Raw genomic sequence first — 72,089 nt, 5'->3', positions numbered from 1 at the left:
CCAAAAATCGCTGAAGGAAGATCCAGACTCAGATAGTATACAAACACAAAGAGAGTTTGTTCTGCAGAAACAACCAGCATGTGGAGGTCAACCATTCTTTGAAAAGGTGGTCCTAGACAAAGGCGCACAGACTTTCTTATAGGGAGCTGGGATGGGTGGAACTCTCCAGAAGGATTAGATAATCTAAAATTCTATTGGTGAGTGTTGGGGGGGGGGGGGTTGTAGGCAGTCAGTGGTCTGCATTCCTAAGTCATGAATATTCAACCATACAATGAGACAGGGTTGCCCAGCACAGATGGCCCATCCTGAGGTAAGATATTTCCCCATTTTTCTGATTATCCCCAGGCTGTTCTTTGGGAGAGGGGTATAATCTTGTTCTGGATTTTATGGTCTGTTCCTGGAGCTGGTGTCTTATGGCTTTCTTTTCAGAATCGGGCCTGGTCCTTGTGTGGAAACGATTGAGGTTTATGTTGTTCTTTTATCTTGGTAATCCTGATCTAACAATATGGAATGGAAATGTAAGCAACCTGGGAAATAATTCAGTTCCCAAACTTCTCTTATCACTCATTTCCTGTAGAATATTCTGAGTGAAGGTCACTGAGATGGCTTAGTGGGCAAGAGTGCGTTCCACGAAAACCTGAATTTAACCATCAGGACCCAGGTAGTGGAAAGAGAGAACCAACTTCTAAAAGTTCTCCTCTGGCCCCCATGCACAGACCTGGCATGCATACCTGGATTCATACACACACACACACACACACACACACACACACTGATAGTAATAGTAGTAGTAGTAAAACATTTAAAACTTCTGAATAAACTAAGTAGAAACCAGTAAGCCCAGTGTCAGCAGTGTGATGTTAGCAAAGCACAATCCCCTAACTTGTCATTTAACTATTGTTTTTGAGATTTGTTGGTGTTATAGCTGAAAATCGAGGTGTGTAGCTTTTGCTACCCCACCAGGAATGGGCCACACTACCAGGCTCCACCCAGAGAATATAGGATCTGTGGATAAAAAACACAGACTCACACAGTCACTCAATTTCAACTTGCCTTATTGGCTCCACCGCTGGGCACCTCCAGTCCACCTCAGCCCTTTGTTCAGTAGTGTCCTTCCCAGAACTCCCAGCCCAGCTTGCTAAATCTGCACTCACCCTCAGTTGCTTGGCCACCTTCCATCCCAGCTCAACATCCCCAATCTCCTGCCTGTAGAAGCAGCCTGTGGCTACTCTGCCTGAGATTTCACATGACTGGTTGGCCTTTTTTCCTCCCAAGCATGATGAACTCTCTCTCTCCTAGCATCTGCTAGCTTGCCTATGGGTACCTGCCACCTGCCTATTCCTGTTGCCCAGCAATTAGCCCATGGCAACTTTACTGATCAAGAACCAATCAGAGAACAGGACCTTAGTAGCATCAGAACCACCCCTATGGAAAACTTACTTTACTCTTGTATAATTATAAGCATAAACTATATGTTTACACTTAGTATAAAAAAAGAGAAGGATCTGCTATTTGTTTTTATTTATTTTATATTTTATTTTATTTTATTTACTTGTTTTTATTATATCTAGACCTGAGAAAATTTCCTTCTTGTATGGAAAGGTTCAGATTTGGATACTGTAAGCATGAGCACAGTCACCCAACTGGACCACTCTGTGGGTAGAAAGAAAGTTTTATTAGGGATCAAATTGCCAGGGTTAGTGTCTTAGTTTGGGTTTTACTGCTGTGAGCAGACACCATGACCAAGGCAACTCTTATAAGGACAACATTTAATTGGCTGACTTACAGGTTCAGAATTTCAGCCTATTATCATCAAAGTGGGAGCACAGCAGCTTCTAGGCCGGCGTGGTGCAGGAGGAGCTGTGGGTTCTATGTCTTTATTTGAAGGCTACTAGCAGAATACTGACTTCTAGGAAGCTATGGTGAGGGTCGTAAAGCACACACCCACAATGGCACACCTACTCCAACAAGGCCACACCTCCAAATAGTGCCACTCCCTAGGCCGAGCATATTCAGACCTTGACAGCTGGGAACAGCAACTTGGTGGGAAAGCAAGAAACTTTGACATGATAGTCAGAAGGGTAGGAGTCTTTAAGCTAATATAAGCTGCTCAGATGAACTAGATGCCCATGTCCTGCATAGTTAACTATTGGGGTAGATAAAGAATGTAGTGGGTTTCTTGGTATACAGAAAACCACTTTACAAGATACCTAAGGAATGCTGAGTTTTGGGGAAATGGAAACGCTTCCAGTTACTTCATAGCAATCCTGTTTGCCCACTCAAGATTCCTTTTGTTTAGGATGTTGTCACCAGCACTGCCATGGGACTCACTGTGAATCTAACAGCAACAGAAATGAGGAATGACAAAGCCAGGCCTTGACCCAGACACCTTTTAATTGCTCCCACCCCAGAGAGACTGGTTACTGCAGGGAAGAAAGTCCAGGGAGGGTGTTGTTTGGATATTGCTCAAGGAGTGATGACAGATGGGGCCATATGCACAGGACTCTGAGCTGCTGGGGCAAGTGTCTCAGATTAGACTAACTCAGTCCAAAGGGTCACCCTAGTTCTGGAAGAGCCAAAGTTTTGCTGGAATCTCCAAGATGTCTTTGGGACCTGCCTCAGGGTTTTATTGCTGTGACGAGATAACATAACCAAGACAACTCTTATCAAAGCAAACATTTAATTAGGTCTGGCTTACAAGTTCAAAGGTTTAGTCCACTATCATCATGGCAGAAAGCATGGTAGTGTGCAGTCAGAGTACTGAAGGAGCCTAAAGTTCAACATCTTGCTTCAAAGGCAGCCAGGAGGAGACTGGATTCGGAAAGGTCAAAGCCTACTCCGTCTTGGGACAGGCCTCCATCTTAAAGAAGAAAAAAAGCCTGAGAACTTGACCTGCAGGAGAACCTAAGCTGCACCCATGGACCAGGAAAGACCCCACGGCTTGTCCTTGGCCAGTTACTCCCTAGCAACAGGTAATCAAAGATCGGTCTGATTGTTTCAGACGTGCTTTCAACCCATTTGTGACTGTGTATGGTCTTGCTTCAGAGCACCCAGCTGTCCCATTATAGTCATCCTATTAGATGCTTTCCAGAGTGGACCCCACCCCTCCCTCACCTCCTCCCTTGCTCCTATTTTCCTATAAAAACTTGTCCTGCTGAGGGCTTGGGGCTGCTCTGTCCTGCTGAGGGTTCGGGGCTGCTCTGCCTTCCGTCCTGTCCTGCTGGGTCAGGGTCCCAGTTGGAGGAGGGCCCAAGCCTGAGCTTGTAATAAAGAGACACTCATGCTATTACATCGAAGATGGCTCCTTGGTGGTCTTTGGGGTTCACAAATGCTTCCTGGAACAGCAGATTCCATCTGCCTTCGTAGTGACAGCACCTCCTCCAACAAGGTCACACCTCCTCATAGAGCCACTTCCTATGGCTAAACATTCAAACCCATGCATATGTTGGGGCCATACCTATTCTAACCACCACAGGGCCCCTCCTCTTGTACTTTGCATTTTAGCTTCATTTGGCCACCTGCAGAAATGAGTTCCCAGTCAGGTAGTGGGGCTAAGCCCCAGTAGAGCACACTTTCAGCATGGAAACCTCAACAGGAGAATATTTATTTCTAATGTAGTATATGTATCAGGCCCAAGGACTGTAGACCAGCCAGTGTTCAAGCAAGGTCTAGGGCCCACGTCTGTAACAGCCCACAGTTACATCGAACGGGTTACCTGGAAGGGAAGCTGGGGACGTATGGGAAGGCAGCAAAAAGAGATGGAGACCAAGACAACATTGCTGTTCAAGGTCTCAAAGTTTAATGAAGAACTCCAAATATATAGGTAGGGGAAACCCTTCCCCAAAGGCTGGAAGCTTCTCAGCAGAACCAGTTCAGTTGCTCTACAGGTAGCTAATGCGTCTCAGAAAACTGCAGGTCCTTGAAGAAGAATGGGCTTCACCTTGGTCTGAGCACTCCACCCTAGGTGGAGGAGATTATGGCTAACACAGGCGTTCCCACTCAAAGTCTGGGAGAGGAACTTCACATTGGTTGATGTCCGTTATCATCATGGCATAAAGCATGATAGTGGGCAGTCAGAGTACTGAAGGAGCCTAGAGTTCCTGCCAGGTGGCATGGCACCTCAATAAGGCTCTCTACACACATCCCATGCCCACGTTACAGAAAGCAAGAACAGGCTGCCACTACAAAAGAAAACTGTGGCTCTTAGGGACTGCCCACATTTCAAAGCCAGGTTCCTTCTGCCTTCAATGACTCGGGGCCAATGCTACTGCATCACTGAAGTCCGATGAGACACATATCCTGTCATCATGATGTGTGTGCTCCATACCCCTCCCAAAAAGCCAGTGCCAGTTCTATCACTCTCTCTCTCTCACACTCCTCTCTCTCACTCCTCACTCACTTTCTCTCTCTCTCTCTCTCTCTCTCTCTCTCTCTCTCTCTCTCTCTCTCTCTCTCTCTCACACACACACACACACACACACACACACACTCTCTCTCTCTCTCTCATCCCCATTCAGAAGCAGCCTCTAGCCTCCAATAAATCTTCTTGTGTAAAGTTGGTCGTGTGGTGTAATCTTTGCAGCATTCCTTGGCCCTCTGATCGCCAGAAACCCCATACATTGGTGCAGAGACTTGAACAGGACATCCTGGAGCCTGTGGTCCCCTTTGGGTGTCTGAGCTTCACTGGGGCCCTATCGCCTACCTCCAGTCTGCCCACAACAGACCCACCTTCCAACCCTCTTATCATCTGGCCCTCCGTGCATCACCTACAATTGATGATTGATCTTTCTATGCTGGTGTAAATGCTTCCCCGAGCCTCAGGTACTCCCGGAGACAGAGGTACCCGTCTTGCTTTGGCCCTTTCCCCTTGATTTAGGCTTCATGTTTGAGCTCAGTTTTCATCTTTGGGCTTCTCTTATAAGACTTGGTAAAAGGTGACCAATCTCCTCCGGCTGTTTGTCCTGACCCCTGTTGTGTGTAGTGATGACCTTACTGAACAGCTTGTCTTCCTCATTCAGTTCCCCCTGAGTCCTTGGGGATGCCTTAGATTTTAGGCTTAGGACTTTCCTTTCTTCCTCACCCACGGAAGCAGTATTGTCCATATTGTTTGGCTTCCCCAAACCAATTAGAAAACCTCTAGCTGCCAGGCGGTGGTGGTGCAAGCTGGTAATCCCAGCACTCTGGGAGGAAGAGGCAGGCAGATTTCTGAGTTCAAGGACAGCCTGGTCTACAGGGTGAGTTCCAGGACAGCCAGGGCTATACAGAGAAACCTTGTCTTGAAAAAAATCAAATCCAAAAAAAAAAAAAAAAAAAAAAAAAAACAAACAAAACAAAAACAAAAACAAAAAAAACCCCTCCAGCCTCTCCACCTGGCACCTGACCTGAAGAGCCCTGAATTTTTTCATGTTTTCAGTAAACTCTGACATCAATATCCCTTTGATAATAAATTAAAATGTGGCCTACTAGATCCCAATATTGTAGGGCCTTTGCCAATACTGCAAATGATCAAGGGGCATGGAAAGGTACCCCGTGTCCTAGTTCTCTTTTCTCTGCTCCAAGCCCAGATTTTCTTTTGGTCTGGGCTCCCAACCCACACGCTGGGTTAATGTCCTCTTTAAGTTAAGGTTAATGGATCTGTAAGATTGCTGCAAAACAGAAGCCGGAGCCAGGCCTTGCGGAGGGGAGAAAGCAGATGCAGGCCAACCTCAATGTGCCCACACCATGCTCACCCCTCACTGCCTGGTGCACCTCTCTGCTTCCCCCTGCACCATCCTTTCCTAAGGTACGCAAGGATCATTTCTTTCTGTTGGTTTTCTGCCACTCACAAAGTTTGATTCCAGATTCTAGAGTCTGATTATTCCGCTGCTGCTTCCCTCGGCCTGCTTTTGAACCATTTGTCTCTCGTCTCTTTTGCTCCAACCTGCTGTGCCCTCCACGTGGCATCTCCATGACCCTCTGCCCTCTGTATGCCTCTTGCCTGCTGCATCCATGTGTACATCTCCTTTCTCCCTGCTACCTGCTCTATTTCTCTTTGTTGCTCCTTCCTGTATGCTGTAACCTTCCTTTCTTGTCCCGCGGAGCTACCTGCTAAGTCCTGCAGCTCCTTTTAAGTCCTTTTGGCCTCTGCAATGTTGCCTCCTTCCTGTCAGCTCCCTCCTGGAAGAGCTGCAGCTGCTGCTTTTCTGTGCTGTTGTTGGCTTCTACGATATTGGAACCGCTCTTGGGTGGAGTTCCTGATTGTTTTCTAAGTTCAGCCTAAAGCAAATAACTAGAAACAAACGAAGTTTGATTGATTGATTGATTGATTGATTGATTGATAAATGATTAATAGATAATGGTCTCCAAAACTTTTCAGAGATCGGTTGAGTGTTTGGTGGAAGGGCAGATCAGGAAAAGAAAGGTGCCGACAACACCACTAAGCTCTCCAAAGAAAATGGGGGGACACAAAAGAGTTCCACCTGAAGCTTGCTTTAGCTGTGGCAAATCTGGCCATTGGATGAAAAACTCCCCTTCTCCTTGCACACTGCCAGACAGGACCTTGCATAGACATGACACTGGGTAGTTGATTGCCCCACTTTGCCTAGATGAGACAGGCAAGTCCCCTAAGCTCTTCCTCCACAGGAAAGTTCTTTGGATCTTCTGGACCTAGTGGCAGAAGACTGACACTCCCCAGGGCTGCCATGGAGGGACCTAGGGTGGCTGTCCAGGTGCCCTGTAAGCCTCTGTTATTCTTAGAAGATTCAGGAGCTACTTGGTCTGTACTTCCTGCTTACTCTGGTCAGATTATCCTTCTCGGATCTCTGTGGCATTGAAGACTGGCCTGGTGATAGGCTTGTTACTTTAAGAGCAGCAGCCAAGGCTTCAGCTGTCTTCTCAGTTCTCTTCCTGTGTAACAATCAGACCTCAGGCCTCACTTTCCCACAGCTACTACTAGGTGTAGACATAGTTTACCTTGCTACCAGATACAAAAAAAAAAAGACATAAACTCACAAAACAGGTTTCAATGTAATTCTTTAGTTTTCCTTTATTTAAAGGAACTTGATTACAATGATGGCTCTCAGTAATCAGCCACCTGTGTGTTATGGTAAATTATTGGGTAGGAAAAAAAGTATAGTTTATGTAAGGTTTGAAAGCTTACATAAGTTGTAAAGGTCTAAAAAAAGTGTTTTAAGATATGTAGATGCACATTATAAAACTTTAAGAACTTGTTTTAAAGTGTATAGATGCAATTTGTAAAAGTGTGAGAACGTGGTTTAAGGTATATGGGAAAACAAAAAGTATTTCTGACTTTTTTCCCTCTGTATGCTATTGTTATAGTAAGACTTCGAAGTTCAAAGTTTTCACATTAACCAATGAAGTTTTGATGAACTATTAATCTAGCTCTGGTAAGCACCAACTGTTTGTTACTATAGTCACAAGCTCAAGATTTTAAATGTCTTTTGGTTGTTTTCTAAGTATAGAGTTAAAGTGTGTGTGAGTGTGTGTGTGTGTGTGTGTGTGTGTGCTAAAAACATCTCTGCATGATCCAGCCCTATGGAAGGAGTATTCATGAATTTAACCCAGAATCATTTTTGGGTCCCTAAAGCTTCTATGACTCAAAGGTGTAAAACTATGGTTCTTTCTACAATGTGTTTTCTGTACAGATTACAAACAGTGGTAATGTTAATGAGGGACCCTAGGAGGGTTTCCAGTCCCACACCCTCCTTACAGCTCCCCCTTCCACCTGGGGTCAAGGCTAGGCCAAGTTCCGTTCTCCACCCAAAGGAACAGTTTTGAATAAAAAATTCTCAGAATGTACTGACTGATAGTTATCTGACCCTCTGGAAAGTCCCAGCTAGAGTTCAAATATGTGTCATGCTTGCTAGCCAATAGATTTAAAGATCAATATGCTTAGCCAATAAGTTTGAACTGTAACCTTGCTGATGTAATCTGTGTACCTAAAAAGTATAAAAACTGCTTGTAATAGCCATTTGAGGTTGCCTTCTAGTAACTCGCCTAGAGGGACTGATTGACAATTGAGCCTGTCATGTAGGAAAATAAACCTCTTGCTTTTGCATCAATCTGCATCTCTGTGTCTTACTTGGGGGCATCTCAAAGTTAAGTATTACTGACCAAGTCTTACACTAACATATCTGAAACTTATCTCTTTTTGTAAACTTGAAAAAAAAAACCTTGTAAGCTTCAGGGAATCGACTTGAATCTGCTCCTTGCAGGTCCAATGGACTCCAGATGAGTCCAGTCAGCCAACAGCTCATTTCTCCACCTGCCTATTCTTTCTACTCCTGAGGGCAGAATCACCCCCATTTCTTGTGGTCTTGGGACTGACTTCTCTCCTCTAATTACCAGAAGCACAGGCCTCAAAGTTTCAAATGTATATGTCAGAAAAAAATTTCCCCTAAATTCCTTAACATTTCCTTCCATCCCTAATATGTATTTGTTTCAGCAGATTTCCAATCAATTAAACACTACAAATCAAAACAGCATGGCTACACTTGTAGCCCCAGATGAACCCCAGCCTTGGCCAGCATTCCAGCTTTCTTGCATCTCCAGATAAGTCAGTGCCCCATAGTGCAGGAAGCAGTCTTAAGAGCGTGGTGATATCCCTCCTGTCTCTCCAGTCACAGCTTCCTATTGGCTTGCCCTTTATAATAAACAAGAGAGAACTATGTTAAGAACTGCATCACTCCAGAATCAGTATCTTCCCGCCTTCAATGACTCAGTTCCAATGCCATGTGATCACGTGACATGTCATCACATGTCATGCCAATGTGGTGTGTCATCACTAAGGGCCAATGTGACATCCTTACTTTGTCATAATATGAGCATGCTCCATTCCCCTCCCCTATAAAGCCTGTGCCATTGAAAGGGTTCACTCAGAAACTTTGAAAAGGTCATAGAACACTGGCCCCTCCCAGAAGGGCAAGAGTTCCCCCTCCCTGAAGGAAGAGGCTAAATTACATTCCTCAGACCAAAGGGTGGTCCCTGCGGCTAGGAAAGGCCCAGAGTCCATTGGCCATCCTCTATCAACCAATTAGCTTAAAGGTAACACTGTTCTGCCAATCACATTATGCCTAATGGTGGCTGCCAGAGAACTGTATAAAAGGCCTGCGTAGCCAGAGTGTGCATCATTCTGTCTCCATGTGCAGGGCAGCCCCAGCATGCTGGATAATAAATAAAAATCCTCTTGCTTTTTGCATCAATTCCCATCTCCATGTGGTCCACTCAGGGGGTCTCTCCAGTAAGTTAAGACTCCCTCCAGTCTTATACCATCACAGTCTCTCTCTCTCTCTCTCTCTCTCTCTCTCTCCCCCCCCCCCAACCCTGCTCAGAGGTGGCCATCCATGAATTCCTTGGATTACTGTAAAACTCTTACAGTGGTGGCCAAGGTAGAAAGTGGCTCCGTTAACCTCAAACCTTTTCCCTGCTGATCCTCATGTAAGTGCAGTTTTCAAGCAGGTCCTGGTGGGACACAGTGATGCCTTGTGTACGTGTTAAAAAAAACAATCCTTGCTCTTATTAAGATTGTGTTAGTATTCTGTCTAAGCTCCACCCCACACTTATCTGGCAACAGCGAGGTATGCCCCGCCCCATAGACCTGGCCCACTATAAAAGGGGATACTTGCCCCTCCTCTCTCTCTCTCTCACCTCTCTGCTCCTCTTGGGCTCTCCTCCCCTCCCCCCTCACTCCACGTGGTCATGGACAGCCTCCACTTCTCTACTTTCTACTCTCTCTCTCTCTCCTCTCTCTCTCTCTCTCTCTCTCTCTCTCTCTCTCTCTCTCTAACTCCCACCCTCTGCCCTGATGCTCTGAATAAACTCTATTCTATACCACATCTGTGTGCGTGTGGTCCCTCAGGGGGAAGAGGTGCATAGGCATGGACCCACCTAGGCACCCCCTTCACCCACACCACCATGCCACACTCCCTAAACCCCTGTCTCTTTTTATGCCTCCTTCATTGGTGCCAAAACTCAGAAACAAACCCATCATATGGTGCTGAGACTCGGACCAAGAAACACTGCGGGTTTGCCAACTTTGCCATTTAAGCCATAACCTCGCTCACTAGCTCTGGACTTGTAAGCTAGCCACCCCCCACTGGTCAGAACGACAGTTTACATAGTTCTAGGGTAATTTGGAGCTACTGCTCCATTGTCCTGAGGACACTGTGGGGCCCACTGTACCCCAGCCGCCAAGGCCCTGCTGCGGTTCTAGCCATGGTAGACTGCGGCTGGCGGCTGTGCCCTGCACTGTGCTAGAATACAAAACAAGCTACTTGGGTGCTTTCTTTTCCTGCCCACCAGGCGCTGCTAGCTCATTCACCTCTGCACCTTTGCTAGGATGCAAAACAAGCTACTTTGGTACTTCCTTTTCCCGTCCAGCACGGTCTACTTCCGCCAGTAGCAGGAGGTCTCGTCCTGTGCCTGTGCAGACATAAAAATCTTTCCCCTGCTACAACTTTCCCTGCTGACAAACCATTCCGCCCTATAGCCACTACTGCCACAAATCCCTGCGGCAGCTGCCACAGGGCAGTGGATCTCAAAGCTGCGTGGTCCAGCTCAGCGGGACGTAGCACAGCGGCTCTCAGAACTGCGCAGCCTGAAGGGCCTCGGGGAGGTGGCAGCAGCAGCAGCAGCAGCAGCTGGTCCAGAGGAAGGGCCATCACCAGTGGAACCAAGGTGACAGGGTCCAGGCAGGCCTTGTGCCCACTACCACTGACCTTTGCTGGCCAGCTGGGCTGCAAGCAGTGGCAGATTTATAGCGCCTTTCACCCCACAGAAGCTACATCAGAACTCTGCCTCCCACCAGTCAGTTACAAGAGTCTCTCCGCCATCTTGGACCTCTGGCGCCAGAGAAATCAGACAGACTGAGGTATGCAAATATAACCTGAGACCAACATCGCAGGGGTCTAAGCCTGATGGGCGTTGGCCTGCACCCAGGCCCTGGGCTGTTGTTGGGGGTGCATCGGTGTGCCAATCTGGCAAGGAGGTTGTTTGCCTGGCCCAGCGCACATGCTGCCATTTTGACTACAGGAAGCCAGAGAGTTTTAGCAGGCAAAATCAGCTAAAAGCCATAGCCTGAGGCTAACATGGGGGCGGGGGCGTCCTAAGACAGACAGGCCTTGGACTGACCCCAGGCCCTGGGCTGCTTGGTGGGCCATCTGTATGCCAACCCAGCCAGGAGGTTGTTAGCCTAGCAAACTCTCCCGCCACTTTCAGGGAGCGTGCGCATGCCGCCATCCTGGCCACCTGACAGAACCAATTAACAGTCATAGCCCGAGGGGAACTTTGCTCAGGCCTTAGCCTGCCAGGCTTTTGCCTAGACTCAGGGCCTCAGCAGCTAGGCTAGCCTTGTGTGCACCAACCCTGTTGGGAGATCGGCTGCCCAGCAGAGTGACCAGCACTCGGAAAAGGTCCCGCAGCATAGACCATCAGCACTCACTGAAGGAGCAAACTGGCACCGCCTGGTTCACACAGACAACCTGGGGCAAGGCCCACTACGGCTCCAAGAGCACCCAAGAGGAGGACAGCACATCAGCAATCTGTAACAGGGGAAACCCAGCCATCCAGTGTTGCAGAAATAGCCCTACAGCCTCACAGGAGGCACAAACACCAGCTAGAGACAAGACCAACTAATGCCAGAGAACAAGATGGCAAAGGGCAAATGCAGGAACGCTACTAACAGAAATCTAGGCAATATGGCAGTGTCTGAACCAAACTCTCCAACATCAGCAAGTCCTGGTTACACAAACATACCAGAAAAACAAGATTTGGATTTAAAAATCACTGTTCATGATGCTCTTAGAAGAGCACAAAAAGGACATAAATGAATCTCTTAAAGAAATACAGGGCAACATGAATAAGCTAGAAACCCGTATAATGGAAACACAAAAATCACTTAAGGAAATTCAGGAGAATAAGGCTCAAGAGATAGAAGCCAATAAAGAAGAAACACACACAAACACACACAAAAAAAAAACTTAAAGAAATACAGGAGAAAGTGAGTCAAACACCAGAAGTCCTGAAAGAGGAAACACAAAAATCTCTTAAAGAATTACAGGAAAACACAAACAAGCAAGTGAAGGAGCTAAGCAAAACCATCCAGGATCTAAAATCAGAAGTAGAAACAACTAAGAAATCACAAAGGGAGACAACTTTGGAGATAGAAAACCTTGAGAAGAAATCAGGGGCCATAGATGCAAATATCAACAACAGAATACAAGAGATGGAAGAAAGAATCTCAGATGCCAAAGATACCATAGAAACCATTGACTCAACAGTCAAAGAAAATGCAAAATGCAAAAAGGTTGTATCCCAGAACATCCAGGAAATCCAGGATACAATGAGAAGACCAAACCTAAGGATTATAGGTATAGATGAGAGTGAAGATTTACAACTGAAAGGGCCAGCAAATATCTTCAACAAAATTATGGAAGAAAACTTTCCCAAATTAAAGAGAGAGATGCCCGTGAATATACAAGAAGCCTACAGAACTTCAAACAGACTGGACCTGAGCAGAAATACCTCTCGTCACATAATAATCAAAACCCCAAAGGTACTAAACAAAGAAAGAATATTAAAGACTGAAGGATGATGAAGGATTCATGAAGGATGATGATGAAGTAGGGGGATATAGGGGTTAGGTGAGAATATAGGTGAGTTAGGTGAGTGTGGCTAGGCGGCGTGGGGGAAGGTGTCCAGGCGGGCTCTTGCCTGGGCACCTCTGCCCCTAAGGGACCACACACACACAGACATGGTATAGAATAGTTTATTCAGAATAGGGGATGGGAGTTAGAGAGAGAGAGAGAGAGAGAGAGAGAGAGAGAGAGAGAGAGAGAGAGAGTGGAGGCCGGCCATGACCACGTGGAGGGGGGGAAGAGCCCCAGGGGCAGAGAGGTGAGAGTATGTGGGAGAGCGGTGAGCAAAGAGGGAGAGGAGGAGCAAGTAGCCCCTCTTATAGTGGGCCAGATCTCTGGGGCGGGGCATGCCTGGCTATTGCCAGGTAGGTGTGGGGTGGAGCTTACACAAAACCCCAACAAAGATAGCAAGAGAAAAAGGCCAAGTAACATATAAAGGAAGACCTATCAGAATCACACCAGACTTCTCACCAGAGACCATGAAAGCTAGAAGATCCTGGGCAGATCTCATGCAGACTCTAAAAGAACACAAATGCCAGCCAAGACTACTACACCCAGCAAAACTATCAATCACCATAGATGGAGAAACCAATATATTCCATGACAAAACCAAATTTACACAATATCTTTTTACAAACCCAGCTCTACAAAAAATAATAGGAGGAAAACTCCAATACAAGGAGGGAAATGACACCCTGGAAAAAGCAAGATAGTTACCTTCTTTCATCAAACCCAAGAGGTTATATTTGATAACCTCTCAAATATAAAAATAACATAAAAAATGACAGGAAGTTATAATTACTATTCCTTAATATCTCTTAACGTCAATGGACTCAACTCCCCAATAAAAAGACATAGACTAACAGACTGTATAAGGAAACAGGACCCTACATTTTGCTGCATACAGGAAACACACCTCAATGTCAAAGACAAAAACTACCTTATAGTGAAAGACTGGAAGACAATTTTACAAGCCAATGGTCTAGGGAAGCGAGCCGGAATAGCCATTCTAATATCAGATAAAATTGACTTTCAACCTAAAGTCATCAAAAGATACAGAAGGACACTTCTTGCTGGTCACAGGAAAAATCCACCAAGAAGAACTTTCAATTCTGAACATCTATGCGCCAAATGCAAGGGCACCCTCATTCGTAAAAGAAACTTTACTAAAGCTCAAAGCACACATTGCACCTAACACAATAATTGCGAGTGACTTCAACACTCCACTCTCCTCAATGGACCGATCAGGAAAACAGAAACTAAACAGGGACACAATAAAACTAATTGAAGCTTTGGACCAATTGGACTTGACTGATATTTATAGAACATTTCACCCTAAAACAAAAGAATATACCTTTTTCTCAGCACCTCATGGTACCTTCTCCAAAATCGACCATATAATTGGTCACAAGACAGACCTCAACAAATATAAAAAGATCGAACTAATCCCATGCCTCCTATCAGATCACTATGGAGTAAGAGTGGTTTTCAATAGCAACAAAAATAACAGAAAGCCCACATACACATGGAGGCTGAACAATACTCAATGACACCTTGGCCAAAGAAGAAATAAAAAAAGAAATCAGAGACTTTTTAGAATTTAATGAAAATGAAGGCACAACATACCCAAATCTTTGGGACACAATGAAAGCAGTGCTAAGAGGAAAACTCATAGCCCTGAGTGCCTCCAAAAAGAAAATGGAGAGAGCATACACTAGCAGCTTAACGACACACCTGAAAGCCCTGGAACAAAAAGAAGCCAATTCCCCCAGGAGGAGTAGAAGACAGGAAATCATCCAATTCAGGGCTGAAATCAGTCAAGTGGAAACAAAGAGAACCATACAAAGAATCAACAAATCCAGGAGCTGGTTCTTTGAGAAAATCAACAAGATAGATAAACCCTTAGCCAGACTAATCAAAGGGCAAAGAGAAAGTATCCAAATTAACAAAATTAGAAATGAATAGGGGGATGTAACAACAGAAACTGAGGAAATTCAAAAAATCATCAGATCCTACTACAAAAACCTATATTCAACACAACTGGAGAATCTGGAGGAAATGGACAATTTCCTAGACAGATACCAAATACCAAAATTAAATCAGGACCAAATAGATCATCTAAACAGTCCCATAACTCCTAAAGAAATAGAAGGGGTCATAGAAAGCCTTCCAACTAAAAAAAGCACAGGACCAGATGGCTTCAGTGAAGAATTCTATCAGACCTTCAAAGAAGACCTAACACCAATACTCTTCAAACTATTCCACAAAATAGAAACAGAAGGAACACTACCTTCCACGAAGCCACAATTACACTGATACCAAAACCACACAAAGTTCCAACAAAGAAAGAGAACTTCAGACCAATTTCCCTTATGAACATCGATGCAAAAATACTCAATAAAATTATTGGCAACCGAATCCAAGAACACAAAAAAAATGGTCATCCACCATAATCAAGTAGGCTTTATTCCAGGGATGCAGGGCTGGTTCAATATACGGAAATCCATCAATGCAATCCACTACATAAACAAACTCAAAGGAAAAAAAAAACACATGATCATTTCATTGGATGCTGAGAAAGCATTTGACAAAATTCAGCATCCTTTCATGCTTAAAGTCTTGGAAAGAACAGGAATTCAAGGCCCATACCTAAACATAGTAAAAGCAATATACAGCAAACCGGTAGCCAGCATCAAACTAAATGGAGAGAAACTTGAAGCAATTCCACTAAAATCAGGGACTAGAAAGGGCTGCCCCCTTTCTCCTTATCTTTTCAATATTGTACTTGAGGTACTAGCTCGGGCAATTAGACAACATAAGGAGGTCAAAGGGATACAAATTGGAAAGGAAGAAGTCAAACTATCATTATTTGCAGCTGACGTCATAGTCTACCTAAGTGACCCACAAAACTCCACTAGAGAGCTCCTACAGCTGATAAACAACTTCAGCAAAGTGGCAGGTTATAAAATCAACTCAAGCAAATCAGTAGCCTTCCTATACTCAAAGGATAAGCAGGCTGAGAAAAAAATTAGGGAAATGACACCCTTCACAATAGCCACAAACAGTATAAAGTACCTTGGGGTGACTCTTACCAAACATGTGAAAGATATGTATGACAAGAACTTCAAGACTCTGAAGAAGGAAATGGAAGAAGACCTCAAAAAATGGAAAAACCTCCCATGCTCATGGATGAGCAGGATTAATATAGTTAAAATGGCCATTTTGCCAAAAGTAATATACAGATTCAACGCAATACCCATCCAAATCCCAACTCAATTCTTCATAAAGTTAGAAAGAGCAATTCTCAAATTCATCTGGAATAACAAAAAACCCAGGATAGCTAAAACTATTCTCAACAACAAAAGAAATTCTGGGGGAATCAGTATCCCTGACCTCAAGCAATACTACAGAGCAATAGTGTTAAAAACTGCATGGTATTGGTACAGTGACAGGCAGGAAGATCAATGGAACAGGATTGAAGATCCAGAAATGAACCCACACACCTACGGCCACTTGATCCTCAACAAAGGGGCTGAAAACATCCAATGGAAAAAAGATAGCCTTTTCAACAAATGGTGCTGGTTCAACTAGAGGTCAGCATGCAGAAGAATGCGAATTGATCCATCCTTGTCTCCTTGTACTAAGCTCAACTCCAACTGGATCAAGGACCTCCACATAAAGCCAGACACTCTGAAACTAATAGAAAAGAAACTGGGGAAGACCCTTGAGGACATAGGTACAGGGAGAAAGTTCCTGAACAGAACACCAATAGTGTATGCTCTAAGATCAAGAATTGACAAATGGGACCTCATAAAATTACAAAGTTTCTGTAAGGCAAAGGACACCATCAAAAGGACAAATCAGCAACCAACAAATTGGGAAAAGATCTTCACCAACCCTACATCAGATAGAGGGCTAATATTCAATATATACAAGAACTCAAGAAGTTAGACCCCAGAAAACCAACTAACCCTCTTAAAAATGGTGTTCAGAGTTAAACAAAGAATTTTCACCTGAAGAACTTCAGATGGCAGAGAAACATCTTTAAAAATGCTCAACTTCATTAGTCATCAGGGAAATGCAAATCAAAACAACCCTGAGATTTCACCTCACACCAGTCAGAATGGCTAAGATTAAAAACTCAGGAGACAGCAGGTGTTGGCAAGGATGTGGAAAAAGAAGAACACTCCTCCACTGCTGGTGGGGTTGAAAATTGGTACAACCACTCTGGAAATCAGTCTGGCGGTTCCTCAGAAAAGTGGGCACGTCACTTTCGAAAGATCCTGCTATACCACTCCTGGGCATATACCCAGAGGATTCCCCCAGCATGTAATAAGGATATATGCTACACTATGTTCATATCAGCCCTATTTATAATAGCCAGAAGCTGGAAAGAACCCAGGTATCCCTCAACAGAAGAATGGATGCAAAAAATGTGGTATATATACACAATGGAGTACTATTCAGCCATTAGAAATAATGAATTCATGAAATTCTTAGGCAAATGGATGGAGCTGGAGAACATCATACTAAGTGAAGTAACCCAGTGTCAAAAGATCAATCATGGTATGCACTCACTAATAAGTGGATATTAACCTAGAAACTGGAATACCCAAAACATAATCCACACATCAAATGAGGTACAAGAAGAAAGGAGGAGTGGCCCCTGGTTCTGGAAAGACTCAGTGAAGCAGTATTCGACAAAACCAGAACGGGGAAGTGGGAAGGGGTGGGTGGGAGGACAGAGGGAGGGAAGGGGGCTTATGTGACTTTTGGGGAGTGGGGGGCCAGAAAAGGAGAAATCATTTGAAATGTAAATAAAAAATATATCGAATAAAAAAACAATATAATTGAAAAAAAAAAAAAAAGAACTGCGCCACCTTCGCTCCATCCCTGCTGTTTGGCCCCACTCCACAGGCCGCTGCTGCCACCACCGGTGCTGCTGCTGCTGCTCCTGCAGGCAAGGTGCTTGGACTTGGGTGCCCAATCCTGCAGATGCATGTAACTCCCACCTGTGTGTGGCTGTGCCACCACTCACTTTTCTCAGACTTCCAGTTTCCCACGCCTGGAAAAACAGCTGCACTGGCAGACAGGATCATATTTCTTCTACCAGATTACAAATTCCTACAAATAAACACTGACCATAATAATAAATAACCCTTAGCCTTCAAATGAAGCCTGGCCAGCCTCTTTTGGACTAAGGCTTACTTCTCATGCCGAGTCCACACACGACTGACATTCCAGCTAACATTCCTGATAGGACATTTAAACCCTTGGGTGTACCCTCACTTGGAAGTGACCCAGAGTCTCTCTTAGTTTTTACAGCTATCGAAAAAAGTCCTGGTCCAGGCCTGGGTGCTTCTCCGGGCATTCCAGGAATGCCAAAGCTCCTAGAGGCCCTTGCAACGACGACAGCCTGGGTTTTTAGCCTAGCTGTACCATGTTGCTACTATTTTTTCAGGACACTGAAATTATATTTAGCAACTTCTCCACCCACCCAATGGGCAATAACTTGTCTTTGACTGTACATTTTAAAATTAACAGTCTGGTAAATGATAAAGGACCTAAGCCTCACCTATCCGTGTTCCCACATCCTTAACTTGTTCGTTCCCATAGCCTGCGTGCTCCGTTGGTATTAATGAGCCTAAATCTGCCTAGACAAACTCATTTTCTGTCACCACGATTTAATCCATTGCTGCCAGCTTTCTTACTCTGATCCTAGCATCTTTACTAACAAAACAATATACTTTCCTCTACCTATACAACCTGTCAAAGATACTTAAGATTCCCATTCCTATCCTCTCTTGACTATTGCTCTCCTATCTTGTGCTCAGTCTTGTCAGAAGTTTGTTATTAAATTTAAGACAGACAGAATTCCCAAAGGCCTGACAGCTTCTCCCAGGAGGTCTCAGAAGAAAAATATGGACACCACTACAGGATGCTGCCTAAAAGAGTGCAGTGGACAAGACCGGATACCTTGAGTCAAATGACTTAGCTAAACAAAGGTAAGCCATTTCTCATGTCATGGGTATCTATTCCACAGAGAAAAAGCCCTACGTCTTCCTTGCTTAAAAGCCAGATTGACAGCCAAAGCCACCATGGAGACCAGAGACCACAGAGAACTGCTGGCTACTGGAATCTGTCATTCTTTAATAATATAACTGCTAAATTATTGTTTCTTTCTCAGACTTCTGACTACATTGACAGCTAGACAGTTATCTCCTTACCTAAACTGTTTCCATTAAATACTTCATATTTCCTCTTCTTGCTCTGTCACTGTCCTAACATCTGAGTTCCTATAGATTTGCCTAACTCTAATAATAAATATTCCACTATACAATCCAACTTTCAATCTTGTTCCTTCTGCACCACAAAAGGCTCATCTTAATGTTCATATGGTTAACTCATGTTGTTATCTCTTTAATAAACTACCCAGATCTAATGTTCATGGACCAAATAGGCTCTATCCAGATAAGTACCTCTGCCCAAGTTCCTACTTACTACCTATTCCAAAGGGTGGAATTCCTCTGGGTTTCAATTGTACATCTTAAAAAATTTTTCCTTTCTCCCAAATGTACTTAATCTTATTCCCTACCTATACTAATCAATATATTTCAACATATTGTCAAGTCCAGGCCCTTGCCACATCAAGGACAGCTCCAGAGAAGCAACCTTCAGATGCCCCAATCTCCTCTCAGCTTCTCTGGACACAGACAGCTTCTACTGGACCTGTTCTCTTGACCTATCCTCAGATGGCTCCACAGACCCTGGACAGCAAGGAAGCAGCCAGTTCTCCTGAGACTGGACAAACACTCCCCATACCCCCTTTTCTAGGTTTCCCCAGAGACACGTCGCCCCCAATGTCAGCATGAAGCAGCCAGATATCACAACGACGACCCTATTCCTACTTCGCCATCACCTCTTTTTAATTTTTCTTTTTTTAATTAAACAGAAACTGGAGTATGTTAGTATTCTGTCTAAGCTCCACCCCACACTTATCTGGCAACAGACAGGTATGCCCCGCCCCATAGACCTGGCCCGCTATAAAAGGGGATACTTGCCCCTCCTCTCTCTCTCTCTTATCACTCTTGCCTCTTGGCACTCTCACCTCTCTTCCCCTCTTGGGATCTTCTTCCCTCCCCCCTCTCTCCATGTGGTCATGGCCGGCCTGCCCTGAATAAACTCTATTCTATACCATGTCTGTGTGCGTGTGGCCTCTCAGGGGGAAGCGGTGACTGGGCATGGACCTGCCTGGGCACCCCCTTCCCCCACACCACCATGCCACACTCCCTAAACCCATTTCTCTCTTTTTATGCCCCCTTCAGTAAGGAAGACTAATTGGAGATGATTGCAATAAAGATATTTCAGAGAGGGGGTGGGAGAGAGATGTTAGGCTCAACTTTGAATACAACAAGGAGGAGTGGGGAGTTAAAAGCTGGAGGAGGCCAGAATATGCCACTGGAGATTGGCCTTTTGGCATAAGCATCATTCTGAGCTGATTATTTTGAGAAACTGCAGACACTGGGAAAAGCTCCGAAAACAGAGTGGGAGTTCCTCTTTTGTAGGGGAAATTTACATCTGTAAAGGAAATCTCCATTTGTAAGGGCATCTTCCTCCAGTACCAAGAATAAAGATGATTAAGTCTGTACTTAGAGAAAGCTCCCACTTAAATCTACATGACAAACCTTAACCTTGTTCATGAGCTGGTTCTGCTCAATTTCCATAACCTTTCTTTCTTTGTTTCCTGAAAATGATGATATTTAAGCCAGATGGTGCTATCAAAGCCACTTTTTGGAAACATACTCTTTTCTCTGTGTAAGTCTATGTGTACATGAGGTTTATAGTTTATTATCCCTTTATCTTTTGGTAATCTGTCCTACTAAAGGATCCTCACCTAAGAAACCAAAAAAAAAAGGGGGGGGGAGGGGGAGTTGGGGATGTAGTTCCTGGGTAAACACCAGTCCAATAAGTTAGCCGAGGAAATTGACCAAATAGTAAGGCTTTCCCAAAGAGATTCACCCTCAGTGCAGAAGGCCAGTCACTGAAGTTATGAGTTTTCCCTGTTAATTCCACAGATTCGAGGAGAAAGATCATTAAACTAAATCATGGCCAAATTAATTAAAACAAGCTTTATTCACGTACATGTACATGGGTTGTCTCTCCCTGGGGTGAGGAGATTCAAAAGATTAGCCCCGGACATAGGGAAGAATAGAGTTTTTAAAGCTCATGAGTGGGGGTTCCAAATGGGGGGATTTGGCAGACAAATGGACGAGGTATACTAGGGCAGTCATAACAACCTCTTGAAATACACAGTTGCAAGGTGATCATAACAAGGCAGTCATAGCAACATGATCATAACAACCTTTTGAAATAAAGACATGATTGTCATTTTTTCCTGGAACAGGCAGCACAGAACCATTTGTAGTTAAGGTTACAGGTGAAGCATAGTTCAATCCTTAAGAAACAGATTTAATAATAATCAAGAATGAGCCAGGTCTGTCTTTACTAAGGTGGCTTTCAAGTCCAAGATGGAGGCAGACTGGTTTATCATTAGCAACATGAAAAAGTGGCAGCTTCAAACATAGAATCTGTCTCCTTGTGAGAAGGCTAGACTGATTCCATGACAGGCTTCAGACTGGTAGTTCATGAGACAAGGCCTGAATCTCTGTTTCTAAGAACTGGTCAAGGGCTGGAGAGATTGTTCAGCGGTTAAGTGTGCCAACTGCTCTTTCAAAGGTTGTGAGTTCAAATCCCTGCAACCACATGATGGCTTACAACCATCCAAAAAGAGATCTGATACCCTCTTCTGGGGTGTCTAAAGACACCCCAGGGTGTCTGAAGTACAGCTACAATGTACTTACATATAATAAATAAATAAACTTTAAAAAAAGAAAAAAAGAAAGAACTGGGCAATTCCAGGCAAGTCCAGGCCTCAGAAGGTGCCCCACCATCTGGCCTGAGGCAAGGACAATGGGTCCACAGCAGTTTCTAGACTTCCTCAGCAAGTTTTCAGATGTCCCCAGCAACAGTTTCTAGCCCCCACACCCCAGTAATGGTTCTGGAATGTCCCTAGAAATGGAGTAAAGATTAAAATAAAGGTCACCTACTCCTCCCTGGAATTCCCCTAATGTACTTTAAATTGGGCCTGTGAGCTCAGTTGGTTGTCTCTCTACCTTGGTAATGGCCCATGCTGGACTTCTGCAGAATAAAACATTCGTCGCATTTACATATTATTTGAGTCGAGGGTATCATTCTCCAGCCAATCATGGACCCTTACACTAGTGTGTAGGGCATAGGGTATTTGTGGAGAGAAGAATCAAGGTGATCCAATGTACAGAGCCATATTGGGGCAGTCTTGCACTTGGTCAGAGTTTGACTTTGGTCAAGGTTAACTTCTCCCAGTTAGCCAGGATCCTGCTCCACCTAGGGTGGAGTGCACGTAGTAAAGGTTAAGTTCATTGTTCTTCCTGGTATAGGGATTCCTGAATTAAACAGGTGACCCACCCAGCTGCCGGAGCAGTCAAGACGAAGACCTCCAAGAGAAGCTAGACAACTTCCACCGGAACTCAGCCTGGAGTCTGGGGGGAAGGGTTTGCCCGAACTGTTAAAAGGTCCGGCGCCATTAAAGTTTACGGCTTTGATCAGTGAATATTGACTTGGCCGTACTTTCTTTTCGCCGCTCTTCCCTATGACCCCAAAATTCTCTCAACAGGTAACCCGGTTTACATGTAGCTGCTGGCGGCTACATAGTGGCGCCTGAACGTGGGAAGACCTGGCACGAGAGAATTTCTTGAGGTAGCCCTATCCAGCGAAGCTTCGCAGAAAAAGGTGAAAATTAATGGTGTCCGCACGGTAAGCAACATAGAGGGCAAAACTAGCGCTAGTGAATTCGTGTCTATGGTTGTGAGTGCAGGAATGGATACAGTTTTTCAAGCATACTGCGTGGACCCAGCGCAGGACTGCTTGGGTTGATAAGATAGGGAAATATGGGGAAGGAATTTGGTAGGCATTTGCCCAAAGCTCGTAAGAGCTGATTTCGGCGAAAAGAAAGGGGTTTTTAAAAATAGGCATATGTCCACAGCTTCTAAGAGCTGTTTAAAGAGGAAAATGGATGCAATTGCTTAACAAGCACGCTTAACTTTCTGTGTATCTTTCCGTGTTTGTCCCGGTGCACCGACTGTCTATGTGTATGTTTATGTCCTCTCTGTATCTTTGTGTGAATGACTGTTTCATGTTAAAAAGAAAAATTGGTAAAGATTACATCTGCTGGTTGTAGGTACCTAACCTTTTGAGCTAGCCACAGTTTGTGTGGGGATTGATTCAAAGCCACGCTGCAGCAGCGTAGCTCACTCACCCAAGAGGCAAGCATGGCTGGGGAAAAAGCCGCTCTTAAAGCCCAGAAACCTCGAGATTTGGGAAGACTTTGGTTTGGCTTGTGAAATTCATGTAGTCGCTTTATACTTGTTTTTAATTGGTTTTAATGATATAAGGCTTTACATTTCTTGACTAAAGAGTTATAAATTAATTGGTTATTATGTAAAAGGTATAGTGTTATTAAGAAAAGGTTAGTTTAAAACTGGTGATTCAGTGTTAGAGCTATCTTAACTAACTACACGTGGGCTAACGCCACTCATGCTTTGTTCTTGTTTATAATTGGATTTAAAGGTATATTTTGCATGTCTTGACTATAGAGTATTGGCTTAAGTCACTGCACATGATTTAAAAGGTATAATGTTATTAACAAAAGTTAGGTTAAGGCTGGTAGTTTAGGGTAGTCGCCATTTTGAACACGTGGCATGATGGTTAAGGCTGGTAGTTTAGGGTAGTCGCCATTTTGAACACGTGGCATGATGGTTAAGGCTGGTAGTTTAGGGTAGTCGCCATTTTGAACACCACATGGCATGACGCAATCCAGGAAATACAGGCCTTTAAGACGCTCCTAAATTGGCATGGTGTTTTGTGTGAATCTTGGCCTGGAGATTGGATTTTAAGATTTAAAATAATGTCTCTTTAATAAGTTACACTGGCAGACAAACCTTGTGCTGTAAAAATGTGTTTGCCATTGATTTTAAAGAAAATAGATTGTTTAAAATTGGGATTTGCTTCCAAAATTGCAATTGTGCTCTAATATTGCAAGAAAACATTGAGTTACAATAAAAATCAGTGTGTCATTGGCTGCAGTTTTCAGTTTGCAGGCTCGTAATTAACATTTTGTAATTAAGATAATTTTGAGAGTGATGCAGCTATGGGTTTTAGAGGCCCATTGCCTCTTTTCCACAAGTTTATAGGCTACAATGGTAGGAGCAAAATTTAACCCTCCAAGATTAAAAAGGAGATCTCTGTAGAAATGTATTTGATATCAAGTAGGTTCCTTTGACCATGAAATTACAGGTTTCTTTTGTTTAATCCTCAAAATGTCCTTGCAGGACAGATAGTTTGGGTCTGGTCTTAGATAAAAGGCTCAGATTAGAAGATATTTACTTTCCAGGAATCTCATACAATGTCCTTGCCAAGGACTCAAGGTGGATCCTAGGGCAGATAAAAAAATTTACATTTGAGTTAATGCAAAGCTTAGAGCTGCCTCAGGGGAAGCTAGTGAGGAAGTTTTGAGAAATTGTTTCTGCCTTACAGGCCCCACCTAGGGAGTGTTTGGCTTTAAAAAAAAAAAAAAAAAAAGGTTTTTGACTTATCCAGGTGTGGGTTAAAATGCAGTTCAAATCTATGAAAGGTCAAGGAGGCTATAAAAGCATTAACATTTGGCCTGTCTACTCCCTATAAAATTATTGTAAATTTAAAGGGTTGGTTTTTTGCTTTACATTCTGATAATTATAAAAGCATTTGCTTCTAATTTTAAAGAGACAACAAAACAATTTCATTAGAAAGTTTTGCCTCAAGGAATGGCTAACAGCCTTATGTCTTGTGAGAAAAAGTGTTTTGTCTCTGTTTCAATACTAGAAGTTAAGATCTTAAAATTTTCAGTGTATAATGTTCATAGAATGTTTGTTACAGGCCCTTGCTCCTATAGACTTTTAGAATTTTTAGGTAAATGGCTTTCAAAGGTTGTTAAGATATATTAATTGGCTTTATCTTATATTTACCTCATTTTAAGCTTGCCACAAAAGGTCTTAAACCTCTGTTTTCTAGGTAGGAAACGTTTGTTCCTTGCTTCAAGCAACAATCAAATTTATTATTAATGGTTGGTCTATTACATGGCAAGCATTTTTAGGCAAAATTAATAATTGTTATCCAAAAGATAATTTGTACTATCAGATCACATGTTTATTCCTTTAAGTTTCTCCCTGCTTCAACACAGATACCTGAATTGGGTGCTATAGCAGCTATTTTTAAGATGTTAAAGGTCAAGCTTTTAATAATAGTAGATATACATAGCTCATGGTTTTATAATTGCTTAAAATTGGTCCATTTTTAATACTGCTAATTCTTAATTTCTACAGTTTGTACAAATGTGATTCAAATTTCTAAGAACAAAGGATATATTCTCTAAATGACTGTCCTTTAGGTATTTGAAATAATTTTATATTTTGTGCACATCAAATTGTAAAGATTTGTTCTTGATGTCCTCAATTTCTACCTCTACCAAGTAATGGTGTTAATCCTAGAGGACTTAGTTATTACAGATAAATGATATTCATATTTCTAATTTAAAAGATAAAAAAAATATGTACATGTGACTAATGATTCATTTTTAGGCTGTCTAGTTGCAACTGCTCTAACAGAAAAAGCAACTATATTTTATATAATTACATAGTTATTGCCTATGTTATGGGTTATACTTTGTGTTCCAACTTAAATTAATAAAACAATATCTTCTTGGAAGAAAGAAGAGAGGGGAAATTGTGTCCCTGTGCATATAATTTAAATTATGCTTGCATGTTTTTAAAAAAATTTTAAAATTTAGATGCCAAGAAACTCCTTGCTAAATGTATATGACATCTTGTAATTAGGCATATTGATGTCTAGGTGAAATGAAGGAATTCACTTACTAACATATGCCATGATCCTGATTTAATATTGGGGGAGAAGGCATGTCCTCTGTTTTTTCCACAGAATGCGGCAGAAGATATGCTGACTGTGTGCTTGCTGAATGCCCAGACCATGGTAACATAAGAGCTATATTGGATATATGTTCTTGACTTACCTCAATTGTTAAATGTCCCAGGTTAGATAAATTGCCTAGCTTCAAGCTTTTAGACTTTGTGGGGCAGAACATGGAGACTGTTATGCTAGCTTAGGAAAAATTAATTAGAAGAGTTAAAATGACCCTTCTCCTTATTGTGCTCAGCTGACTCAACCATAGACTGGTCTAGAAATAATCCCAATATTGAAGATTCCAATTTTGAAGATGGCTAACAATCTTCAGCCAGCTGTGTTAATTTAACATATAGTCTCCACTTTTCCTGAGAAGTAACAGCTTAATTCTTGATTCACAAGGCTACCTCTCCCACCTCAGAGGCCAAGCTTTGGATCCTTAAAGTTGTTAATTTACAACTGAATTGGATACTTCTGGGACAAGTTAATCCTATTCCACCTTTAACTCTTGACCTTGTCTGTTAAGCAGACTGGCTGTCTCCACCCAGGCTCACCTGGATGGAGAGATTACATGTCTGTTAAAGACACTTGCAGACCCCCCTGGCTTCAAAACTTACACAAGTGGATCTCCAAAGAGGGAGCCACATAGAACTCAGATCTATGTGTGTTTGTTTTTGAACAAACATGGGTACCAGCGAGACGTGCGAGGCAAAGCACTGCATGGGGAGGTGAATTTCTGCTTCTGAGTCCCCAGGAAGTACACCTAATTGCATAGGGGTTAACGTCGAGAGGCTGTCCTTAAAATAATAAGGGAGCCTATTACCCCTCCTCTGAAAAAGACGTTATACAATATTTAAGAGGAATTACGGTCAATGCTTCCCCTCCTGGTTAAGGCCCGCCTTCTTATGAAGGATATTTATCCACTTGTTTTCTACCTCCTCGTGTTCAAATTAATAAAAAAAGGGAGGACATGTACAGAGCCATATTGGGGCAGTCTTGCACTTGGTCAGAGTTTGACTTTGGTCAAGGTTAACTTCTCCCAGTTAGCCAGGATCCTGCTCCACCTAGGGTGGAGTGCACGTAGTAAAGGTTAAGTTCATTGTTCTTCCTGGTATAGGGATTCCTGAATTAAACAGGTGACCCACCCAGCTGCCGGAGCAGTCAAGACGAAGACCTCCAAGAGAAGCTAGACAACTTCCACCGGAACTCAGCCTGGAGTCTGGGGGGAAGGGTTTGCCCGAACTGTTAAAAGGTCCGGCGCCATTAAAGTTTACGGCTTTGATCAGTGAATATTGACTTGGCCGTACTTTCTTTTCGCCGCTCTTCCCTATGACCCCAAAATTCTCTCAACAGGTAACCCGGTTTACATGTAGCTGCTGGCGGCTACAATCCAAGGTTGTAGAAGGTGACTGAAAGCAAGTAAAGATAAAATAGCAAACTCTCTGCACATGGGAACTGGCACGTGTGGGTTCCTAGCCTGGATCCAGAGCCATTTCACAAAGCTCTTCCAGTTTGGATGGACGATGGAAGTTCCTGTGACTACAGTAATTTGGTTCCCAGGACTAAACTGACTCACTTCTTTAGATTCTTCCCTGACCTCCTGGATCCCAAGTCATGCCCAGTAGGAACCTTACTTATTGATTAATTAGACTTAATTGATTAAACAGGTGAAAGGATGAGAATTACAGCCTAAAAATCCCCAGTGCCTAACTCTCAAATGACCCCAAGAAGTCAGAAGTTTAAAATGCAGTCAGGTGGTGGTGGCTCATGCCTGTAATCCCAGCACTCTGGGAAGCAGAGGCAGGCAGATTTCTGAGTTTGAGGCCAGCCTGGTCTACAGAGTGAGTTCCAGGACAGCCAGGGCTACACAGAGAAACCCTGTCTGGAAAAAAACAAATCAAAAAAAAAAAAAAAAAAAAAAAAAAAAAAAAAAGCTATCTTGCTCCAAAGAAGCTCTAACTCCAACTCCAGCCTTCTAAGGAGCCCCGAACACCTCAAATTCCAGAGCCTGCCCTTTGTTAGGAGCTGGGCAAAAGGGCCTTCAGTACGTGATCCTGGCCCCATAAGGTAATGGGAAATGAACTAATTAGCTGCTTATCTTGCTTCTGTAAACTGCTTACACCATCACCCCCATGCAGGAGCTCACGCAGCTATAGACATCAGAGAAAATAGGAAACTGATTGGTCCCCGGAGCATGGGCTCGGATAATTTAAACTGATTGGCCTAAGAACTATGGGGCTCTTGATGCTAAGGAATGATTGGTTTGTGATGTGCAGGCTTTGTTGTAAACCCATAAAAGCTGTCCTGATTCTGCACTCGGGGTTCCACAGTCCTCTACCCCTGCGTGGTATACGACTGTGAACCCCAGAGCCTCTGGAATAAAAATCCTCTTGCTGTTGTATCAAGACTGTTTCTCATGAATGATTTGGGTGTTGCCTTCTGAGGCGTGGGCACTGGGGTCCCCTTGTTTTTCGGGTCTTACACTGGCTTACTTAAGGTTCACCCTGGTTTCAGGGAGTGAATGGCTCTCTAGCCAGTGGCCTGGCTTCTGCAGCTCTGCTTGAGACAGGACACGGAGAAGGCTGAAGTGAGGCCCAGAAAAGAGAAGAGCTTAGGGCAGCCTGAGGCTCCATCGAGGAGAGAGTCTTTGCAAGAAAAAGATAATTAAAGGGGAGCTTAGTGGCAAGAAAACCAGAAGAGATTACTGTTGTAATCAGCAGGAGAAGGCCCTAAATCAGCATTTCTCAGTCTGTGGGTCTCCATCCATCCCTTTGGGGATCAAATGAGCCATTCACATAGGTCTCTAAGACCATCAGAAAACCCAGATATTTAGATTATGATTCATAACAGTAGCAAAATTACAGTTACAACGTAGCTTCTGTGGAATCCATGAGGCTGCCCTGGGTCTATAGGGCCAGGCTCTATAAACGTGAATGATTCCCCCAAAGCAGAAGAAAACTGCTTGGAATCCATTCATTCTAGAGCACAGCTTGACCCACCCAAGGGACCAGGTACAGCTTCAGAAAAGCTTGGCCTTGCTTGGCACGCACCTGGCTACTGTTGGTGTGCAGTGGACTTCCGCAGTGTTAGATATGGGTCTACTGAAATTGCCAAACTTCAAAGGACCACAGTCCAGTAGGTATGGTCTTCTTAACCTGTGGGTACAAATCAGTTCTGTAGCCAATTCAAAAGCTCATCCCTGCGCTGTTTCAGGGATAAATACTGCTTCCTTTCAAACCATTCCATTGCCTGAGCAAGGTTTTCTACTAGTTTATGCAAATACGCACATAAAACTCCGACAACAGTGACTCTCCACATGACTGAGCATCTCCCAGCAGAAGAGTTAAAACTCTGTCAACCTGAGCAGGAAGGGAAGGGATTTTCTCGAACCCCACAGGTACTGATCTTAGTGGAGGGTGTAGGAGTAATTGATTTGCATAACTCTCGCTTGCTTGGTTTGGATTCAAACTTACTGATTCAAATATGCAGAAAAACCCGAGGCAGGGACAGAGTAGGTGTGAAAGACAGCCTAATGGCTCCGATTCGCATCAATTAGCATTTCAAAAAGTGTCAGGCTGCTGGAAAGACCTTTTTTTAATTATTGCTGATCAGAGATTCTAGAGGGAGCAAAGAGTTATCTCTGAGTGCAAATCCAGAGTTCTGAGCTGGAGAAAGGTGTCCAAGAAAGAGAAGTCTCTCTCTCTCTCTCTCTCTCTCTCTCTCTCTCTCTCTCTCTGTGTGTGTGTGTGTGTGTGTGTGTGTGTGTGTGTTGGAAGTTGGTTGTGAAGCTTCAGCCATTTATAGGAAAACAGTCCTGACATCAGATGACTTCAGAATCCCCAGAACTCAATTCTCTCTGGAACTTCTTAAATTTTCCATTTGAGCCTTGACCTCAGAATACCTGCATTTTGTATCCTTGGTAATACAGAGACTGTATCCAACTGGGCGGGGGAGGGGTTCATTTCTGTTCCTCTGTACCTTTACTGTGTCTTTTAGGGGCAATGAAACCATCACCAGGAACTCATTGTTAAGTCACCCCTCTCTACTGGGGACATGTCTCTGAGCAGCTGGAGTAGTAAGTGGGCAGGAGGCTGGTGACAGTGTGGAAATAAACAGAGGATTTAAGTAGGAAGAGGCACAGGCCTGGAGCTCCAGCAAGGGTACCATGCGCAGCCACCACCCCCTGCACTGGTAGAGGAAGAGCCATGGCTTCAGATGTGCTCTGGCTGGAGGCTGTTGGCTGCGAGAAAGCTGGAAGCAGGCAGTTCAGAAGAGGGGACGTGTTAAAGGACTGGAGGCAGGTTGGCTTTCTCTCTGCGGTCCCCAGGGGAGGGGAGGCCTGGATGGAAAGAGGGAAAGCTTGTCACTGCCAAGTCCTGACCCTTCATGTCTGATCACTGCAGAGGGTGGGGTTTGGCTGCCAGGATCGGTTGCTATGGATATTGTGGGTCAGAATCGAGTTGTTCTGTGTGGTGTAGCCATTGTCCTCTTGTCTACTCAGCCTCTCACTAGGGTTCTATTTGGTACAAGATCAGGCAGAGGAAACAACATATTTTTGGAGGGTGTACTGCAATCTGGAGCACAAATGGTAGCTGATTTAGAAATGCCTCCAGTTCCAACCAAATGGCACTTGGGGAAGGCCCAGTCTTGGGCCACATTAGCTCTGGGAAAGTGAAGCTGTTGCTACACAGACTCTCCCTTGTCCCTGCACCTCCACAGCCCCTTCCTGGCCTCCATGATCCTCAGGCCTCTGGAAGGTCATGTGGAGACCTGGTCGCCAACTAGCACACTGGATTTCGATGTTTATGCCTAGAGACAGGAAAGGACAAGATGTCTGAGTGATGGGCCAGGTATCTGGACTGACAACCATGGGGCTTCTGGGTATGGTCTGCTGACCTGGTAAAAAGTCCCTGGGTCCTAGGTGCACAAACACAGAAACTGTACACACACTCAGACACAGACTACATGATCCATGGAAAACCAGGAAACTAGGGTATCCTGCTGTTACCACAGATGCCCAAGCCAGAATAAGGACTATTTGAAACTTCTGCCCAGACTGCTCAGAGTAGTACCATGGGGTGAGCACAAGATTCCCTGCCCCTGAGTAGCAGCCCATCACAGCCTATAATAAAAAACAGGTTAGCTAGATAAAAGCAAAATACATTTTGCCTGTCAGGTAGCTATGGCCAAATAAGGAACCCAACACAGCCTGACTGTCTAGATTTTTAGTGTCCTGTCAGTTGTAGTGTTTCTTCCCAGGTATACAGCAGGACACTCTGGGTAGAGAACCTCACAGAAAGAAGGACTTGTTGGCTTGATTCAGACAGGGATAGGTTAGATGAGTTCTTTTCTAAAGGAGAACAAAACCAAAGGTTTATTCATTTTCTGTGTATGACTGTTCTGCCTGTATGTATGTATGTGGGCCACATGTATGCCTGGTGTCCACAGAGGTCAGAAGAGGACACTGGATCCCCTAGAACTGGAGCTATGGGTGGTTCTGAGCCTCTATCTGAGTGCTGGAAATGGAACCCTGCTCTTCTGCAAGAACAGGCGCTCGCTCTTAATTGCAGAGCCAAGTCTCCAGTCCCAGATGCTCCTTTGTGGTCATGTTCCTAGCTCTCCCGTTCTGTGCCTTTGTATCTCTGTTTTGTGACAGACTCTTCCTGGGGAGATAAAACACACACACACACACACACACCTACTCACCCCAGATTAGGAGCCCATGACAGACCACCGAAGTCCAACTTGGTGAATGAATGGAGTTATTATTGGGGTTACTTACAAGAATATGGGTTAGGGGTTACTCCTGGGAGCAGAAATGACACAAAGACAGCTGTCTTACCCCAGCAAGGGTGATAGTTCATAAAAGCTGGAAACCTGGAGCACACTGTGCAGCCTGCAAGCCACTCAGCAGGTTGGAGAGTGTCCTTCCCAGGTGCCCCAGTTGGTCTACAGTCTTTCCAGGCAGCTTGGCTGGTTTCTGTTGTCTCCAGTTAGCTGATTTGGTCTTATTTGCAGCTTGGCTTGTCTAAGAGTGACTCTCAGCTGTCTTGAGTGTTTATATAGTCTTGGGGATGAAGGGAGTCTAGTGATAGTGGCAGTCAAAGGTGATTAGTGTCTTGGAGGGAGGTTATACATCCTTGAGGGGGTCCAAGGTAGTCTCTTCACTGAAGCATACCAGACGCAACGCTCTTAAGACTCAGTCACCTTCCTGTCTCAGTCGGAACAAAAAGAAGATAGGGAAACCTTCGAACACTTGAAGACTTTGTCTCTTGCTCTCTGGAGATAAGGATTCCAGGTCTATGATCAGCTTTAGCCAAGAAGATGCCTCCCTTTGGGAGGAGAAGGAGGATGGGAGATAACAGGGCAGAAGGTCAGAGAAAGGCAAATTCTGTGGCTGCTTAGGAAGTCATCAAAGTGTTTGGCATATCTATGGGGTATCATTCTTTGAGCTTTCAAAACAGCAGGTGAAATAAGTGGTCTCAGCTGGTCTTGGGGAACATAGCACCCTAAAAGAGCTCTCTTCTCTCTGAAGCAAGAAACTATCAGTCACTGGGGCGGGGGCAGGGGTGGGGTGGGGACAACACTGGCGTGCCTAGCTGACATGACTTCCTCATCTGTCTCCACTCTTCCTTCGCCAGGACATTTAAAGCTGGGTTCCCGAGCTAGAGAAGAGTCGTGAGCTCGGTGAAAGCCCTACTGGACTCCCTGCCCTGGATGACATCTGTTTTCCTTTCAGCCGAGAGAAAACCAGCCCTTGAGAAGCAGGAGAAATTATGACTAGGTGCTTTGGGGAGGCCCGTGTTGGGTGCCATATGTTGCTGGAGAATTTGTTTGTTTTTCTTTTGGATTCTTAGACTCATTAATAAAATAATTTAGAAAGGCAACTGGAAAGAAGCTCAAGGACGATTCCATTACAATTTAAGAAGAAAACAACAGGGCAAGCAAATCGTAAACCTTGGCAGCTGCCAGGAGGAGAGAAAAAGAAGGAAGAGAGGACGCCATATTGTTTTACAGCAGCTATGGCAGACAGTGGGATGGGGAGGGGAGCTTCAGAGACTGAATGAGAAACTAGAGCAACAGAGAAAGCTTAGGCTTTGGGGAAAGAGACAGAAAGAAGAAAAGGAAAGCAATGCTGCTGAAAGGATAGAAAATAATACAGCCTAGCTCTAATGACCCCAAGAAGTCAGAAGTCTCGCTTTGTTAGAAACTAGGTAAAAGGTCACATTCCAGAGCCCGCCCTTTGTTTAGAGCTAGCAGAAAGCCCTTAAATAGGTGATCCTGGCCCCATAAGGTAACTGGAAATGAGCTAAGCTTATCTTGCTTCTGTAAACTGCTTACGCCATTACCCCTATGTAGGAGTTCACTCAGCTATAGAAAATAGGAAACTAATTGGTCCACCGAGCGGGCTCCAGTGATTTAAACTGATTGGCCTAAAAACTATGGAGTGGTACAAATCGATTGGCTTGCATTTCGAGGGCTCTCCATGCTAAGAAATGATTGGTTTGTGAGTCGTGGACTTTGCCGTAAACTTATAAAAGCTGTCGCAATTCGGCACTCATGGGCCACAGTCTTCTAACCCTGCGTGGTGTATGGCTGTGGAACCCAGAATTCTGGAATAAAGAAATCCTCATGGTATTGCATCGAGACCTTTTCTCTCGACAGTGATTTGGGTGTCGCCTTCCGGGATGTGGGGTGCTGGGGCACCTTCGGTTTTTGGGGTCTGACACTGCTACATCCTAGAAGTTCTGCAAGCACACACATTGAAATAAGGGATAGCACTTCCTTCCATCTCCTCCACATGGCTTTAGGTAACACATCCTTTTTTTTGTAGGTCCTTTAATTGACCAAGTGATTGACAGGCCCAGCTGGATTAACTCTTGTGGAAAGAGACATCGGTATGCAGTGCTCTAATCTTTGGAGCAGATCAGAATGCCCTGTTTCCATCCAGGGCCAGAGGTAGATTTCATTCCTTGAAAGGATAGAAAATACAGCCTAACTCTCTAATGACCCCAAGAAGTCAGAAGTTTAAAATGCTATCTCGCTCCAAAGAAGCTCTAACTCTAGACTTCTAAGGAGCCCCAAACACTTCATATTCCTTGAGCCCACTCTTTGTTAGAAACTAGGTGAAAGGTTGCATTCCAGAGCCTGCCCTTTGTTAAGAGTTAGGCAAAAAGGCCTTGAGTAGGTGATCCTGGCCCCCTGTAAGGTAACTGGAAATGAGCTAATTATCTGCTTGTCTTGCTTCTGTAAACTGCTTACACCATCGCCCCCACCCAGGAGTTCACTCAGCTATAGACCTCCAAGAAAATAGGAAACTAATTGGTCCACAGAGCACTGGCTCTGATAATTTAAACTGATTAGCCTGAAAACTATGGAGTGGTACAAATCGATTGGCTCGCACTACGTGGGCTCTCGATGCTAAGGAATGATTGGTTTGTGATTTGTGGGCTTTGTTGTAAACTTATAAAAGCTGTCCCAATTCTACACTCAGGATCCCACAGTCCTCTACGCCTGCATGGTGTACGATTATGGACCTCAGAGCCTCTGGAGTAAAAATCTTCTTGTTATTGCATCAAGACCATTTCTCTCGAGTGGTATGGGTGTCGCCTTCCGAGGCGTGGGGTGCTGGGGCACCCTAATTTTTTCGGATCTTACACCTTTGTCTAAAAGGAAATAGTTCTCCCTTATGAGACTCGGCTGAGCCCTGGTATCCCCAGTGGCCTCCAAGACTAATGCACGAGAATGTTAGGTTTAGAATCAGGAGACTCGGTGTGAAATGATTCTAGGCAAGGAACTTGATCTATCACTGTTATTTTAGAACCTGATAAATGTTGGATGCTGTCATACCTAGGCCAGCTATAGCTTCACTCTTTTTATTGAATATGACACAAAGCCAAAGACTCTAAGAAACAGATATCTGGGAACAGGTCTCATTGTCCTCCTTATGAATACCTAGTTGTGATGGTTAAAACTGGTCACTAGGTGGGATCTAAAATCACCTAGGAGACATACCTTGGCATATATCCTCAAGGGAGCTTCTTAATTGGTTTGCCTGAGGTGGGAAGACCCACTGTAAATGTTGGTGGCATTATTCCATGGGCTAGGGTCCCAGACTGAATAAAAAGGGAAAAGGTAGGTAAGGACCAGCATGCATTCACCTTTCTCTTCTTGGTTGTGAACATGATAGGACCAGCTGCCTCACCCTCCTGCCGCCATGCCTTTCCCACCATGATGGACTGTGTTCTTAAAGTCTGAACCAAAAACAAACTTCTGTGTGGTTAGATTATTCTTGTCAGGTAATTTTGTATATGGCAACAAGAAAAGTAGCTAACATGAACGTCCTGTAAACTCCACTCTGTATCTGGCCTCGACACAAACTGGGGTCCAACACCTGACATAGATTTATTTATATTTGTTATGTTTATGAGTGTTCTGCCTTCAGGTATATATGTGCATCGTGTGGATGCCTGGGACCTGCAGAGGTGAAAAAAGAACATTGGATCCCATTGACATGATGGGTGCTTGTGGGCCACCGTGCATGCTGGGAACCGAACCCGGATTTCTGCAGGAGCAATACCAAGTCTTTTTCCTCCCTTGGTTTTTTCGAGACAGGGTTTCTCTGTGTAACCCTGGCTATCCTGGAACTTACTCTGTAAACCAGGCTGGCCTCGAACTCAGAAATCTGCCTGCCTCTGCCTCCTGAGTGCTGGGATTAAAGGGGTGTGTCACCACTGCCTGGCTACAAGTACTCTTAACCACTGAGCCATACGTCCAGCCAGTTCTACTTCTCCTCCTCCTCTTCCTCCTCCTCTTTCTCCTCCTTCTCTCTTTTTCTTCTTCTTCTCCCTCTCTTTCTCCTCCTCCTTCTTTTTAAATTAAAGTCAGGATCTCTACATCCTAGGCTAACCTGAAATTCACAGCATTTTCCTCAGCCTCCCAAGTACTGGGGTAATAGGTGTGACATTATGTCTGACTTTTCGTTCCTTCTTTGTTTGAGGCAGTCTCTATAACTTTCTCTATAGCCTAGTCCAGCCCTGGACTAGAAATCCTCCTACCTCAACTCATGAGTGCTAGCTATATATATATATATATCTCACTATACTGGGACTGTGACCAATAACTCCTTCAGGGTAGAAGTTCAGTATTTACTTCCTAGGGAGACAGCAAGACAAACTTCCCTCTAGTCTTGACTAGAAATGTCTCTCAACAAGAAAACATATAATCCCCTGAACAAAGGGGGAATATTCCAGTGACTGAGGCCCTGCAGGCCAGCATGGGCTGAGACATGTGACCAGCGGCTTGACAAGTCCCAGAGGGTCTGAGCATCACATGCTGCTGAGGAGGAGTTGGCAGTGGGCATGACGGGCAGAGACAGTCCATAGGGATGAAAGTGAGGTCCTGGGGTGAGGCGAAGAGCAAGCAGGGCCCCCAGAAAAGCGAATGCAAAAATCTTAGGGCTGGGAAAACAGACGATATGATCTAGGCCAATCACCCCTTGTACAGGCATAGTCACTGAGTCCCAGAGATACAGAAATCCAAGGACCCCCTAAAGCACCCAGCTCTGGTGGAAGTAATGTATCTAAATGTGCAAACTATGAAAGTCTGCACAAGCTACTCAACCTCTCTCACATTTGAATGTGGCAAAAAGTCAGAGCACACTGCTAGCATCCTATCAAAAGATGCTAGGTATGTAATAACAAGCTTAGTATTGGGGAGACTCTTCGTGTAAATGAATTGCTATTGTTTGAATATCTCCCAAGAGCCTGTGTGCCAAAGGCTTGGTCTCCAGCCTATACTGGTGTTGGAGGCAGTAAAGCAGACAGGAGGCTGGGTTTCATAGAAGAGCAGTTCCTGGGTGTATGACCTTAGATGGGCTACTGTTTCCCCAGACCTCTTCTAGTCTGTTTTCCTGCTGCCATGAAGTAAGTTTCTTCCGCTGCTGTGGTTTGTTACTGAGGTTATCTGCCTCACTTGCCACAGGCCTGAAGGCCCAGATGATCTTGGGCCAAAGCCTGTGAAACCTAGAGCCAAAATAACCATTTTGCCCGGCAGTGGTGGCACACCCTTTTAATCCCAGCACTTGGGAGGCAGAGGCAGGTGGATTTCTGAGTTCAAGGCCATCCTGGTTTACAGAGTGAGTTCCAGGATAGCCAGGGCTACACAGAGAAACCCTGTCTCAAAAAACAAAAACACAAAACAAAACAAAACCAAAACAAACAAACAAACAAAAAACAACAAAAAAAAGACATTTTCTCCTTGTGTGACAGTTATCTCAGGAATCTTTGTCACAGTGTCAGGAATCTAATGTATTAATTTAGTCATAAATAAAGGCTTATATGTATATATAACTGTACCTATAAATATAGGAATCAATATGGTATACACACACAAATATGCATGTAATTATAAAGGACAAACCCCAAGGGTCTGGTTCTGAAAAAAAAAGTTTACTTGAAAACACTGGTGAGGGCTTGAGAATTTAAAAAAAAAAAAAAAGAAAAAAAAAGGAAAAAGAAAAAGAAAATTCTGGTGGTTTAGTTTTAGAGGAACACAAATCCAAGAGAAACCAACATGTGACTAGTCTGCTATGCAAGCTAATGACACTCCAGGTCCTGTAGAAGAATCTAGAGAAGAGACAGCCTCAGTTTTCTGGGTTATCAGATCATGTTTGGACCATAGTTTCAACCTACAGGTCACAATGAAATTGTGGTCACAATCTGGAATTGGCAGTGAGTCTAGACACCTTGCCCTTTGGAAATTTTGAGGAGAGGGTGAGGGTGGAGGTGGGGAATCAGGTCATGGATACAACGTGATACAGTCTCTGTAGCCTGCCATAAAACTGGGGAAGCAGTAGTGGGGAAGCAGCTACTCTGGGATGTTTGCTGTACCTCAGTGGAAGGGCGGAGACTGCTGCAGACTCAGGTGATCATGGTCCGCAGTGCTCAGCACGGTGAGACCGCAAGTGGCTGCAGAAGGACTATAGCTTTTGGACTGAAAGCAACAGCTTCGTCCTTGAATACTTAGAAACCACCGTGACAGCCAGTATTGTAACCTCTAAATCGTACAACTCTACAAGATAAAGCATATTGCCTTCATTTTACGGATGAATGCGCAGAATGACGGTTGGACAGAACCACAGCCACGTATCCATGCGTTGATGAACGAAGACTCAGTGTGGCTCCGCCTGTAAGCTCACACTCATCCCCTGTGCGGACGCTGCCACCAGCCTGCCAGGCCATGGCTCCTTTGTTTAATTTCCCTCCTCCTTCTATTTCCACCTGACTGGTCACAGCAGGCTTACCTTGACGCACCTTCCTGTCATGGGTCACAGATGCTTTGGCTTTTTTGAAGGAATCTATAGAGCAGTTAGAAGGGAAGATGCAAGGGAAGAAACAGTCGTATGAATCTTATTTTTAATATACATATAATAAACTTTTTAAAAAGAAAATATTTTAAACAGAAGACAAAATACATTTCTGAAAAACTCAAGGTAAGGGCTGGTAAGATGGCTCTGCAGACATCAGTACCTGCCACCAAGTCTGATGACCTGAGCTTATCCCCAGGGTCTACACAGAGGAGAAAAGCAAAAATCACAGGTTGCCTTCTAACCTCCAGGGGTACATGGTGGCACGGGTGTAACCCCTGCTACCCCTGACAAACAAACAAGCAAATGATGTAAAACAAAACAAAACAAAGACAAAAACACACACAAGAAACTCCACAGGCTGGGGAAGTAACTCCCTCAGCAACGCAGGTTCACAAAATGATCTGCGTTCAGAGCCCAGAATCCTTGAAAAGTGAAGCGAGATGTCACGTGCCTGAAAGCTAGTGATGGGAAGATGGGATGTGGGAAGAGATCTCTGAACGTCCACAGGCCACGCGATGTTCCGGGCCAATGAGAAAGTCTGTCTCAAACAGAAGAGGGAGTGTGCCTGTGGACTATGACCTTAGCTGTCCACCACCTCTGCACAGTGAACATACGCACATCCACATACATGTACCTCAACTTAACACAAAGCCACACTGGCACTAGTTCCCTGCAGGAAAAAAGAAAAAGGAAAAAGGAAAAGAACACACACACACACACACACACCCGGCACGCTCGCCCTCTCTGTCTGCATAGTCACCATGGAGAGGCTCAGCTGACTAACGGGCACCGAAACTGCTGACCCAGGACACACACCAGGTCCCGCGGCAATGGCGAGGAGTCTCCAGGAACCATACATGTAGCAGCGTCTTCCCACAGAGGACCGAATTGCTGGAAGCTCTCCGGGATTACACACTCTACTTCCTTCTAATTTTACACATGAAGAAATGGAAGCCCAGGGGGTAGAGCAACTCTCCCTAGAGGAGGTTTGGCGTGAGGCTCTGGGAATAGAACCACAGCCTGCACTCCATGGCAGTGCTAGTTCTATTAAACCAAAGAGAAGGTCCCACCGCGGCAGTGGTGAACACACGTGGACATTTTTAATGTTCCCTCCCCCCCCCACACACACACACACAGAGTAACTGTGCCCACGGGATGAAGCGATTGCACGGCAGAAGCTATTTTTCATCTATATTATTTCTTTTTAAATATAATATTTATATTATTCTTTGAGGATTCCTACTTGCACACAATACACCTCTGTCCTTCCCACTCCCACCCTCTACAACTCCCAGATGCCCCCATATCACCTACTAAGGGAAATCAGTGCTGCTCCTATTCCTATTGGAGTGAGGCCGTCCACTGAGCGTGGCCAAGCTACCAAGGGAGCAACAGAAAACCAATGCTTCCTCCCCTAGCAGCCGTCACTGAGGGCGGCTCACAAACCCCTCCCGATCCTGCTGGATTGTTGGCTGGCTTGTGCCGGCAAGCACAGCTGTGTAAGTTATTGGGACATGGGCTTTAACCTGTGCTTTCATCTTCTAGTCCTATTATTTTTATTTCTATCTGCCTTTATACTTGCTTTGGGTTTTATTTTGAGGCAGATCTCACTGAATAGCCCTGGCTGGTCTAGAACTTGTTATGTAGACCAGGTTGCCCTCAGACTCACAGAAATCTGCCTGCCTCTGTTTCCTGAGTGCTGGAGCTGAATGTGTGTGCCACTATGCCGGGCTTTATGGTTGTTTTTACAACATGTATATGATATAATTCATATGCCATACAATTCACTAACTCAGCAGAGGTGATGCATGTCTTTAATCGCAGAACTTGGGAGGCAGAGGCAGAGGCAGGCAAATCTCTGAGTTCAAGGCTAGCCTAGTCTTCAGAACCGAGCCTACATAGAGGAGCCCTATTTTGGAAAACAAAACAAACAACCAAGCAACAACAAAAACCAACTCACTTCTTCAAAGTAAGTATACATGTTAGCAGATGTTTTTAGGTTTTATGTTTATTATTTTTAATTATGTATAAGTGTGGGAGGGTGGAGTTTGTAGGTGCTCAAACTGGCCAGAGGTATCAGATCACCCACCTCTGGAGTTCCGGAGAATTGCGAGTTGCCTGATGTGTGTTGGAGACTGAACTTGGATCCCCTAGAAGGGCAGCAAGTGCTCTTAACCGCCAAGCCCTCTCTCCAGCCTTTCAGTAGCATTTAGAATGTTGTGCATCGTGGGACCTGAAGCGCAATCAGCTCTGAATGTTTTCTTCACCCTGGTCTGACAGCCACTGGCAGCCGCCCTTCAGTCTTCAGCCCTAGGAAGCCAGGAGTCTATCTTCTGTCTCTATGAATTTGTCGATTCTGGGTGCTATGTTTAATGAAATAGTACCAGCTATGGTTTCTGTGACTGGCATCTTTCACTTAGCATAATGCTTTTGTTTTGTCCAAGCTGAAACAGGGACTGCTCCTTCATTCCTCTTCATTGTTAAATATTGAATAGGTCAACTGATGAACATTGGAGAGTTATCTCTACTTTTTGACTATGGTGGATAATGTTATAAGCATTTGTGCATGCATTTTCTGTGATGATTTGTCTTCCCTAGTCATGTGTATAGACTTATCTAACAACTATGAAGTTATGCAGTACTTTTATTTTTTTAGCATTATTTATTTACTTTATGTATATGAGTACACTGTAGCTGTCTTCAGACACCAGAAGAGGGCATTAGATCTCATTACAGATGTTGCGAGCAATCATTTGGTTGCTAGGAATTGAACTCAGGACGTCTGGAAGAGCAGTTAGTGCTATCAGCTGCTGAACTATCTCTTCAGCCCCAGTACTTTTTTGTTGGAAAGTCGTTGAGAAAACGCCAAAACTATTTTTCAAAATGGCGGAACCATTTATATCCTGTCTAGCACTATGTGATAACTCCAGTCTCTCGGTGTCTTCAGCAGTGTTTGTAACTGTTTTCCTGATTGTAGCTGTATTTCTTACCTCTCCTAGTACCCTGATGAAATATCTGACAGATGCAGCTCAGGGGAAATGAGGTGGACTTTGGCTCATGGCATGGTGGGGAGGGCACAGGTAAAGATCAGCTTTATCTGCAGTGTGTATGTGTGTGTGTGTGTGCAGGTGTGTGTATGTGTGTGTGCAGATGTGTGTGTGTGTGTAGGTGTGCATGCACATGTGTGTGTGTGTAGGTGTGTGTGTATGTGTGTGTGGGGGGGGGTATGTCTAGCAGCCGCTTGCTCACATCATGGTGGCTGACAGAATTCAGGTGGAAGGTTCCACAACTTTCTAAAACAGCTGGTGATTAAGAGCTCAAGCACACACACCTGTGGGTGCAGTGACACCTGAAAAATGACAGCAGCTACATTTCATTGTGTTGATTTGTATTTTCAGTCTATTGGGGTTTTTTAATAGAAAATATACTTTAAAACCATAAACATGAACATAACTGTTCACTGGACTCTAACTCTTATTAATAACAGGATAACCCTATTCTCCCACAGAATGCTTTTGGCCCTAAACTCTGTCCTGACTGATTTTGTACTTTTAGTTTTGTGAATATTTTCCTGGCATGTATTTTCATACATTGTTTGGTTTTTAGAGATAGTCACACCTAGCTGATTTGCTTATCTATTTACAGTAACCACTCTTAATCACAGTACAAAACAGTTTATATCCAGTTCCACTACACACAGGTTTTATTGTAACTTCAAACTTACTGGGTGTGGGGGCAGGGCTGTGGATCTTTTTTTTATTATTTCCTGAGTTTTGTGGGATTGATTCAGTTTTTCTTTTGGTTTTTCAAGACAGGGTTTCTCTGTATAGCCCTGCCTGTCCCGGAACTCATTCTGTAGACCAGAGCTGAGGACGGAGAAGAATGTAAGAGAACCCAGGCTAAGTGAGCACCTGCTACACTCTCATCGTAGCCAAAGGGAAGACAGAACGGAAGAGGATGAGCAGTGTCTTGTAAGGGATACACCCAGAGTGCAAGTCACTAAAGCCAGAGGATGCTCATGGATGAGACATTCACTCGAAACTAAACACAGCACACCAAGGGAACGTCCTTTGGCTGCACAGGTGACAGATGGCTCTCCCAAATGCCTGTGATGTGACATTTACCGTAGTCACACTGCAGAAAGGACCTTCGTGGCTGCAGGCGTCAGTCGGGCCCCGCCAGGTAACTCATGGCTGCTCCAAAGGGCAAGTGAGGAGAGCTTAAAAGAGGAAACTGTTTACAGATAGGCAGCTAAGGACTGAGGAACCTGGGAGGTCAGGAGGCACCCCTTAAAGCTGTAGGGGTTAAAGGGCAGTGTCTGCTCTAAGAACCCTGTGGGAGCTGTGTGGGGCATAGGGGAAGCTGGCTGCGTGGGTGGAGAGCAGTTGCCTCCTGCTCTTCACCACTCTGCTCATCTGGACATCTGGGGGGAGGGGTGTGTGAAATATTCATCCACTGCCTGCTTATTTCTAGAAACAACTGGATTTGCAAGGATGGCTACCACACGAACTTTCATTTGCCCAGGATTCAAGTGGCAAGGAAGGAAAGCCCCAAGAGGAGAAAGCACAGGAAGGAAGAATTCTGTGGGGACAGGGTTGGGTGTGCGGAGGGAGGTGGCTTGCACACCCCGGGACTGAGCTCCAGCCTTTGGTTAAGAATCTCTACAGAGCTGTCTACTCACCTGGAGCTGTCTCTACAGGCCCGCATCTGTCGTTATCTTGGGTGTACTCCTGGGCCCACTCTCTGTTTATTAACGCACTTTTTAAATAGTCACATCTTCCAGGGCAGAGAAAGACTTATGGAAATGCGGCTTGAAAGCAGCAGTAATCAGCAGAGATCCATCAATTAGCATTCGACATTAAACGAGGAGCCAGGAATATTTCCTGGGGCTCTCAAGGACTCTCCACACCTGAACACTTCACAGAGCTCATTCTCTCCTGTTTGAATAATGTTCAGGCCTAGCAGTTCTGACTGACTGGGTATTTTTTGTTTGTTTTCATTTTTTGTTGCTTTTTTAGGCTACCCAAAGAATACAGAGCTTCTTAGGGTAGCTCTAACACAAATGGTTCAGCGCCTACAAAAGCCTCCCCCCCACCCATCTTTTTTAAGTATCTGCTTCAAACCACTAATTAAAATTTATTATAACAATACTTCTCAGTGATCTTACTATAATTAACTGCGGTAGAGTAGAATGTAGCAACTGTTTACTTGGTTTCAATCTACTTGTTTGGAATTTGTTACCACTTGTTAGATACAATTGTAAATACAATTGTATCTGAACTCCAAATGTTATAGTATGGTCATCGCAATTTGCTTTTGGGGGCAGGGAGGGGTGATGCCTGACATTTTATGTAGCTGAGAGGGAAAGATTTTATCCTAACATGTTAACATATTTATGCCTTTTCTGGAAGATGAGATGCACGGCTCCCGGGCGTCAGGCTCAGCTTGCAAGTGCTCGGTTCTGAGAACAGGAAATGCGCTCCTCTCCGGTCACGCTCCATCAAGCATCGAAATGAAGAGGCGTTGTCTCCTGTGGTCTGTCCCAGGACTTGCACTGATTCTGTCTCCTTATCTGAAAAATTCGGGGATGACAGAGCTGTATGGCTGAGACTCATCTAAAGCATTTGGCAAAGGGCTTGGCAGAGAGCAAGCAATTCTGACTTTCATTCTGTGCCGCCAACAAGGTCACAGTGGCAGCAGCTAGAGCAGATGGGAGAGTGGGTTCTTGGGCTTATGCTGAGCTGGGGCAGGGACTGCCTACAAATGAACAGCAGCCCTTTCGTCTCCATACAGGTCAGACTTCTAAGACAACGTTCAGTGCTTAATTCAAACACCCACGCCAGAACCAAGTGGTTTTAAATTACTTGCCTCTCAAGCGGTTGGGTGACAAATCCTTCATTCAGTCACCTTTTTATCACCCTGTTCCTGGCTTTGAGGTCCTTTTGCACTCCAGACTGAGATTTCTGTTTTGAGAATGAAGTGAAGATTTTTTGTTCCTGGTCTCCAGTGTAAATTCATGAGGATGTTTGCCAGGCCTTGGGAATGCCTATCAATATCCATGCTCATTCAATGCCATGTCATCTGCAATTATTGAAATGCCACTCTGGTCAGAAGGTTGGCACATGGAGATTTAGCTTGGTGACACAGTATTAAAATAACATCATGCAGATATGTTTGAAGCATTGCCCTTTTTTTTTTCCAGACTAGAAATATCAACAGTTCAGTTGTGCTGGAGGGCACTCAGTTGACAGAGTGTTTGTGTACTGTGCACAAAGGTGCCGGGCTCAGTCTGCAGTGCTGCAGAAACTGGAGACGGTGGTCCACACCAGGGGGAAACAGGTAAGATTTTCAAAAATTCAAGACCACTCTTGGCGACACAGTGACTTTGAGGCCAGATGGCTATATGAGACCTTGCCCCCAGCCGTCACTGGAGAGAGAGAGAGAGAGAGAGAGAGAGAGAGAGAGAGAGACAGAGACAGAGACAGAGACAGAGAGAGACAGAGAGACAGAGAAACTGGGCCAGGCGGGGGCTCTCAAAACCTCAAAGCCCTCTATCAATGGCATGAGGCCTACAGTAAGAATACACATAGTCCAACAAGACCACATCTCCTAATCCTTCTCAAACAGTTCAACTAACAGGACCAAGCTTTTAAACATATGCACCTATAGGAGCTGTTCTCCTTCAAACTCCCACTCTGGAACAGGGAGCTGAGGCTAGTTACACAGGTACTGTGTGTCCATGTGATTGCCCCTGAATTCCGGACCTCATGGGAACAGTTTTCATGTCATGTCACATCATAGCTGGGGGAATCTGTATGTGATTGTCCATACAGTTAGAAGGGGTCCTTAGTTTCTCCTGTGCCTTTCCCCGTTGTTGATATTCATCTCTAGCATCCTGCTATAATAAATAAACTGGCTGGGCGGTGGTGGTACACGCCTGTAATCCCAGCACTCTGGGAGGCAGAGGCAGGCAGATTTCTGAGTTCAAGGCCAGCCTGGTCTACAGAGTGAGTTCCAGGAAAGCCAGGGCTACACAGAGAAACCCTGTCTCAAAAAAACAAAACAAACAAACAAACAAACAAACAAACAAACTGAACCATCTTTTGGAGATCCTATGAGTCTCCCAGTAAGTCATCAAAAATGAGAATTATCTTGGAGACCCCCAGTGTAAATAAAAAAGAAAAATTATCCATTGTACATTACCTAAAGATTAAGTTAAACACAGGACATTCATACACACTTGAGGGGTATATTTTAATGGAAAACAGATTATTCTCTGTTTAATAAGCTTTTCTTGGTTAATACACAATGGATGTTTTCTCCTGCAGCCTTAAAAACAGAGATGTCATTTGTACAGCATTACATTGTAAAGAATATGCAGAACTCGAGGTACATTTGCTTAATTAAATATCAAAGATACCCAGTTACTTTTCTCTGTTCTTTGTATTATAAACAATGCTGCAGTAAGCATCTTCATAGAGAATCTCTTTGTAAGCTTCTCTAATTGTTTGTGGTATAACTTTAAGGCAATTATTGTATAACAAGGATAGTAATACTGAACCAGTAAGTGGGCTCAGCAAGTTAAGGCACTTGCAACCAAACACGATGACCTGAGTTTGATCCCTAGGACCCACAAGACAGTAAGAAAGAATATCTGTAAGTTGTCCTCTGATATCTGTAAGAATGTGACATCACGTGTGTACCACACACAAATTAAATAAATGTAATACAAATTTAAAAACCGTAACACAAAGATTTCATAACTGTGATGAAATCTCTTGAAGTGATAAAATGAGGTGTGTTACAGCAGGTCATGATTTCAAGACTCCCTTCAAGAGGAACTCTGATATTTAAAATGATTGAAAGTGGTCTAGATTCTGAAGAAATCCTCACTCACATTAATGGGAGCCTACAGCTCCATTGCTTCCAATATATCAACATCATAGGTTGTTATTTACTGTAAGTCTGAAAATATGCAAGACTTTTCACTGAGATTTATTACAATCCATTTGTCAAAAGTTTTCAGCTGTAAAGGAAAAAAAAAAACCTGGCTCAAAGCCCAAATGGTCTAAGATCAAGTGTACCCACTAATAAAAATCTAGCCATCTCTAGGAAAAAACTGCCCAGCCTCAGACAAAAGCAGCAGAGCCCAGAATCTATACCACATATCATTAACAATGTCTAACAATGTCAGAAAAAAATAATCACAGCATAAAATGTTTAATTAAGAAGGGACAACAAATTAACAACATCCATGCATGGCTAAGATATTAGAATTACCAGACAAAAAACTTATAAAAACAATAACTCTGTGTGTGTGTGTGTGTGTGTGTGTGTATGTATGTATTAAATGAGTTAAAATGAAAGATGTAAGATAAGTGAGCAGATTTAAAAGTACAAAAAGGGGGGAAAGGAACTCTAAAAATAATCAGAATTTTATTCCACTGGGGGAAAAAGTGAAATTTGCAGAAAAACAGATGAATTTGGGAAGCGTATTTAATAAGGTGACCCAAGGTCAGAAGTACAAAATCTACACATTCTCCCTCATATTTAAGTCCAGACTGAGCTACATGTCAAGACATGCCTCGAGAAATCAAAACAGAAAAAAAGAAAGAAATTGGGCCAAAGACATTAATGGATTTTTCAGTAAGCCAGACAGGCAGGTGGCAGATAACCATGAGAAGAGACTTCAGCACTATTAGCTGTGGTGAAATGAAGGCTTGGACCACAAGAAAACAGTGTAAAAAGCTAAGTCGGTAAGTAGGCTGCTCAGACTGAGGGAGTGTCTCTCACACACAGAGGGATGATGGGAGGTTAGGTGGATACCACTCTGGAAAACACTGGGTGGTTACAGCACCTAACAGCAACACCTACCTACCACTGGCCCAGCACCTGAAATCTTGGGAATTTATTCCAGAGGAATGAGAACTATGGTCTCACACAAAACCTTGTGCATGAATGTTCCTCGGAGATCTATTCATAACTGCTTAAATATAAAAATGTTCAAATGCCCTCAGCTGGTGTGGTAGTCTGAATGAGAATGGCCCCCAAAGGACTTTATGTTGTTTTGGGTCTTGGGTTTTATTTTGTTCTTTTGTTTTTTGAGATAAGGTTTCTCTGTGTAGCCCTGGCTGTCCTGGAACTCACTGTGTAGACCAGGCTGGCCTCGAACTCAGAAATCTGCCTGCCTCTGCCTCCCAAGTGCTGGGATTAAAGGCGTGTACCACCACTACCTGGCAGACCTTATGTTTGAATACTTGGTCTCCAGGTGGTGGCACTGTTTGGGAAGAATTAGGAGGTGTGGCCTTGTTGGAGGAGACGTGTCACTAGGCGTGGGCTTGGAGGTTTCAAAGCCTGCACCATTCCCAGTGGTGCCAGCACTCCATTTCTGCCTCTCTGTCTGCCTCCTGCTTGTAGAGCAGATGCAAGTTTTCAGCTACTGTCAGCACTATACCCACTTGTCCATTGCCATAATGGTCTCGGACTCACCCTCAGAAACCGTAAGTCCCGGGAAACTCACCATGATAAGTTTCCCTGATCATGGTGTCTTATCATAGCAATAGAAAAATAATTAAGGTGGCTGCTCAATAGACTGTGATAGAGTTCTATAATGGAATGCTACTCTGTATTGATCAGTGACACATATGGTAGACTGGATTTTAGGGCATCACTAAAGAGTGAAAAGCTATCTCAAGGAGACTATATCCTATAAGAGTCAAATTCTCACTCTCAAACTAATTGTAGAGATGGAGAACAAATTTACGGTGCCAGGAGGACAGAGAGCAGAGGGACAGGAAATGAGCGTGATGGTTACACCAAAGTGCCAGGTCATACCTGGGCAGCAATAGACAGGTCTCTGTCTTGATGGGTAACTATATAAACCACGCAAGCGTGCACTGCAGAAAGGCACACTTATGTACTTATCTGCAAAAATCGGGGAAAGAAACAGTCTGAAGTACTGAACCAATAGGCTTCCTAGTTCTGTGGAAGTGACCAGGCAACATGATGCTGCTTAGCGAGGGATGGAGAGTCAGGATTTCCATGTTACTTTCTTCTCGTGAATCTATAAAAAAAAAATTAAGACAGAAGACTTTGAAAGACTATTCATTGCTAAAAGTTGAAAACAACAGTGTTTAGAGGGGTTTATAATACACGGAGAAGATAAAATACAGAACAAAACGACACAGGGTGGGAAACAGCATGAAGTACCATTGTGTCTCTGACTGAGAAATAGAGTAATGTTAATTCAAGGTCACTTGTAAAGATTAAAGAGTCCGTACTGACTCTTTACATAATAAATTATCTCCCTAGATCAATAAGTGATAGAAAGACAGATAGGAGAGTTAGAACTCTGCTGGGTGTAACTAGAAAGCAAACGAGGCATAGAGTAGAATAGTGCAAAGTTCAAGGCTAATCCTCAAGAAAGTGAGGACAGGTCAGACGAACAGAAAGGGCAAGATGGCAGATGGCACCCAACCAGACCAGGAGCCGTGATGACTCCAAGTGGGCTAAATACCCCAGTTAGAGATATATGTTGTCGTGTGTGTGTGTGTGTGTGTGTGTGTGTGTGTGTGTTAAATTAAGTACCTGCTACTTACAGAAGTTACACACTAGATATAAACACAGATGAACCAAAAGCAAAAGGCTCAAAAGAACCAACCACTAATCCTGAGAATGTTAGAGTAGCTCTGTTGTTAGAAAAATGGGCCTTGAGATCAGAAGGATGGCTAATGACCTGGGGAAATGGCCAGTGAGGGTTGGAGGTGTGGCTGAGCGGGCAAGTGTTGGCCTGGCATGCTCGAGGCTGTGGGGTCTCCCTCCAGCAGGGCATAAACTGGGTTTCAGTGATATATGCCTGTAATCCCAGCACTTTGAAGGTACGGTTCGAGGTCATTATAGGCTACACAGTGAGTTTCATCACAACCTGAAATACATGGAACCCTGAATAAAAGTTATAATAAAATAATAAAAAATAATATAATAAAATATAATATAATAATAAAAATGTATTATTAATAATAATAGAAACAATCACCTTAACAGGACACAGTGACCTTAAACATACAAAATACACATGGACCAACCTCTTTCATGTGTAACTCATGAAACAAAAACAAGGTTGGTCCCAGGCATGGTCCCAGCACTGTGAGTTTCAGGCCAGTATGGTCTACATAGCGAGTTCCAGGTCAGCCTGCTCTACATACCGAATTCCAGGATAGCTAGAGCTACAAAGAGAGACCCTGTTTAAAAAAAGCCATGCCCCCTACCCATCTGCTATCATAAACAAAGGAATTATATAAAACCAGCAGGAGGGATGGGAGATGGCTCAACAGACAAAACAAGCTCTTGTTTGTGGGCCAGAGTCATCCTCTGACCTCCACGTGTGCATCCCTACACCCCACATATATCACATACAGTGGTGGCTCACAGCCATGGGTAACTCCAGGTTTAGGGATCTGTGACCCTCTTCTGAGCTACACAGCCACCAAGCATGTGCATGCAGGCAAGACACGCATGCATATCAAATAAAACGGATGTAACAAAATTTTAATTGAACCAACAGAAGTAACATCTCCAGCCTCACTCAGAGATTTTGACGTTCCTCTGTCAGTGTGCACCTGCTTCTCAGGACCCTGAGGTTTTGAATGCTATAGGCCGGGTATTTTCTAGACTGCGTCTCAGTTTCAGCTCCTCTGGTGTTTCCTTAGGATTAGATTCAGGTCCTTGGGCTTGAAAGGGGGATATCCAAATCGTGAGTCTGTGGTTCTAACGGAGATGACGATGCCGTCTGTTCTCTGTGGATGATGTCCATCCGGGCCATTTGCTGGAGGGCGGGGCCTGCCGGGTTCCCCTGTAGCGATGTCCTCTCTGTGCTGTGGGAATGGTGAAACACCTGCTCCTCACCTAGCTCTCAGCTCACGCACTTCTATTCGTTTGGTTTTGGTTTTGGTTTTTTTTTTGCGTGTGGTCAGCATGGGCCCACGTTTTACTCAATTCAATATGTATTTTGGTTTGTTGGATGTGGTGGCACATGCCTTTAATGATAGCTCTCGGGAGTCAGAGACTACATACATAGTGAGACCCCGCACGGCCCCACCAAAACTTGCCACAATGCACACGTGTGTTTTAGTGATCAAATAATCCCATATATGGTCATGGCTGCCTCGTCAGCTGGTTTCTATGTCGTTTTGATGAGTATCACTTTTTAAAGAAGTTATTAGTGTGTAAGATGTATGTGTGGAGTGGGGTTAGATGCGCACGTGGGGGTCAGAGGAGAACTCTGGAGTCATTCTCTCCCATCAGGCAAACACTTTGAGCCATCTTGCCAGCTCCCTCATCTGACATTTCTTTCTTTATGGTAACAGATGATCCAGGCTTATCTTGTAGGCCTTCTCCCTGACCCAGAATCAGCCACTTCTTTAAGAAGCTCTGGACACCGTTCAGGGAATTTAATCTTTGCAAAGACCTGGGTAGGAGGTGTGCTGTGTCTTCTCGAGATAGCACAGTCCTCAGGTCTTCTCTGTGGATGAGAGTTAAGGAAGGTTGGGCATGCACATGCTCCCCCGCCCCCACCGTGTGCGTGTGTGTGTGTGTGTGTGTGTGTGTGTGTGTGTGTGTGTGTGTCCATCTACACTGACATGATAATCTGAGGGTGTGACCTCTGATCCTACACAACCATTTACCCTGGCGTTTGTTCCTCTTTCCATTATAAAACAGTCTCTTTCCATTTCATAAGACTTCCCAGGGCTGAAGAGATGACTCAAACATTGAGTGTATCTGTTGTTCTTGCAGAGGACCTGGGTTTGATTCCCAGAACCAAAGGTAATTCATAACCATCCATAACTCCAGTTCAGGGTATCCCACGCCCTCTTCTGACCTCCACGGACACCAAGCATGCATGTGATGCACACTACATGTAGAAAAACACTGCACATAAAATAAAACGAATAAATCTAATAAAAGAAAAATTTTAAAGATTTCTCTTTTTGGTAGTAACATTGCTTATATTGTCCCTAATATGTTTACTTACCTGATCACCCCAATATGTGTAGCCCATTTTCCTGACAATGTCCCTCAGCACAGTCATAAAACATTTTACAGAATACCTTACCTGCACAGTGATTTAAACCCAGCATCTGTTCGTTTCCTTCCTCTGGCTTGTCTAACTGGTATGAGCCACGTTTTTCCTGACCTGACTTGAATTTCTTGTTAGTCTTTACTAAGCAGGACCTCACTCACACAGTGTCTGTGATAGGTACCGTGCAGCATGGCTGGCCTTAGTTTGGCAGTTTCTTACCCTGAGGCAGAGCAGTTCTAGATTCTCAATCCTTTCAAATTCCTGGCTTTCCTATTGGTTCAGACTAAATAACAGCCTCCATCGTTACTCAGTTTCCTTCCAAGGCATGAAAGAGGAGGAAAAAATACTGAACTGAATGTATTTAGTACATTTCTTCGGAAAGGGGGAGGGGGCCTGTACACAGGGTAAGGTTCATGAACAGTGCCGCATTTGGATGCTTTCCACCCGGGATACAGGGCAGACATTGAGAATCGCCCCAGGCAGTCCTAGGTGCTGGGAGGATCTGGTTATAAAGCAAGGAAATAAATGAAAGCTCTTGGATGGGGAACTGCAGAAAAGTGAGCCTCGGGCCCCAAGTAGGAAGCAAAGAATCACCTGGTGTCCTCAGGACTGCCCCAGTCTCCTTACTATCGAGTCTGTCCAATCTTTCAAAATTGCAACACTGTTACACTATGTTGCCACCTACAACATTCAAGGTCAAAATCTACCGAGAATTTACCCCCTCTCGCGCCCCCCCCCCTCCGTTTATCTAATTTCACCTTTATGGTTTTGTCTTGGGCTGTATTCCTACTTGCGCTCAACACACCACAGCCAGCCTCATCGTCGTACAGGCCCCAGGTTCCACATGCCTAGCTGAATGGATGAAGAGGCCTTGCGTTCAAGACCTGCAGTTACAACCCACTCCCCTTCTGCCCTAGCCTTTCCAAAGTACCTTGCCTTGTGTCAAATCCCTCAGGGGCCACCAGGCAGGCTCTGCTGCGGTCCTGCGTCCCTCCGGCTGCAACACAAGACACGAGGGGTCAGAGCAGCGCCCGGGTCCTGTGTTGTAGCCTGAGGACCCGCATTGTGTCCTGTGAGCCGGGGCAGCCTGCCCCGCACGGCTCCTTCTCTAGGTGGGCTTCTGGCTTCTGCTTGGGGAGTCCCATCTGCTGTGTGCCTAGTGAGGAAGCTGTAAAGGAACAGAGAGAAGCATGGTTAGTGGGTCCTGGGACTGGCTCTGTGCTGCCCCCTAGAGGAAAATCCAATGGTTGGAATTGAGGCTGACCTCCCGTGGTGCAGAACCCTGCCTAGGCCACAGGCTGACAACATCCCTCTTCCTCTAAACAATAAATTATGGTGTTTATAAGCCACTAATTATAGTTTATTTCAATGACAACTCCTAGGAAATGGCTCCCACCCTAACACCACGATGAGAATTTTATAAATGCCAGGCTGATACAATGAATTGCCCTGGATTATAAATATCTTCCCTGGGAGAATGGCAGCAAACACAACATTATTGCTACCCACTTGGACCAGGCCTATGGAGAATTTATTATTTATGACTTATTTTTGTTCAAAAACTCTTGTATAACATTTTTGTGTGGATTCTTTTTGGCAAGTCATTCTTATAAAATTCAAATGAAGTTAGTCTAAAATCAAGATAATGTCCTAATGTCAGTTCCTTCAGTGACATGTTGATATTTTTTTCTCCAGACTCACTGTCAGGTAATCTCTTTGCAGAGAAGCCCATGGGCTTCAGGACTGCAGAGTGAAGAGCTGTATCCCCCTCCCTCCCTCCCTCCCTCCCTCCATCCCCCTTCACTCTTTCCTTCTCTCCCTCCCTCCTTCCCTCCCTTCCTCCCTCCTTCACTCTTTCCCTCCCTCCTTCCTTCCCTCCCTCCTTCCCTCCCTTCCTCCCTCCTTCACTCATTCCCTCCCTTCCTTCCTTCCCTCCCTTCCCCTCCTTTTTTCCTGTCTCTCTTTCCCCTCAGCTGTCCTTCTCTCCTGTCAGTCCTCCTCCAGTGTTTCCTGACTAGTCTATACCCCCACCCAGGCTCACACAATCTGCCTCTTTGTGTAGCTGGGACCAAGGTACAATTCTGGGTCCAGCTCTCACTGGCTTGTGTCTTCAGTAAAGGCGGCACAACTGTTGGTTCCAGCAGAAGGCAGAGAAGACTCTGGGGGCAGATTAGACGTCAAGCTTCAGTGCAGAACTTAAGTATCACATGTTTGTCTACCAATGAAAGAAGAATCTCAAGACTTGGCGAGCAATGTCAAATCATGTCCACTTTTGTACCTGGATTTAAAATTAAACAACTTAGAAGGGAAATAAGATCCCATCACTTGCCCAAATTATCTAAAAGATGTCTGAGAGGCTCTTCCCAGATGGCATGGCACTCCCTGTGGTATCTGTGGAACTATCCTCTCCCAGGGCCATAGGGCATGCTGGGAGCAGCCAGAGGACGCGTGGGAGGCGTGTAATCTCTGCTGACAGCCATTCCCCTCTCTGCCCTGACTTCTTCCTCTCTAGCAGATCTGGGAACCACAGCCAAGTGACTGTCTTCTTCAGACCAAAATCTCCAGAGGCAGGCAGGAGGCTCATAAAACACCCAAGGAATGGCTCAGAGTCATAAGCTCTTCCCAGGGATCATCTAAGCAGTAAATAATTACAGAGGGAGGGGAGACTCGTGTGGGACGCTGCCTGTAAGGGTGTTCCAGTCTTGTGAGTTGTCACCATGCTGGGAAGGACTTTTTGCGAGGCAACAGCCTTAAGCCACCCATGCTCCTGTAAGTAATTCTAATAAATCCACTGTCACTACAATTGACTATTTGTCATTAGTACCCCATCTTGGATGGACAGGTGTTTGTTCATCTCCCTAGGAAAAGTCACATAACACTTGTGTCTTAGTCAGGGTTTCTATTCCTGCACAAACATGACCAAGAAGCAAGTTGGGGAGGAAAGGGTTTATTGAGCTTACACTTCCACGATGCAGTTCATCACTAAAGGAAGTCAGGACTAGAACTCAAGCAGGTCAGGAAGCAGGAGCTGATGCAGAGATCATGGAGGGATGTTTCTTACTGACTTGCTTCCCCTGGCTTGCTCAGCCTGCTCTCTTATAGAACCCAAGAGCACCAGCCCAAAGGTGGAACCATCCACAAGGGGCCCTGCCCACTTGATCACTAATTGAGAAAATGCCCCACAGCTGGATCTCATGGAGGCACTTCCCCAACTGAAACTCCTTTCTCTGTGATAATTCCAGCATGTGTCAAGTTGACACATGAAACTAGCCAGTACAACTTGAAAGTCAAGATGAACACTAGGCAATGGTGGTGCACGTCTGTAATTCCAGCACTCTGGGAGGCAGAGGCAGGCAGATTTCCGAGTTCGAGGCCAGCGTGGTCTACAGAGTGAGTTCCAGGACAGTCAGGGTTGTACAGAGAAACCCTGTCTTGAAAAAAACCAAATCCAAAAAACCAAACCAAACCAAAACAAAAAAGATGAACATAGTCACACAACACTGGGAAGTCAAGATAAACCCCCACATCCCCAGGAAACAGGGACAAGCAACTGGAGTGTGGCACAGCAGGGACAGAACTGTGTGAGTCTGTGTGAGCCTCTGCACCTGCCGTATGGTGCCATGGGCTGGGTCCTCTTCTCAGACTACATTCAGGACTAGCAAAGCAGATGAGCAAGCAGGGAAACACGTGGGCAGGGACAGTGGCAGGCAGTGCAGTAGGCCAAGGAAAAGAAAAGCCCTTGTCCCTGCTGGCTGCCAGGGATTGGCCTCAGCCTCCGCCTCCACCTGCATACTGGAGAGAACCAGCCACATCCTCTTACCCACACAGAGAAGGCTACCTGGGTCCACATGCCAAGGAGAGGTAGATTGAAGGAAGAATGAAAACCAGAGAGGAGCCAAGAACAGAACTTGAGGCTTATTCCCGATCCCTTCCAGAGAAAGCAACAAGGAAAGGGAGGGCATCACACAAGGACAGGGAATGAGGGCTCTGGTCATCATAGTGCCTGTGACAAGTAGAAGGTCAGGAGCCTCCTGGGGGGGTGGCGAAGCCTGGAATAGGGTAGGACTGGGGTGACAAAAGAAGTTCCAGTTGAACAGCCAGTATGCCTTGTTGGAATGCAAACAGTTTCCAGGGCTGAAATAGGAGGCACCAAGTGTCCCAGCAGCTTCTCCGACAAGCAGGGATAGGAGACACAAGGTGGACCAAAGCCTGCAGGAGAGGACGATGGTAGAGCTCCCGCCAAGATTGGGGGATACAGATACCCTAGTGTCCCTGAAAACTGGAAAGGAGTAACAGCCTTCCCAGTACTTTGCTGGGGCAAGGACTGAGCCAGAGGACAGGGTGTTGGGGGATTTCGAAGCATGCCTTGTCTGGCTTACAGCATGCACAGATGAGGTCGACTTTAACTAAAAGAGCCTCTGTGACAGCCATTGTTCCATCCCTGCCTGCCCAGCACAGGGACAGGCAGCCGATGAGGACAGCATGAGGGACAGGAACAGAGGAAGAAGACAGCAGGATAAGACACTCCTCATGACCTGAGAGTTCCAGACACCTACTGAGGACCTGCAGAGAGACTGAGAAGCTACTCCGAGGCGCAACAATGGCTGTTGTTGAGCAGATGTTGCTGTTGCACACAAAATAAGCCTGCCTTCCTTCCATTTGCAGCAGGTTCTGTTTGACCTCTATTTTCCTCTATTTCTACACCGTAAACAAAGGGAGCCTGAAACTTAAATAATCACCTTCCGGCCATTTGCAATTCCCTCCCCCAGGGTGCCATAAGTCTCCCTGGTATGATTGTCACAGTAGAGAATAAGTACGTTTCCTTCTTTGCTTTCGATATGTATCAGACCTGAAACCTTAGCACAACTGACTCTGTGATGGAAGTACCTTCCGAGCAGGCCTTGGAACCCAGTGTGCAGGCAGCAACACCTGACAAAACAAAAACAAAGGCCTATTTCGCCCAAGTGTGTAATTCTGGGAAAACCCCTAAATGTGCTAACCTTCTTTTTTGACTTCTGCAGTTCTGCTTCTGAATGGCTGTGTTTGCTAACAGAGGTGTGCCAATGCAGGATGTGGTTGGTACTTAAAAGCTCACTGAGAAAGGCCTGGGACTGTGCGCATGCGCGCATCCCAAATATCCAGTATAATCAATGGCCAATCAATAAGCACTTTCTGTTGGCTTGAACCTGAGTTGGGGTGCTCTTCTCTGTTGGAAACCCCACCAGACAGAGGGGCCCCATAGCTGCTTCTGGTGCAGGACCCAGGACCACTCACTAGGGAAGGAGGGAGGCTCTGGGGAAGCTGGCCCACTCCTCCCCGAGCCACAGAAAACGTACTGCATTTAGTAAATGTGACTATTAGTAAAATAGTTATGTCCACTTCTCGTAATGCTTGTAGCTTGGAGTCTCGCTCATTCTTTAGAGGAGGTATGCTGATGGAGAAAGAGGACTCAACTTAGTCAGACTCAGTCCTTCAAAGCCTTACTCTGTGGCTTTAGGCAAATCACTTCAATGTTCTAAGCTTTGGTTTCTTCCTCTGCAAAATGGGGTTTCAAAAACATATTCTGGCTGTCTTAGTTAGGGTTTTATAGCTGTGAACTGACACCATGACCAAGGCAACTCTTATAAAGGACAACATTTAATTGGGGCTGGTCTACCATGATAATGGAGGTTCAGTTCATTGCTGTCATACTGGGACACATGACAGTGTCCAGGCATGTAAGGCACTGGATGAGCTGAGAGTTCTACACCTTGATCTAAAGGCCCTCAGGGAAGACTAGCTTCCAGACACCTAGGAGGAGGGTCTTAAAGTCCACCCCACAGAGGCATGACACACTTCTTCCTTGTGAAGAAGGCCACACCTACTCCAACAAGGCCATACCTCTCCTGGACCAAGCGTATTCAAGCCACCACACTGGGGCTGGAGCGATGGCTTAGTTGGTAAAGAGCTTATCACGTGGCTATGAGGACCTAATTTGATCCCAGAGCCTGTGTGAAAACATTGGGCGTGATGAGATGTGTTTGTCATCCCAGAGCAGGGGAGGCAGAGACAATAAGATTGATGTGGTTTATTGACCAGCCAGTGTAGCTGAATCAGTGAATTCCAGGTAAAGAGAGAGACCCTGTCTCAAAAAATTCAAGATGGAGGGTAACTGGGGAAGGCACCTGGGAGTCTGACCTCTGACCTCTGACCTCTGACCTCTGGCCTCTACATGCACAGGCACACATGCACCTTTGCACCCGCCCACACATGAACACACACACATACACACACACCCTGATCTAACCTCTGTGCAGCTGTCTTTCTAGGCAGTATAGGGTAGGTCTTCTCTGTGACTCCAGAAATAAAATCTTAGAAGGAGAGTTAACAACAAAACATTAGAGGAATGATTCACTCTGAATTCATTCATGAAACACATGTTGGGCCTTTTTGTATACCAGGGCTATGCTACATCCTGAAAAGGCAGTAAACCCCTTGACTGCTTGGGTTGAGGTCAAATTCTACTGTCCACAGGCAAATGCAATAAGGAGCATTTGGTGCAGAGGTAAAGGACCTAACCTTTGGATCCAGGTTGCTCTGAGTTCAAATCCAGCCACAGAGCCACGTGACTAGAAGACTGTCCCTCTGAAAGCAAGTTTCTACATCTGAAAAATGCGAGTGGGTGAGGAACGTCACAGGTCTAGGACGACAGCAGGAGGGCTGTGGTGTGGCATCTGTCATATGCGGTTCATTAAAGGTGTCACTGGTCGAAATCCTAACTCCTACTGTGACTGTATGTGGAAGAGGGAGAGGTTGCATGGTGGGACAGGAAGACAGGAAGAAACGGGACAGACAGGTCAGACATTGTATTTATCCATAACCCCCCAGCCTGCCACTCCTTACGCTAAGTGCAACTTGACTCCCTCAGCCCTTCTGACTCCCTTGTGTGCCCACACTCCACATACACATAGTATAAAAATGCCCCTTCCCATCAGACTTCCCACCCGAGCATCTGAACCAGCCTTCCCTTCTGAAGGTCCCTGAATGTCACCTGTCAGTCCCTGCATTTTCTAGTAGTTCAAGACCTTAGCCTGCATCTCCCCAGGTGCTTCATGTCTAGAGGAGTTGATTTGCTTCCATCACACCCCCCTTTTAGCCTTTGCCTCCACATCTCCCGTGAGGCAGCCCCCTCCTGAATGCTCCCCAGGGTCAGCTGGGGTGGCGGGAAGGAGCTGGGGTGCCTCCTGTCTCATCTTCTCACATGGTCAGACTCCGTTGAGCTGCTGAGATTTCTCTATATCATACATCATATATCATATATATCATATATATCATATATATCATATATATCATATATCATATATATCATACATCTTTTGAAATAGTAAATGCATCTGGAAGCTGCGGGGTGGAAACTCCTGTCCTGCCAGTCAGTAACTGAAATCTTATATCCAAAGGTCTCTAATGAAGAATATTAAATGAAGGGTATACAATAAATATTTGTTAGATAAGTTAAATTACCTCATAACACGCCCCCCTTTTATCATAGAAACAGCCTTTTTCTTGAAGATGTAATACAACTCAGTATCTCAAAGCTTTAGCTGAGATCATTTTCTCAAGCACAGTTATTAATAATTTGCCTTAAAATGCTCATTTAAGTGCCCAGTGCAGAGATAAGAGGTCTGCTTTCCTGTTGATGCTCACACTCAACCATAATTATCTGTCACAAGAGGTCTGAAGAGGTGTGAAGATGAAAGCTCAGGAGGTCCGGTGTGTCACTTCAGAACCCTGAAGATGGGGCAATTAGCAGCAGCCTTAAGTACTGGGCTGGGGAGGGCACCGCTAATCATCTGAGGCTGTGAGCGCGCATGCACAAGTACACACACAAACACACACATATACACACACATACACACACACAGATACACATACACACATATACATATATACATACACACACATACACACACACACATATACACACACATACACACACACACACACACACACACACACACACACACACACACCCTTCTCCCTGTCACAAAGGAACACCCAGACACAGCAGCCTGGAGATAACCGCACTGTGTAAGGAAGCGCATGGGATCGTCTTGCTCTCCTAAGCGTGAGATTGTCCGCTCTGCTCGGCCATGCTCCTTCACTTGGGGTCACAAACATTATTCCCAGTGACTTCCTGAGAAGCTACGTGCCCTTTTTTTCTTGGTTGCTAAGATATTTCGTTTCTGAGTCTGTTTTTCATAACCTTTCAGTCTTGCCCTGACTGCCAAATTCTCTGTTGTCAGTGGAAACGCCTGCCCAACAGATACTTTTACAAAGGAAGCTGAGCAGGTTGGCTAACCGTGACCAAGCAAGATGGATGCAGCAAACGCAGAACAACTGCCCCAGTGCGTTCATTCAGGGAAAACTGACACCTCTCACTGTCTAGTCCAGCTCGTCTCTAACCCGCTTCAATCCTCCTGCCTCAGGCAGTTGAAGGCTAGGATGGCAAGCAGGTACCACCACACCAGGGCCCTTGCAAATCCAAGCAGTAGAGAGACTTGGTTCAGAAGGAAGATGGCGGGACAGCTCTGTCCACTCTGTGAGTGGCAAGTTAATTTCATTGCACCAACGTTCATCAAGTTAAATGAACACCACTAATCTGAAGTGTATTGGGCTTGTAGCTTTTATGACTTTTCATTTAGGAATGTGTGGTGGCTTTGTAGCTGTCAGTGAGCTTGCACATATGATATCAAACTCAGCCCTGGGAAGCCGCACAATGTTCCTCCGTTAAGCAGAAGAATCTCCACTGCCTGACATTTGACAGCCGGACACTTGTCCTTGCCTTGGCCCTTGGCCATCAGCTGTTGCTGATTGGTGTCCCTGAGGTTCAGATCACTTTCTCTCTTTGCCTTTTATTTAGTCCAGGCCTCATGGTGTGTGTGTGTGTGTGGGGGGGCTCCTTTCCTCAGTAAAACCTCTCTATAAACTCCCTCAAAGGCTCATCCAGAGGCCTTTAGGTGATTCTAAATCTCTTCCTGAAGACAATGATGATGGGTCAACATTCCCTCACTTACACAGAGTGTGAAGCTCTGGCTTCAGGGTCTGTGTCTTCTCCAAGTTACTTCTGAAATCCTAAACGTGATCGTAAGTCGCTGCAAATATTCCAGAACTCAGATGTTAGAACCACAACTGAAGTCACTACCCATCTCTAATCCCATCCTCTCACACACAAGGTGAGAGGGCAGAGTGGTCATGGGTACTTGGAAGAGACCCAGGGGAAGTAAAGTCAGGGTGACATCTAGTCCGGACTTAATGGTTTTGCTGTCACTCTGTGTAATATGCTGTGTCTTCCTGGACTTCCCTGGACATGACTGTCTCCTGAAGAAAATTCTCCCAGTCTCCCTTCCTGGCCAGTGCCCTTGGTCTAGTCAAAAAGTTTGTGAATGACTTCACTCACTCAGCCCCAGGAGTATCCAGGTAGATGGGGAAACAAGATTTGACATGTATGTGCTGGCTGTGCACAATCTTCATTCAGCTCCCACACTGGTTGGGAGGGAGGTGCTCTCCAACCAGGGGGGCTGGGAGGTCTCAGTGAGGAAGTGTGATGGTTTGAAAGTTTGGCCCAGGGAGTGGCACTATTAGGAGGTGTGACCTTGTTGGAGGAAGTGTGTCACTGTGGGGGTGGGCTTGGAGACCCTCCTCCTAGCTGCCTGGGAACAGTCTTCTGTCTGCCTTTGGATCAAGATGTAGACCTCTCAGCTCCTCCAGCCTCACATCTGCCTGGATGCTGCCATGCTCCCACCTTGATGACAACGGGCTGAACCTCTGAACGTGTGAGCCAGCCCCGTTTAAATGTTGTGCCTTGGTCATGGTGTCTTCATAGCAATGGAAGTCCTAAATAAGACAAGAAGCTTGCCTGTGAGAGACCTAACCCATAAATGTTTCTCTGCACCCAACACTGAAGGAGACCATGCTGTAACCACACATCATAAGCTGCTGAGGTGTTTGGACAGTCCCAGGGGTTCCCACTTCCTGAAACTGCTTGAGCTCTTGAATTCCAGACCTTAGTTTCTGTTGTCATTCCTGCCTCCCTCTAACAATTATGTTTTTAACAAATATGTGATTATGTTTGGCCACTCCAGGAAAAGCTCTGACTGCAAGATCCTTCCTTTCCCCTCTAAGGGAACACATTCACACTGTTCAGGGACTCTGAATGCTGTCACATGAACACTGTTCGGGTACATGATTCTGTCTATCCCCCAACAAGTGTGATCTTGATGAAACCATCAACTCTCTGATGCTGCCTCATCTTATACATAAGGAAGAATTAGACTAAATCCTGTCATTTATTTCTAAAATTCTACAGTTCTGTAACAAAGCACAATGGCACACTGATGAGATCTGAAGACAAGCCAAGTGCCATTTTTCTGCCTAAGGGTCCCCGAGGAAGCCACACAGCAAGGAGATGAGATAGGGACTTGTGATGTAGTATGCTAAATTCTGTTTTGAAGACACTTGGAATAATGTAAAAGGTATTCTCAAGAAGGCACTCTCTGCCTTTCATCTCTGTCTTGAGTACGGACGGCTGGAAAAGCAAAGGTGTCGGCTGATGTGTACGGACTTAGACTTGCAGACCCACTCCTCAGGACATTGTTTATTCTTCCTAGGATGCTGGGCTTAGTTGACAGAACGTGTTAGTCTACTGGCTTCCTCCACCCCCCACCCCCCGCCCTTCCCCTTCCTAGTGTGCTCAGGGAAACATCTCCTTCCCTCCCTCAGTTACAGATCTCCCCCTTAGCTCAATCTGCTTCAAACCTTGGCCTCCCATCTGGCCCTTCATCTAACTCTCAGGGGCCAGTAGGAAGGACTCCACTTTGTTTACCCAATCCCTCGTTTCCCTTCCTCTTAGCACAAAGGTGGAAAGAAGGGCAGGAGAATGGACCGGAAGGATCTGGAAATGTGGCTTCCTTTTAGTGGTGCGCCCAGGGCTGCCTGACGACTGTGCTGTCCACTGGAAGGCGGGCGGGCACCCAAATGCTGTAGACCCAGGGGCAGGCAGGCTTCCCCATGCCTGAGCCTCACCTTTCCTCACCAAGGAACCTGGATGAGGTTCTCACTTTGCATCTTCCTGCCTTGCCCTCCATCCAGCCTCCAGTAGCCCCTCCACTCCACACCCCAGTTCAACCAGTGACCCAACACCCATACGAACCACAACCATCTGAATTATAAGAAAGGGGAGGCCGAGGGCTGCCCAACCAGAGGCAGTCCCTGCGTTCTCCATGCAACACCCACAGGCTCTTGGTCCTCTGGCCAGAGTGAGTGCTGGAGGTGCCAAAACCAGGCTCCTCTATTTTCTCAGCAGCCTCTTGGGAGGAAGGTATGGCGCAGGCACCACTGAAGGCCCCGGGACTATAAAAAGGGACTTTCCCACGAGTAACTTAGATGCTAACTGGGAATAGGGCTGAGCAAAGTGTGTAGGATAAAGAGCACAAGTGACTTGGGGGATCTGAGACTGAGGAAACTAAGAAGCAAGAGGAGCCCTAGGGTCTGGCTGAGGCAGAAAGAACAGGGGAGTATGGGGAGGGGGTTACAGGGGTCAGTGGGTAAAACAAACAGCAGAAGACCTTAGGGCTGCTAGAGTAGTTTGGTTTTGTTACCATGGTGAAATAACCCGAGGCAGGCTGCTTTATAAAGAAACGGCAGCTACCCGGCTAATAATCTCAAGGTACAAGTTCTAGGGGACTACATCCAGCGACAGTCTTCTTGTTGGAAGAATTTCAAAGTGTCGCCGGGTCATCACATGGTAAGAGATGTGGTGTGTGTGTGTGTTCATTCCCGAGGGTATGCTCATATATGTGTGTCCTTCATATGAAGCCACCAGGATCCACTCATGGAGAACACATCCTGAGAGCCTTATCTAGTACAATTCCCCTTCTGTAGATCCACCTCTAAACACTATCGTCAAATTAAGTCTCTCTCTCCTCCTCCTCACCTTCCACAGTGGGACTTTTGCCTCCCTCCCCACCCCGCCAGGCTGTAACCATATAAGATCTCTGAAATGGCTCCCGAATCCAAGAGGGAGATGCTAGATGGAACTGGGCAGAAGAGTGGCATGATGTGGCAGGAAGCTCTAGATGCTCAGTGGACAAGCAGTAACAGGAAGCAAGGTCAGAGGTATCTGGACCAGTCAGGAGGCCCGAGTAACACAAGCAAAGAGATGGAAGAGGCTGGAATCAGCAGGGTCAGTGCTGAGAAATGGCTATGTTCCTGGTGTGTTCTAAAGAAAAGTCAACATCTCCTGCCATGCTTGGTAAGGATTGTGAGGGGAGACAGAGATCCCTCCGGCCTGAGAGGCTGCCATTCCGTGAGGTGGAGGAGGAGAGGAGACTGGGGCAGGCGATGAAGCTGTGTTAGTTTGGACGTGCTCGCTCTGTTATTAGGCATCCAAGAAGAGACATAGAGAGGAGAGGCAGGGGTTTGTTCCTCTGGACTTCAGGGGGGATGTCCAGGCTGGTTGTATAAATCCAAATGATATTTAAAGCCACAACATGGAAGAATAGGAAACCCAGAAATAGACCCACACAATAACAGCCAACTGATCTTTGACAAAGAAGCAAAGACAATTAAGTAGAGGAAGAATAGATTTCTCAACAAACAACATCCGGAACAATCGGATGTTGGTAGAAAAAAATGAAATGGACATAGACTGCCTTAGGCTCTCCATGGGCCATGGCAGAGAGGCAGACCTTAAAACCACGAGGCTTGTGGAAGATACAAGAGGCCATCCCGGTAACCTGCGGTTTGGTGACAAGTGTTTAGATGGAACACTAGAAGCAGAAGCTATGGGTTGTTTTTTTAAAGGAACAGGAAGAAATAGTTAACCTTGGTTCAAAAAACAAAGTCACAAGACAGACAAAACAACGAAGGGAGCATGGAGAAAATGAGGTGGCCTAAGGAGGGACGTTCTAACACTCTTGGCCTCTCCAGGCAGCCTGTGAAACCCTGAGGGCTCAGGATGGCACAGCGCTGGTGTGATGGCTAACCTTGTCACCTTGCCTGGGCTGAGAGGTGCTAAACGATCAACAAGGCACACCCAGTGTTAGCTGCTATTCTCCTTACCTGAGAAAAGCAGCTTAAGAGAGGGGAGACTTGGGGCTGCAGAGATGGTCCCATGCTCAAGAAGACTGTTTCTCTCAAAGAGGACCCAAGTTCGATTCCCAGCACCTACACGACAGTTCACAACCATGTGCAACTCCAGTTCTGAGGGAATCCAATGTCTTTTCCTGACCACCAAAGGCACCAGGCACATACACAGTGCACATACATAAAAGCACAATACATATACAATAACATAAATAAATCTAAAAGAGAGAGAAGAGGGGTTTATGTAAGGTCACAGCTTGTAAGGTATGATCTATTATGGTGGGACGCATGGTGGCTGGGGGGAGAGCTTAGTCTGTGACAGAGGGAACACAAAGCAATATGTTTACAATCTAATGAGCCCAGAGGCAAGAGGGCAGGGCCAAAATAAGGCCAGGCTGTCATTTTTAACCTCCCTTCCACGATTCCTTCCACCAGTCAATCCCCAAAACCTCCCCCAAAACTGCTTGACACCAGGTGTTTAGATATCAGAACCCGTCGAAAATCATTCATATTCAAACTCCAACAGAAGGAAGACTGGCCCTGAGTGTGGGTAACTCATCTACAGGCGGCGGCGGGGTGGGGGGGGTGTATATAGCTAATAAATGGGAGAAGGGAGAAATCCCCCCAGTGACTTCTGTTCTACCACCCTTCCCCCCTTCTAATTACAGAAACCTCCAAAACCAGAAGCCAAAATAAATCTTTGCTCCTTCACAGTATATTGTTTGGGTGGCACGTCATAGAGAGAGAAAAAAAAATGACCAATACAGCTGGAGATACAAACTTGGAAGTCAGCATGGAGGAAATTTAAAGAACTTGCCAATCTGCATGAGCTGACCTAGGAGTGTCCCAGGCAGAGGAGGGGGAGGCTAAAGAACAAAGCCATGGGTAGTGGAGTGGAGTCTCCTCCAGGCACGGCAGTAGCCAGCACAGCAGACCGACTAGAAGCTGAGGGACATCCCCAAGACCAGGCAAACTGGGTTTCTAGAAAGAAGCCGAGTCAGGGCGTGACAGGCACCTGACAACAGTGGTGTCTGAGGACTCCATTGGACTGGCCACAAGCGCCTTAGCAGCCAAGCTCTGGGCTATTCTGGTGCAAAGCTCTGCCTAGGTGCATTCTGGAAGGGATGGGTGGAGCAGCCTCCGGGATGAGCAGCCCATAGGCAATCCTCTCACAGAAGAGTCTTAAAATAGAATCAGAGATGATAAGCAATGTGTGAGGGGGAGGTTTCATCAAAGAGAGAGACGTTGTAAATGGAGACATTGCAGCAAGCTGTGGCTGCAGTTCACAGTCCAGACGAGAGGGACACTTCAGCCACACAGGAGGGACAGGAAGAACTGAGGAGCAGAGGCCTGGGAGAGAGGGGAGGAGATGGCCACTTGGACACCAACATGGGAGACTCAAAGCTCTCTGGGAATTCGAATGTTGGGGCTACTTCCTCATATTTTGGAAGACTCTGAGGAGGACACTGGGGTAAAGTTAAACTGACAACACCAAACTTCAGAGGAAAATAAAAAGATATGCAAAGATGAAAGTTGGGACCCTTCAAGGCAGATGATGACTGAAATGTCTTCCCTACAGGGAGTCCGGGAGACTGTGTGAGCAGGGAGCGGCATCTTTTAGGACATTCGAGGTGCTGGTCCTTTCGTTTTGAGACTAAGCATCATCTTATGCAAAAACAGTCAACTTAGCTGTGTTTCTCATCCCTCCAGATGCAGGGCAGCCGTGCCTGGGAAGCAGATGCTGCTCCTCAGAGCAAGCACATCCCTGCTCACCCAGGCCTGAGGTACCCACAGCATGTGGGTGCAAAGCTGCCAGGAGGTCACATTGAAGGGATGGATGGACTCGTCTCCAGGAGACTCATGGTTGACTAATTCTAATCTCTAATGACTTGATCAGCAGCTTCCATTTATGAGCAGTGAAGAACTGGGCACTGGCGTTGGGTACTGATCATAGCCACAGCACTCCTCAGAGGAGGACAGGTGGAGTTCACAAGAAGAAACAGTGCTTGCTTATTGTTGTTGTCCGTTTGTTTATTTGTTTGTTTGTTTGTTTTTGCTGTTATAACACGATATCTGAGGCTGGGTAATATATAAAGAAAAGAGGATTGTTTAGCTCAGTTTTAGAGATCAAGGGCATAGTGTCGGCGGGTGGTATCTGGGGCACGACATCCATAAACTCCTTAAGATGTTCAGCCCTAGCCTCTACCTACCTAAAGTATGTAGGGGGCGGGCAGATGGACCTAGTCAACTCTTAGTAGGCCCCACCTCTTAAGGGTATCACAGCATCTTAACAACACTGGGGATGAGGCTTCTAGCATTCGAGCCCCTCGGATATACTCTTACCTTCCCTGGACCACATGCCCACCCAACCAAACTTTCTGTCTTCACTTTTTATTCATCCAAATTCCCATTTTCTCATTTAACTTTCACCCCGTGTCTGCCTGGCTTTGCTCCTGACTGTCTCGGGGTCTTTGCCTCTCAGGAGGATCTACCTCTTGGATTACAGGGCCATGCAGGTGACACACACCAGCATGGCCTTCTGTGAAAACTTCCCGGAGTTGGCATAGGTTCCCTCTGAAAGCCCCTGAGCCCTGAGTCCTCTGAAAGAACAGGGGAAGTCTTGGCTGCACACTTTACTGACTGTGTCCACCTCTGTGGCTCCAGCTCTGTGGCTGTCCCTAACAGCAGCAGCCTCCTCCTTGGCCTGAAGCCTGTGGGCAGTAGCTGGCACACTCTCTAAGTTTCCAGGCGGGGTTTGCCTCCCTCTCGTCCAAGGCTGCCTGTCTGCAGCCCCCCACCCCTTGGACTCCCTTGGGTCTTCTCCCCTGCTCACGTGGTCCCTCTTCCCTCTCCAGCCTGCCCATCCTTTATTCCTTGGCTCTGCATCCCTCTTCAACACAAATCTTTCCTGTCTGACCCGAGCGGTAGGGGCTGAGACTCAAACCTTTCCTCCTCCTGTCCTCTGGGCACCTCGGGGAAGCTTGCTGGGCGCCGCTGTACCATTTCGCATCTTCCTCTGCTGTGAGATTAAATGGCTAATGCGAGTGAGGGGTTGATTAGTGCATTCGCAGTGAGCTCTTCCTGTGACCAATGAGCCTTGCCATCCGCTGCAATGCCTTTGGGGGCCTTTGGGGCTGGGCCCTCTCCAACTGCCTTAAATCTTATTGCATGTGACTCAGGGAGGCTGTTCCACTGCCAGGAACCTCACTCTCTTCAATTCCTCACTGCCAACGCGTTCAAGATCACCGGGCTGTTGACTCTAAATAACGAACTTTTCTACTACTTATTTATAGCCAGCTCCAATTTCTCTCACTGCAGAGCGGCCTGGACTCCTGTTGGCACTTCCTCGTTCCAGTTTGTCCCTAGCACTACTTGGTTCTCTGTCACACACACACACACACACACACACACACACACACACACACACCCTCTTATCCTAGAAGCAGCAAGTACATCTCCATTTGTCAGCACAAAAACCTCTGCAGGAACTCATCTCCATCTCCAGCCCTAATTCTTCACCCTTTTAGACCCGGCTATTATTGCTTCTAATTTGCGTTGAATGGCCCCTTAGCAACCATCACATGCTGCTTTGGATACCAGCTCACTTCTAATCTTGCTAGATTCACCAGAGTCGCAGCTCTTCCAGAGTACAATTTAACGTGTGGTAAACAGAGAAGCCAGCGGCTGTCGCCGCCTCCGGATACACTCATGCCCACAACCGAATAACGACACAGAACCAAGCTGCTCCAATGGCACCTGGAACGCAGCATATTGTTCGTTGGCCATTAAAGGAAGAAAAAGAGATCTGAACAGCTTTCTGCCTGTGAAACACTCTTAGACCCCATCAGACACTATTCCAGCTACTACTTCTGGCAGATGGACTTGGAGCGGGTGATGTCAGATACAGGAGCAGTCGGTGCATGAAAATATCCAGAGAGACATAGACCAAAGCCACATGAGATCCTTCTCTCTCCGGTACAGTAGTTATGAAAGAAAGAAAGAAAGAAAGAAAGAAAGAAAGAAAGAAAGAAAGAAAGAAAGAAAGAAAGAAAGAAAGAAAGAAAGAAAGAAAGAAAGAAAGAAAGAAAGGAAGGAAGGAAGGAAGGAAGGAAGGAAGGAAGGAAGGAAGGAAGGGAGAGAGAGAAAGAAAGGAGAGAGAGAGAGAGAGAGAGAGAGAGTAGCAAGTGGCTGAAGAGAATTAGGAGAAAGGGGAGTTTCAGATGTTGATAGGAATGTGAATTCTAGAGCCATTGTGGACAACAGCATGAAGAGCCTTTCCAATTTTTTAAAAGAACCAAAGCTGATGTGATACACGCTCTTTTATTCTTTTCTGTTTCTTTTTTCTTTTCTTTCTTTCTTTCTTTCTTTCTTTTCTTTCTTTCTTTCTTTCTTTCTTTCTTCTTTCTTTCTTTCTTTTCTGATTTGGTTTGGTTTGGTTTGGTTTGGTTTTCCGAGACAGGGTTTCTCTGTGTAGCCCTGGTGTCCTGGAACTCACTCTGTAGACCAGGCTGGCCTCGAACTTGAAAATCCACCTGCCTCTGCCTCCCAAGTGCTAGGATTGAAGGTGTGTGCCACCACTGCCTGGCTTGATATATACTCTTAATCTTAGTTCTCAGAAGGTAGAGGCAGTAGGATTTCTGTGGGTTTGAGGCTACCCTGGTCTATTACTCAAATTCCAGGCCACTGTCTCAAATTTCAGACAGTGAGATTCTGTCTGAAAAAGCAAAACAAACAAACAAACAAACAAACAAACAAAATCAACAAGCCAGACATGGTGGGCACAACTTTGAGCCCAGCACTCGGGAGGCAGAGGCAGCAGATCTCTGTGTTCAAGGCCAGCCTGCTTTAGGAGTGCCCAGGACAGCCAGGGATCTGTTACAAAGATCAAAACAAAATCAACAAACAAACAAAAACATAGAGATGAGCAACAATCCCACTGCTGGGTATGTATGGTATGTATGTATGTATGTATATATATATATATATATGACAGGTAAATAAAGTTCTTATTTTGAGAGAGTCAGTTCACTGCTCCCGGATACGCTGCTCACCATGTCTATAAAATGGACACAAATGGGATTTGGCCAGTCAATAGAACGCTTGCCTCCTGGTATGCATAAAGCAAGCCCTTGGTTTGATTGCCAATACTGCATAAAAGTAGGTGAGACATCAAACACCTGTAATTGGCTCTCAGTGGATGGAGGCTGGAGGATCCGAAATTCAAGGTTATCCTTGGCTAAGCAGTTTGAGGACAGCCTGGACTACAGGAGAATCCCTGTTGAAGCTGGGGTTGGGGAGGCAGAGAGAAAGACACACAGGGAGAGAAAAGAGACTGAGAGATGGAGAAAGGATATGGAAGAAAAAGAAAGGAAGGAAGGGGGGGAGGGAGGGAAGCCATTTACACGTCTCCTAACCAATAAACGATTAGTGGAATGTCACACAGAGAACAACAGAATCGTCACAGAACAGAATCCTGACATGTGAGACAATCTTTGAAGGGAGCAGAGAGCATTCCAGGCCAGACACTGAAACAAATACCACAGGGCCGCAGTCATTGTCCATGACATCACTGGAGGCTGGAAGAGCAAGTGGGAGAAGGCATGGGCTGAGGTTGGCCCGTGAGTCCTGTGGGGCGGCTGTGCAGAAGAGGTTCTCCTGCCCACTGAGCAACGGGGCGGCTGTAGATACGAAAACATTGCATATCCTGAGGAGATGTGTTCGAACAGACAGATGTGTGGGACCTGGTTAAAACGGTGCCGGTGTGCTGAAGTGTCTGTCACACAGAGCACGACTGACGTAGATGTTTACATTTTAGCGCATCAGTTAAAAATGGTTCTCATTTAAATTTTGAAAAGAATAAAGGAAAAACTTTAAACAATATAGGATATTAAAGGAAGGAGATAATTTATAATATCCTTTTTAAAAGCTGGGCAGTGGTGGTGCACACCTTTAATCTCAGCACTCAGGAGACAGAGGCAAGTGGATCTCTGAGTCTGAGGCCAGCTTAATCTACAGAGTGAGCTCCAAGGCAGCCAGGGCTACACAGAGAAACCCTGTCTCAAACAACAACAAAAACAACAACAACAACCATATCTTTTTTTTTTTTTCAATCACATTTAGGTAGAGTCGGCCTTTCCCAGAACAGATAGAAACACTGCTGTATGGTCAGGCTAGTTCCCTGGGAGAAAAAAAAAACCAAAAACCTGAAGATCTAATTCTTAGTGTTTCTTGCATTCTGTGGTAAATGATCCCACCATGATGATTTCCAGCCATGGACTATGTGAGAAGAACTCACAGCATTAACAAAGGTTCTGCAGATTTCTGACAGCTAATAAAGCAGGTAACAACCGCACCAAGATGGTATAAAGGATGGGAAACAAAAGAAAGTCGAGAGGATAGAGGTTCAAGATGGCGCCCCGAGGACTGGGGTGAGGCAGCTCAGTTGGCAGAACGTTTAGCTCTCACACTTGGGCATCTGAGTCGAACACCCAGAATCCATGTGGAAGCCACTAGACATGGCGGCGTGCGACTTGCTGGCCAGCCTGCCTGTGCCACTGGGTGAGCTCTGAGTGGAGCCGCCAAGATGTCTCAGGAGGTGAAAGCACTTGCTGCCCCAGCCTGGTGATCTGGGTTTGTTCCCTGGAACCCACACAAAGGTGGAAGGAGAGAACCGACTCTACAAGGTCGTCCTTTGACACCACACATAAATCATAAATTACATACTTCAAGGCCCTATCGAGTCTAGGGTGAGACTTGATTTTTTTTAAAGTGGACAGAAACTGAGGAATAACACTTGGGGTTGTTTTCTGGCCTTTGAACATGCACACACACACGCACACACACTCACATATACATGCACTCTCACATGTACATGCACACTCACATATACATGCACACTCACACGCAGAGTGAATGGATCCGGGCATTTGTAAATACAAACATTCATTGCCAGGCAAGGTGGTCCTCTCCTGTAATCCCTGCACGCTGGATGCTGAGGCAGGAGGATGGAGTATTAAACCCGGTTATAAAATGACCGTAATATACAAGCCATGGAGCCCAAGATATTGAATAATTGCCTTTGCCTTTGGCTTTAAGGCCCCCCCAGCACTGTGAGGAGCCTTACCTGGTCCACCATGTTCTAAAGATAAAATGTCACATGCTGAGAAGTGCCACTTTCCTCTTCTACAAGTAGGTCACGTTCCTCCTCCGCCCACCCCCGGGCCTGGGCAGCAGCGTCTGTGCCCTTCAGCACCCGCTCATCAGCATCAGCCTGGCGCTCCGACCTTGGAACTGAAAAGGCCAGCGTCAGGCCGGGGATGCAGGGGTGAGGGACCAGTGCCCTGGATTCCTGCTTTGCTCTGCTGGGCACAGCTGGGGTGTATGCCATGCCACAGCTTTGGAGGAGTTGCCTAGGCCAACACGGAGGACCAGACCTGGAAAGTTTAAAATTGCCGTCCCTCCTGAAGCACAGCTTCTGGATGCAAGACCTCCTTATTCCTGTGAAACTGTATGAGAAACTCGTACTTTAAAAATGAGCTTTTATCACTGGACAAGATGACTTACGTGTATAATCCCAACACTTGAGAAACTGAGGCAGAAAGATTTCTACAAGCTAAAGGCTAGCCAGACTACAAAGTGAGTACCAGGCATCAGTATATCACAGTAAGACTGTTTAAAAACAAAGCATACACAGACAGACAGACAGACAGACAGACAGACACACACATACACACACAGATCCAGCTGTGCCCTGCTTTAAGCTACTCCATATTGTATATGGAGTGTATCTAAAACTGTTTCTTCAGGCTGTTTTTCAGACTTCATTGGGCAAGCAGCT

Source organism: Apodemus sylvaticus, chromosome 13, assembly GCF_947179515.1.
Source record: "Apodemus sylvaticus chromosome 13, mApoSyl1.1, whole genome shotgun sequence".
NCBI lineage: Eukaryota > Metazoa > Chordata > Mammalia > Rodentia > Muridae > Apodemus > Apodemus sylvaticus.
This window is presented reverse-complemented; position numbering follows the sequence as displayed.